The sequence below is a fragment of the Salmo salar genome, chromosome ssa09 (assembly GCF_905237065.1).
Source record: "Salmo salar chromosome ssa09, Ssal_v3.1, whole genome shotgun sequence".
Classification (NCBI taxonomy): Eukaryota; Metazoa; Chordata; class Actinopteri; order Salmoniformes; family Salmonidae; genus Salmo; species Salmo salar.
The window spans coordinates 122,396,059-122,466,583 of NC_059450.1; the positions used below are offsets into that span (position 1 = coordinate 122,396,059).

Sequence of the window (70,525 nt, forward strand, 5' to 3'; positions counted from 1 at the left end):
TATATTTGGCCTTGTGTTACTGTCCTGCTGAAAGGTGAATTTGTCTCCAACTGTCTGTTGGAAAGGAGACTGAAGTAAGTTTTCCTCTAGGATTTTCAATGAGCTTAAATCTATTCCGTTTCTTTTTATCCTCAAAACTCCCTAGTCCTTGACCATGACAAGCATACCCATAACATGATGCTGCCACCTGATGCTGCCAAATATGAAGTGTGGTATTCAGTGATGTGTTGGATGTGCCCTAAACATTACATGTTGTATTCAGGACATAAAGTTCATTTCTTTGCCACATTTTTTGCAGTTTTACTTTAGTGCCTTATTGCAAACAGGATGCATGTTTTGGAATATTTTTATTCTATACAGGCTCTTTTCACTCTGTCATTTAGATTAGTATTGTGGAGTAACTACAATGTTGATCCATCCTCAGTTCCATCACAGCCATTAATCTCTGGTGAAAACCCTGAGTTGTTTCTTTCCTCTCCAGCAACTGCGTTAGGAAGGACGCCTGTATCTTTTCTAGTGTCGGAGTGTATTGATATATAACCCAAAGTGTAATTAATAACTTCACCATGCTCAAGGGATATTCAGTGTCTGCTTTTTGTACCCATCTACCAATAGGTGCCCTTCTTTGCGAGGCATTAGAAACCCCCCCTGGTCTTTGCGCTTGAATCTGTGTTTGAAATGATCTGCTCCACTGAGGTACCTTACAGATAATTGTGTGTGGGGGGTACAGAGGTGAGGTAGTCATTCAAAAATCCATTATTGCAGAGTGAGTCCATGCAACTTACGTGACTTGATAAGCAAATGTTTACTCCTGAACTTATTTAGGCTTGCCATAACAAAAGGGTTGAATACTTAGACTCAAGACATTTCAGCTTTTCATTTTTTATTAATTTGTAAACATTTCTAAAAACATAATTCCACTTCGACATTATGGGGTATTTTGAGTAGGCCAGTGACAAAAGTCAAGAATTGTGAAAAAAGCATCGTAAATATTTGCCTTGAGGCAAATTTCTGGCCTGTGGTCAGGGCTAGTTGGCCAGTGTTTGTGTACTCCATAAACTGCCTCCTCTTTAGGGAACATTGGCTTTATAGACTGGTTTATAGATATGGTCCCTACTCACTGATCTTGGATCAGTTTGTCATACTCTAGTACTGACCATAAACATTTAGGAGATACAACTAAACTGACTTTAGGTAATCACTCAGAGCTCTATGACTCAAGAAAACAAGTATATGCCCTTAATTCATGGATGTAGCCAATCTCAATGAAAACGGTTTCAGCACTGCTTGAGATGGCAACCACTGCTTTATGCCTATTACAGTCTACTTCACTCAGCTAGAACACAGATGTAATATAAAACGTGAGGGCAAAACTGTATATTTTAAACGCAACAAGATGAGCAGCACGCGACAGGTGAAAGTGAGCACCAGCATATGTCCCACTGCCACAGTCCAGGCGTGTGGCGCCGCTAGAGTTGTTGAACCGGCTTCGGTCTCTGGCAAATCGCCAGCCAAGTCAGCCTTTGGTAGAGCCGTTAACGCGAAACAAGGTTAAAGGACAACTATTTATATTCTTTCTTTTCACTTTCAGCAGGGCATTTTGTTGGTAAGCGGAAGATCTCTTCACATGTGGGACGACAAACGGGTAGTTCCCATATTATTGCGCTTTTCCGCAAAACCGGTGGCAAGTGATGAATAATCAGGAATAGTTCACGGAGAAATGTCTTCAAACCTACACTATAATTGTAAATGTGGTTCTCGGTCCTCCTGGATTTGAGTGCAGACAATATGAGCATCTAGATCTCCCCTGTCAAATCCCTACATTGGCTTTATCCCCAAGTAGCCAGCCCCCTTCTGTTCGACAACAACTGCTGCACAACGGGAACGAACCATACTTTAGGCCTACTTGTTCACAGTGGGCTAGTGTATGAAAAGTAGTTATAGCAAACATCGTCTTTTTATTGACATCTACTAGTGTTTTATAAACGTTAATAGGCCCATTTGCTGAGGTAAGAACAGTCTACTCCTGGTGGTCTATCTACTACTAGGCTACCACTACCGGTGGTCCTACGTCCCCCTCACGTGGACATAACCATGCAGACTAAGCAGCCCATAGGGCAAGCAGCCGACATTCACTTATTCTACCAGGAGGAAATTACCATTTGCTTATTTAAAAAATATATAGTATGAGTAGACCCATTAACTGTCCAGAATCATATATTACTAACAATAACATGTATTACATAGGCTATGTAGATATATTTAGAAGCAGACCTAGAGAAGGGGGAAAAAAGACAACCAAGTCGTAGTATTTTATAAGGAAACTTTATGTGTGCTTGTGAAATTCACTTTTAGACAGAAGGCCGTTTTGCAGTTTCCAGTACAGCAGATAAGGTTTGATATTAAAGAGCACAAAAATGAAGAAATCACAATTACAAAGTTCAATGCTTTCTAACCAGGCATGTAAAAGTACAAGCTTTTGGCCCAAGTCTTATTTTTCTCCAGTCCCTCTGGCTGCTTCCCCCTAAGCTCCTCAACCCCTCTCCTTTACAAATATTAAAGAAATAAAACAAACATCTTGCACTTAATTTAGTCAATTTCTTCAAATCAATTCCTGCCATCTCTCTGAACTCTGATATTGGATATAGATGATTGCATAGATTGGTAGTCAGTCATTTCCTTTTATTTAAGACATAATGGAATGTTTATTAAGACTCTGGCCCCCTCCCTTTGCCCTCCTTTACACTGGGTCCCTGCCCATTCTGCTGCAGAGAGAAGACAGACAAGGAGATGGAGGGATGAAAGAGCGAGAGACAGGGCTGTAGCCACTAACAGGCACATTTTTAGTACTCCCATTGTTTCCAACTTCCTCAGGGAACTGTCTAAAGTGGTGTTCCTATAGAAACAATTCAACTGAGGATAGTGGTGGGCCTTCACTTTGTCCATGTAAGCTTTACATGACCTGACATGCTGTGCTTCTTGGGGATGTTATTTCATATGAAACTATAATAAATGAATAGATTGGGTAAACAAGAGCATCTTATATGCCTCCATGTCAAAGTGATATATCACGAAAGCAAAGTTTCATAAATGCCAACATGTTTATGTCAAGTGATGTTCACATAGAAGCTATAAAGGCCTCACATATACTTCAACTAAATTGTCACCATATCTTCAATCCGACAGGATTCCATATTTGACCGTTGAAAAAAATAACAAAAATAAACCTTTACCCAAATGGAGACTCACAGTAACTCAAACCTATCTACGGTACTCAATGTGTGAAACTGCTATTGTTTTTCCTTTTAAAAATGCCACTTGTTTTGCCCTACAAGCCTGCGATGAGTATTCTGACTGTGTTGCGTACTGGAAAAATAAGTATGTACAGCACTGAACCCAATTACTCACATTTGCTGGAGAAAAGAAACAAACAGGAAAAGGAAAGAGTTGAGGTTTGCAATCCAAGTTCCAATTATCCAGCAAAATGTGGTACGGGTACATGTCATTATTCTCTGTTCAACCCCCTGCCCCCCCTTCATATATCTCTGTGTTCTAATACGCAACCCCCCCCCCCCCCCCGCAAGATAAAATAAACAAAAAAAATTGTATAAGAATCAGAATATCTTGTACACCGTCCCCAAGGCAGAGGGTGAAGATGGGACTTGCACTACAGAGCAGTGTCCTCATTCCGTTCTGACCCAGAAGGGCACCTGTGGTTGCTTGTTTTCACCCCATAACATGATGTGCATTTGATTCTAGTTCTGTGAACAAAGTTGCACTCATTAACCGCTTGTTACAGCTAACGAGTTTGAGATGAAAACCTGCACTCAGGGGCACTGCAGGACCAGAACTTACAGGGAGCAGTAGAGCTGTCCACCAATCACTTCCCAGGACTCTCCACCTGCAGCCCCTCCCTCTTCTACAGAGCCAATCAATCCACTGGCTGCAGACTCACTCCCCTCTTCTCTCCTCCTACTGCTCTCAGTGACTGCAGGCTATATCTACAGGGGTGGAGAGTGTCTGCTCTGCATTGGGCCTGGCAAGCCTCCATGTACCCCCCTTCCACCCCAAACCTCATCCCGTCCCCATCCCTCCCCCTGTGGTGTGCTCCTAGAGGTCACTCTCCCCGTAGAGGGCGGTAGAGAAGGACATGTAGTCGAGGGCTCCGGGCTTCGCGTCGGGGCCCGAGTAGGGCGCCATGCGGGCGATGCAGTACTCTGCCTGGTCTGGAGGCAGCTCACGCCTCAGTTCCTCAGCAGTGATGAAGTTCTGACAGAGAGAGATGGGAGGAGAGGGAGGGACGGTGAATAACAGAGTGATAGTTGTGTAATAATAGTTTGTCTACTTCAGCTGTCTCAAGTAGCTGCATCTCTCACACACACACACACAATACCATTCCACCCCCACCTTGTCTGCAGCCAGGATCTTGAAGGAGGCGATGACCTGGTCAGCTGTGTCTGTGTCTGTGGTCTCCCGGGACATGAAGTCTATGAAGGCCTGGAAGGTGACTGCTCCGCTGTTGTTGGGGTCCACTATGCCCATGATGCGGGCAAACTCGGCATCGCCCTGGAAACCACCGCCACAGGAAAAACACAAGTTAACCCAGACAGAAATAGGAAATTCGAGGGCATCATTGACCAATGACCAACCTCTGAGCAATATTACCACTAATTAAACATTTAACATCAATTTGAGTTGAATTTGACAACAAGCCTCAACGATAAAGATTGTGTTAATATCTGCTTAGGGGAAGGGTTGTTAAGAGGGATTGTGTTACAAGAGACAGTTACTACACATTAAACTTACCATGTCATAGTAGCTACAACAGTAAGGGTCTTACTCTAAACTCAAGACAGAGGGAGAAAAGATTGAAAGGAGAGAGAGAGAGAAAGAGAGCAGAGAGAAGCGGCAGGCAGTACCAGGCTGTTTCCAGTCGCAACGAGCAGAGCGCGGTAATTGTCCATGTCCATCTGCCCTGTGCGCTTCTGTTCTCAGGGACCGAGAGATGGAGAGGAGGAGGAACAGATATGGAAGGAAAAGAAGAGCAATAGAGTGTGAATTCGAAGAGGACAGAAAATGAAGTGAGGAGGAAGACATGAGCAGATAGATGCATGGGAAGAGGAGGAACAAAGGAGGGGAGGTGCAGAGGTGAGTAATGTGAGGGGAGTGAAAAAAGAAAATAAAAAAACAACGTTATAAGAGAAACGAGTCAAATCAAGGTAAACAAAACAGCAGTGTCGGAGCTGAGGCTAGTGGGTGAAATGAGGGTGAATGACAGCACAGGCAAGGAAAGAGCCAGGAAGAGAGCGGCCCCAGCAGGTTAGACGGGTAACAGCAGCCCCTCTCTCCTCCGCTCCCAACCCAGCTTATCTGTGCTCCTTACCGCTTTGTTATTCTCCACGTCGTAGCCCAGGCTGATCAGGCACGCCTTGAACTCCTCTGCCATCAGGGCCCCGCTGTGGTCCTGTGAGGTCACCACCAGCCAATTACAGCGCACACCGCGATGACAGACACCAGGATGGACCAAGCACAACAGGATGCCAGGTGGGAGTGGTCAGGTGATGGGATCATGACATGCAAGATGAGGGTGATGGACAGACAGACAAACGGATGTTCGATGTTAAACAATGACAACACCTTATGGGGGAAACACATCTGTGATGCTAGACACAATGACAGGCACACCAGTGACCATGAGGGGCCAGCGTCTCCAAAGGAGAGTGAAGGCAATGTTCTGTAAGTGCTTAGGAACACGTCCGCGATACACAAGTACTGTTTAACCCTCTGTCTGTCTGTACACACACCTTTATGTAAATAACAAGTCCTGGAAGATCACCATAGTGCTAGTGACAGGACAGCTGTGTTCCAAATGGCACTCTATTCCCTAGAACCCTGATATTCACCTCTGAAGGCAATTCCACTGCTTTAAATAATAATAATAATAATAATAATAATAATATTCCCCTGTAATCAGGGACTGATTTAGACCTGGGACACCAGGTGTGTGTATTAATTCTCAGGTAGAACAGAAAACCAGCAGGCTCTGGACCTCAGAGTAACAGCCATATGGGCCCTGGTCAAAGCACTGCACTATAAAGGGAATAAGGTCTCATTTGGGACGCAGGATGTGTCTTGATGCTGAACCAAACACGGAATGCATAAAGACTGAGGTGAAGTGATGAGATATGGTGTTGTGGAATGTGTGAGGTGAATTCAGGGGTTACACCCCCCCTCCCCCTCAGTGCAGACAGCCCTACTCTACACAGCCCCAGCCCCACTCTACACAGCCCCACTCTACTCTACACAGCCCCAGCCCCACTCTACACAGCCCCACTCTACTCTACACAGCCCCACTCCACTCTACACAGCCCCACTCCACTCTACACAGCCCCACTCCACTCTACACAGCCCCACTCTACTCTACACAGCCCCACTCTACTCTACACAGCCCCACTCTACACAGCCCCACTCTACACAGCCCCACTCTACACAGCCCCACTCTACACAGCCCCACTCTACACAGCCCCACTCTACACAGCCCCACTCTACACAGCCCCACTCTACACAGCCCCACTCTACACAGCCCCACTCTACACAGCCCCACTCTACACAGCCCCACTCTACACAGCCCCACTCTACACAGCCCCACTCTACACAGCCCCACTCTACACAGCCCCACTCTACACAGCCCCAGCCCTCTCCAACCAATGGTGAAACAATACTAGTTCCACCTGTGAATGTCAACAAACAGGTTAATCCTCACAAGTCTAGTCCATGTCTTACTCCCACCGGAGTTTCCCTTCTGAAATAAGAGGGGGGACTTAAGTACTATGCATAAGACTTAAGAATCTGCACATACATGAGTTAAGAGTAAACCCCTCTTCGAGTAAGACACTCAACTGCAAAAGCTGGTGGGCAATAACAGCCTTCTCCCAGACATTTTTTTAAATGTTATTTTATACAAAAAGAAGCCCTCCTGTTCCCTCTCGCATGTTGACCCCTGACCTTGTCAAAGTGGTTGAAGGAAGTGCGGTACTCATGCAGCTGCTCCTGGCTGATGCCCTTGGCGTCGCGGGTCAGGATCTGGTTCTCGATCTCGTTGATGGTGCGGGCGATGGTGGTGAGGAGCTGCTCCCAGCCCACCCGCAGGTGCTGGGATGCAGGGAAAGATGGAGAGAATATATGTTGAAGGTTAACCACATGCAGAAGAAACAGTATTGAGTAAGGAGGAGAGATAGTAACAAGTGTAATGGACAAACATAGATCTAATAGAGGAAAGAAAAAACCTCCAGGCTGTCATTGTAAATAAGAATCTGTTCTCAACTGACCCACCTGGTAAAATAAACAGGTCACTAAAAAAATTAAATAGAACAGATGATGAAAATCAGCTAATAATGGTGAACAATAGTGACCTATATCAGACAGAAAAAGAACCAACAGATAGTGCAGAGCAGGGTAACATCCCAAATGGCCCCTACTCCCTACATAGTGCACTACTTTCAGTACCAGCCCTAGTCAAAAGTAGCACACTATAAAGGGAATAGGGGGCCATTTGGGCTGCAGAGAAAAGTGTTTTGTGTAGCTACCTCCATGGTGTAGGCGGTGTATTTGTTGTCAAAGATGAGGGCCTCCTGGATGAGCTGATGGTCTCCCTCCAGCTGGTCGATGTTGGGCTTGTACTCGATGATGCTCTGCTCATACTCTCTCAGGTTCACCAGCTGGTCCTCCAGAGTTCCATTCATCTCAATGGATATCCGCCCAATCTCCTGTACACACGCAAACACAAATATTCACGGATTAGATCACCAAAAGGCCAGGGCCGGCGTGTATTCACTAGGCACCAAACGGAAGAAAACAGTAAGGGTCAACCTGGATGTTCAATTTAGTTTTCCTTACAAAACATTTTAAAACATTTTCTGTTGACTGCCATTATGAACACGACCCAGGAGGCACAGAGACAACAGAGCTAAGGACTAAGAGGGCTGGGTCAGTCTTATGTAGTATGGGTTAGGGTGCCTTTACTGTACCTCCATTTTGGTCTGTATCCAGGGCCCGACGATGTTGGCCTGGGTGGCAAACTTGCGGCGCAGGTGGTCGTTAGACTGCTGCTTGGCCAGCTCCTCCTGCAGGGCCCGGTCACGCTGGGGCACCAGCTGTTCCACCTACAAACACACCAGATGGGGGCGCCAGTCAGCACAGCACACACATTCCTATAGTAGCAGCAATGCCACAAGGCTGAGGCTCACTCAGGAGCCTGTTTTAGGTTGGTTATTAACTACCACAAGGAAACCGAAATAATGAGATATATATGAGAGAGAGAAAGAGATAAGATTTTGATTCAATTAAAACTGGCAAAAGCACACATCGCAGAGCATATGAACATACAGGTACACATTGAACACGCACACACACACACCTTGTGCCACTTGTCGTCGATACTCTTGGGTGTGATGGTGGTGTAGGGGTTGCCCCCGCTCAGCTTGATGCCGTTGTACTGGGCAATCTTCTGCACCTCGGCCTGAATGGCCTGGATGGCCTCCCGCTCCTTGTTGGCCTCTGGGAGGGTAGACTTAAACTGCTCATGGGCTGTGATTAGGCCCTGTAAGAGAGGAAAGGGAAATGAGAGGGAGATGTAAACGAAGGAGAAGGATGGGAAATGAGGTGGACAGAGGGAATGGGCAGATGAAAAGAGAGATCAGCATGTACCCATATCAGTCAGACGAACCCGTGGATGCCATACGTTACCAGTATTTTCACAAGCCAAAGCTAAGTAGCATTAGCGCAATGACTGGAAGCCCACAGGTACAGTAGTAGTTGCTACTGTACCCGGTCGATTTCCAGTCATTCTAAACGTTGGTTACCCAGTGCGAGACTAAATGACACCTTCACATTGACAACCTACTGTTAACAGCCCAGGTCATGATGATACATTGTGATAGTGGAGACCCTCTGGGGACGTAAAGCAGTAAACGGTTGGTGATGAGTGTAACTAGTCTTTTACCTGGATCTCTTCGATGTTGTGAACGATGAACATGTCCTGCAGGTCCTCCATGGCCCCCTCCATCCAGTTGTTGAAGGGTGCTGCCCTCTTGGCGTACTCCAGGTACAGCTCGTCAATGGACTCCAGCTGCTTCTCTGTCCTCTGTGGGGGGAGAGACTGGGGTCAGGTGCCTGCTGGGAACACTAGAATCTATGTGACAGGGATTGAACATGAGACACAGAAGTGGGGTAAGGGAACCCTGGTAGAAAGTCTGTGTGTGTGTGTGTCTACACATTTTTGCAGTGTAAACGTGTCCTTGTCATGACCTTAGAAGCATGTCATGTATGAGTATGTGTGTGAAAGGTGGCTGGGCGGGGGCGTACCTCCAGAGACTCCCTGCGGCTCTGGGTGAGAGACCCCAGGGCGTCCCACTGCTCACAGATCTTCTGACAGCGGGCATTCACACTAGGAGAGTCGTAGTAGTCCAGCTCACTGAGGCACGGGGAACACATACGTGGAATTATTATCTTTACACATGAGTCCTAATCAACCTGACCACAATCTCCATCCTTGTATTCTCCTGGATTATTTCTCCATTCATCTCTTCCTTCCACGATATCCCATCCTCTTTCACCCCTCCATCTGATTTACTCCATCCCTCCATAGACTCCTCAAATCCCTCCCGCTCTTACTTGAGTTCCTGTGCGATGGCAGCGATCTGCTCCACGCGGTCCTGGTGGGCGGCCAGGTCAGACTCAAACGCCTCATGTTTCCTCAGCAGAGCCTTGACCTCCGACAGGCTGGCTGTCTCATAGTCCTTCTGGGTCAGCATGGCCTCCTTACCTGGGGAAGGAAGGGGGGGGGGTTAAAGACAGTAAGCCTCAAGATATCCAAACCAACTCACTCAAAACCCTTACTTCTTCAATATATTATCAATATGGTAAAACTTCACCTAGTTCTTTGAGATCTATAGGAAGCGGGGGAATCTAGGTGTCTAGGTAGAGTACGGTTGCAAAATTCCAGTAACTTTCCCCAAATTCCAAAGTTTTCCAGAAATCCCAGTTGGAAGATTCGCAGAATCAGCAGGGAACAAGCAGGAAATCCAGAATCCTCCAGAAACGAGTTCTGGAAAATCTGTGAAAGTCACTGGAATTTTGCAACCCTAAGGTGAGGGAAAGGGACAGTGTAGTCTGTACAGTAACTAGTGTCTCCATACCATCGGTCCAGGACTCGTGGATGGTGGCTTTCTGACGAAACTTCTCTGCCAGGTGGTCCAGTCTCTCCAAGCGACGGATCTCGTTGAGCATCCACTCCTCGTAGCCCTTCTCAGCCCCCTCCAGGTTGTGCCATGACCCGTTGATATCCTGTAGCCAGGGAGAGGACACCGATCCACCATACAGCAGAAAGAACACTACACTGTATAACAGCATGACTCTCGCTAGTGCAATTTGTTTATAGATGTATTTGCTGTTATAAGTCATGTTGTCATGTCTTTTTAAAATGTCGCAAGCCAATTTCCCATTGTGGGACAATAACGTGAACTATTATAATGATCTAAAGAATAATGATAGTGAAATGATACAGAAGGGTTTGGATGGCATCATTGGTACAACTGCTCTACATGTTTAAACAGTCTCTGTGTCCATGGCCAATCCCACTCACCGACACCATGCGTCCCTCGGAGGGCATGAAGGCGGGCCTGTTGCTCAGCCTCAGCTTGGTCTGCAGGGTGTTGAAGTTGATCTCTAGCTGACACTTCTCCTGCACCTTGGGGGGCTTGTGGACGCGGCGGTAGCCCCGGAAGTCCTCCAGCTTCTGCTGCATCTCGGCCATGGTCTTCTCTGGAGCCCGGTTCTCCAGCCACGGGATGGTCCGGCGGATCCACTCCAACAGCTAGGGCAGAGGAGGAGAGGGGGATGGAGTGATACAAATAACAGAGAGAAGTGTGAGAGAAAGGAGGGCAGATGTTTTATGGGAGATATGAATAAAACTGCACAAGGTAAAAGGGAAGTTTAGTGGAGAAATTGCCTATTTGGAGGTGATGAGAGGAAATAACACCTATGGAAGTTACTAGAGGAGCGAGGAAACATGGACAGCCCATCAGAGGGACACAGCAACATTTCTCACTGACAGAGAGTAGACGTGTGGTGAGGAGGGAGGGAGGTACAGACAGACAGACAGTGGTGTGGTGAGGAGGGAGGGAGGGAGGGAGGTACAGACAGACAGAGTGGTGTGGTGAGGAGGGAGGGAGGTACAGACAGACAGTGGTGTGGTGAGGAGGGAGGGAGGTACAGACAGACAGAGTGGTGTGGTGAGGAGGGAGGGAGGGAGGGAGGTACAGACAGACAGACAGTGGTGTGGTGAGGAGGGAGGGAGGGAGGGAGGTACAGACAGACAGACAGTGGTGTGGTGAGGAGGGAGGGAGGGAGGGAGGTACAGACAGACAGACAGTGGTGTGGTGAGGAGGGAGGGAGGGAGGGAGGTACAGACAGACAGACAGTGGTGTGGTGAGGAGGGAGGGAGGGAGGGAGGTACAGACAGACAGTGGAGGAGGGAGGGAGGGAGGGAGGTACAGACAGACAGTGGAGGAGGGAGGGAGGGAGGGAGGTACAGACAGACAGTGGAGGAGGGAGGGAGGGAGGGAGGTACAGACAGACAGTGGAGGAGGGAGGGAGGGAGGGAGGTACAGACAGACAGTGGAGGAGGGAGGGAGGGAGGGAGGTACAGACAGACAGTGGTGTGGTGAGGAGGGAGGGAGGTACAGACAGACAGTGGTGTGGTGAGGAGGGAGGGAGGTACAGACAGACAGTGGTGTGGTGAGGAGGGAGGGAGGTACAGACAGACAGTGGTGTGGTGAGGAGGGAGGGAGGTACAGACAGACAGTGGTGTGGTGAGGAGGGAGGGAGGTACAGACAGACAGTGGTGTGGTGAGGAGGGAGGGAGGTACAGACAGACAGTGGTGTGGTGAGGAGGGAGGGAGGTACAGACAGACAGTGGTGTGGTGAGGAGGGAGGGAGGTACAGACAGACAGTGGTGTGGTGAGGAGGGAGGGAGGTACAGACAGACAGTGGTGTGGTGAGGAGGGAGGGAGGTACAGACAGACAGTGGTGTGGTGAGGAGGGAGGGAGGGAGGGAGGTACAGACAGACAGTGGTGTGGTGAGGAGGGAGGGAGGGAGGGAGGTACAGACAGACAGTGGTGTGGTGAGGAGGGAGGGAGGGAGGTACAGACAGACAGTGGTGTGGTGAGGAGGGAGGGAGGGAGGTACAGACAGACAGTGGTGTGGTGAGGAGGGAGGGAGGGAGGTACAGACAGACAGTGGTGTGGTGAGGAGGGAGGGAGGGAGGTACAGACAGACAGTGGTGTGGTGAGGAGGGAGGGAGGGAGGTACAGACAGACAGTGGTGTGGTGAGGAGGGAGGGAGGGAGGTACAGACAGTGGTGTGGTGAGGAGGGAGGGAGGGAGGTACAGACAGTGGTGTGGTGAGGAGGGAGGGAGGGAGGTACAGACAGTGGTGTGGTGAGGAGGGAGGGAGGGAGGTACAGACAGTGGTGTGGTGAGGAGGGAGGGAGGGAGGTACAGACAGTGGTGTGGTGAGGAGGGAGGGAGGGAGGTACAGACAGTGGTGTGGTGAGGAGGGAGGGAGGGAGGTACACAGACAGTGGTGTGGTGAGGAGGGAGTGAGGGAGGTCAACAGACAGTGGTGTGGTGAGGAGGGAGGGAGGGAGGTACAGACAGACAGTGGTGTGGTGAGGAGGGAGTGAGGGAGGTAAGACAGACAGTGGTGTGGTGAGGAGGGAGTGAGGGAGGTCACAGACAGTGGTGTGGTGAGGAGGGAGGGAGGGAGGTGACAGACAGTGGTGTGGTGAGGAGGGAGGGAGGGAGGTACAGACAGTGGTGTGGTGAGGAGGGAGTGAGGGAGGTACAGACAGTGGTGTGGTGAGGAGGGAGGGAGGGAGGTACAGACAGTGGTGTGGTGAGGAGGGAGGTACAGACAGTCGTGTGGTGAGGAGGGAGGGAGGGAGGTACAGACAGTGGTGTACTACTCACGTCACTGGCCAGCTTCTCGTAGTCCTCCATCAGGTGCTCATTCTCCTGGTTGACAGCCAGCACCTTGCAGATCCTATTGGCTGCAGTCTCAGCCTATCACAGATGAGAATCGTCAGCAGTGCAAATACAAAAGGTTGCTTGTTATGGATTAGGTCGCCAACGCCAAGGAGCATGTGCACAAATGTGTGTAGCTTTTACCAGAGTGGGGTCAAACGTACAATTCAGATCAGCTGTCTACCAGTCGAAGACAAAGACAAATGCAGTGCAAGCTCAAACTGAAGGTCCACCATGTGCTGGCCTTACTTTTAACTAGACGGAGTGGAAGATGTCATTTCAGCTACGAACATCTCCGTAAACTGAGTGAACACACAAAAACCACACACTAGCCGTGACTTGCACTGTATTTAAACACCGTGCACATACGCAAATCCGTTGGATGGCTGTACAGTAGTAAGGGTATACGCTAACGCAGCATGCTACAGCTGACAATGGTTAGTTCCATGTACTGTGTGCGCCAACTTCACACTGTGGCCTCAAAAAGCTACATGCTTCTCCTATACAATGGGAGCATTCAGTCTGGTTCTGTACCGCTTTTGTCCACATCAGCTGGTGTGTTTAGGGACTTAAAGTTAAAGCACTGAAATAAAGAAACAGTAAGAAAATGTATTACGCCTTGGAACTTTAACACACTATGGAGTAGTCTCCACATAAACACACATTATACACATGGAAACAGTTTCAGTATTAACATTTGAACCGTCGTTAGCAGCGCTTCCCACAGATCAGTTGAAGCTTATTTCAGTCACTTCATAACTGGTTAGTTAGAGTAACGCCGTAACTGTAGCTATGGGAAACACTGCTAATGATCAATCAACAGGGGAAGAGTCGGAACAGGGAATTTAGAGTAAGGAGGAGCGGTTTTGTTGTTTCGTAGAAGTGTAGTGTGAGCCCAAAGCGTCAGTGAGCATCCTTGGCCAGTGTGACATTGCCAGTGACCCTGGCTGGTGTCACAGAGGTTAGGGGTTAAAGGTTGCGTAGTGGCGGTGCTCACCTTCTGGGCGCCAGAGAAGGCGTGATAGAAGCAGGAAACATAGGTCATGATGGCCTTCTCGTCGGGCCTCAGCGTGCCCACGATGTCTACACAACCACGGCCAGGCAGTGAGCGGAGTGAGAGAGAGAGAGAGGTGGAGAGAACGAGAGAGAGAGAGAAGTGGTGAAGCCAAGCTACCCAAAGCCAGAGGGTCCCGCCACACAGTGAGGTGGGGGGGTGAGATGAGGGGTGGGGTGTAGTGAATGGAGTAGACGCCGGACTCCATTGCTGCTGCCCCCTACTCTGGGGACTCCAATGAAGCACTGTGGAAGGGGGGGGGGGGGGGGTCGCTGTGGGGTTACCATGAAAGAGAGAAAAAACGAGAGAGACACAGAGAGAGAGTCCACCTCAGGAGACAGGAGGGGTCTGCCGGGGCCACAATGCGGAGGTTGGGACACCCACCATTTGGATTCTAATATTTAAACTGTCAAGCTGGTAACAGCAGAAAAGGTCCTCCTGGTCATAAAGCTAAAGAGAAGGGTACACTAGTCTAACCAATGTCCATACTGTTTCTGGATTAATGATTGTTTTCCAAAATGAACAAATGATTGCCCAAAGGACTGCATGTTAACCAGCACGGGTCCACTAGCAGCTTACTGTGGTGTTCTGTAGTCAAGGCAACAGTGGGACTGTGGCAAACAGTTCTGCATGCGCACACACCTCTCCTGAGACTGGAGCTCATAAACAACTTCTTAATGAATAAAAAACTAATTACAGCGACATTAAAAAACATGCCTGTCAGCAAGCTTCCTGTTCTCAGTCCACAGGGAGAGGAAGAGTGGGGAAAACAGAGGAGTGAAAGGAGGAGAGAGAGAGAGAAAGGGAAGAGAACGGTAAAGAGGAGAGGAAAGCGAGAGGAGAGGATGAATCCAGCAGACAGAGAGAGAGAGAGCCAGAGGCGTTGTGGTGGAGGGTGAAATCAAAAACACACAAAACATCTAGAAAGAGTTATGAAGAGTCCCTCTGACTAGCCTACCCTCTGCTCAGACAAACTGACCCAGGGCTGATTGTATATGATCCATTTAACTAGGAAGGAGCCCCGACGCCTGATCCACTCCAACTGAATCTCTATAGATAGACAGGCCACTACACAAGAGCAAGAGGGCCCTGTTATTACCAGCAAGACGTTAAGAGACTAAGTCTTAGTGTGTGTAGTGTGAGGAAGGAGTGTCCAAAACCAGCTCCCGGTGAGGCCGACGCCAATGCTGCAGGAGAAAGCCATGCTGGAAAGGAGAGGAGAAGAGGGTGGGGTAGATGTGAAGGACCGGACAGGACCAGGGGGGGTAGGGTTAGTATCAGGGCAGGACAGGGGGGGGTAAGGTGGGATGGGGTAAGGGGTACCTTCTGGGCTCCAGAGAAGGCATGGTAGAAACTGGACACATAGGTCATTATGGCTTTCTCATCCGGACGGGCAGTGTTCACAATGTCTGTAGGGAAACCACAGTTACACACATACAGGCAGACAGGGACAGTTATACACAGAGGAAGAGACACAGACAGGGACAGTTATACACAGAGACACAGACAGGGACAGTTATACACAGAGACACAGACAGGGACAGTTATACACAGAGACACAGACAGGGACAGTTATACACAGAGACACAGACAGGGACAGTTATACACAGAGACACAGACAGGGACAGTTATACACAGAGACAGGGACAGTTATACACAGAGACAGGGACAGTTATACACAGAGACAGGGACAGTTATACACAGAGACAGAGACAGTTATACACAGAGCACAGACAGGGACAGTTATACACAGAGACAGACAGTTATACACAGACACAGACAGTTATACACAGAGGAGAGTCACAGACAGGGACAGTTATACACAGAGGGAGAGTCACAGACAGGGACAGTTATACACAGAGGGAGAGTCACAGACAGGGACAGTTATACACACATACAGGCAGACAGAGACAGTTATACACAGAGACAGACAGTTATTCACAGAGACAGACAGTTATACACAGACACAGACAGTTATACACAGACACAGACAGTTATACACAGACACAGACAGTTATACACAGACACAGACAGTTATACACAGACACAGACAGTTATACACAGAGGGAGAGTCACACAGACAGTTATACACAGAGGGAGAGTCACACAGACAGTTATACACAGAGGGAGAGTCACACAGACAGTTATACACAGAGGGAGAGTCACACAGACAGTTATACACAGAGGGAGAGTCACACAGACAGTTATACACAGAGGGAGAGTCACACAGACAGTTATACACAGAGGGAGAGACACACAGACAGTTATACACAGAGGGAGAGACACAGACAGTTATACACAGAGGGAGAGTCACACAGACAGTTATACACAGAGGGAGAGACACAGACAGGGACAGTTATACACAGGGGGAGAGACACAGACAGTTATACACAGAGGGAGACACACAGACAGGGACAGTTATACACGGAGGGAGAGACACAGACAGGGACAGTTATACACAGAGGGAGAGACACAGACAGTTATACACAGAGGGAGACACACAGACAGTTATACACAGAGGGAGAGACACAGACAGTTATACACAGAGGGAGAGACACAGACAGTTATACACAGAGGGAGACACACAGACAGTTATACACAGAGGGAGACACACAGACAGTTATACACGGAGGGAGACACACAGACAGGGACAGTTATACACGGAGGGAGACACACAGACAGGGACAGTTATACACAGAGGGAGAGACAGACAGACACTTCACAACAGCTATTGAAACTGGAGGATGAGAAGGTGAGAAGGATGAAGGGAGGGAGAGGGAGGAGGGGGGGCTGAGGCTAACGGTCTGTGTGTAAGGGTGACCACACCAGCCGTGATGTCACAACACATCCACCTGCACACTGGAGTCATGGAGTCTTGGGATGCAAGAGTAGTCAGATGAATGAATACAATATGAATATGCAGAAACACTCTACAATCACAACACAGCAGGAGTAACCGTGCCCCGTGCATACCTTCAGCGTCCATCATCTTGGGAATGTCCAGGTACTTCTCAGCCACCTCAAAGGCATTGTTCAGGTTGGTCAAGGGGTCATCCTGAGCAACCAATCAGAGGGTGAGAAAACAAGCCACGGACGTGTCGTGCAATCAAAGCGAGGTGTGTGAGTGTGTGCTGACGGAGCATGTGCTGATCCACTCACCTTCCTTAGCTTGTCGTAGTCAATGAGCTCTGGCCTGTGTCTGTGGATCAGAGCGTTGAAGGCAAGGCCGTCCTTCCAGCTGTCAATATGAGATCAGAGAGAGAGGCAGAGAGCAGAGAGCAGAGAGGAGGAAGAGAGCGAGAAGAGAGGAAGAGAGCGAGAAGAGAGGAAGAGAGCGAGAAGAGAGGAAGAGAGCGAGAAGAGAGGAAGAGAGCGAGAAGAGAGAAAGAGAGCGAGGAGAAAGAGAGCGAGAAGAGAGAAAGAGAGCGAGAAGAGAGAAAGAGAGCGAGAAGAGAGAAAGAGAGCGAGAAGAGAGAAAGAGAGCGAGAAGAGAGAAAGAGAGCGGGGTCAGAAAGGGACAGTTGTGGCCTCCCGAGTGGCACAGTAGTCGACGGCACTGCATCGCATCACTTCAGACTCAGGTTTGATCCCAGGCTGTGTTGTGACCAGGAGTCTCATAGGGCGGCGCACAGCGTTGTCCAGGTTAGGAGGGGGGTTTGACCAGGTGGGGCTTTACTTGGCTCATCGCGCTCTAGCGACTCCTGGTGGAGGGCCGGGCGCCTGCAGGCTGACTTCGGTAGACAGTTGAACGGTGTTTCCTCCGACACATTGGTGCGGCTGGCTTCCGGGTTAAGCGGTGGGTGTTAAGGAGCGTGGTTTGGCGGGTCATGTTTCGGAGGATGCATGACTCAACCGTCGCCTCCCCCGAGCCCGGTGGGGAGTTGCAGTGATGAGACAAGATGGTAATTGGATATAACGAAATTGGGGAGAAAAGACATTTTTTTTTATAATAATAAAATACAAAAAAAGGGACAGTTCTATGCTGCACAGCCATAGGTTACGCACATGCTTCTAACATCTATCCTACGTTTCACCAGCAGAGGGCAGTCTTCCTAGAAGAGCTGGTGGAATTTGCTGGAGTGTGTGAGTGATGCAATGTTTGAACAGGCTTCACTACTGTGGAATTTTTCAGAGGTCAAACAATGTCTGGAGAAATACTATAGCCTGTTCCGTTCTCAGGTTCTGTTGTCAGGCATAACGTCTAGCTGCTGTCGAGGCTGTGTGTGTGTGTGTGTGTGTACATGTAGGCTACCTGATGTGGAAGTTCTGCACGTTGACGTTTTTGTAGGGCGCGGTCTTCCTCTGGCACCACAGGAGCAGGCCCTCCTTGGCAGAGGTCTCTGGAAAGGGGAGAAGGAGTTAGATAACAGGGATATCCAAGTCCTAACCGGGAGGTCCAGAGGACTGCTGGTTCTGTTGTCTCTGGTAATTCATTGCACCCACCTGGTGTCCCAGGTCTAAATCAGGTCCTGATTAGAGGGGAACAATGAAAAAAGGCAGTGGAATTGGCTTCAAAGTCCAAATGTGAATTTGAGGGGTCTATGGTATATCCAAATAGCACCCTATTCCCTATATAGTGCACTACTTTTGACCAGGAGCCCTATTCCTTATATAATGCACTACTTTTGACCAGGAGCCCTATAGTAATAGGGTGCCATTTCAGAGTCAGATGCAGCCTAGACCTAGTTTCTACTGTGTTGGAGTGTGCAGTATGGATAGCTAACGTGTTTAACTTCTCTCCCGGTCACAGATGAGTGCAGTGGAGCTGGGGAAGCTAGGGTTAATGAGCTCTCCTGCCATTGTCTCCTAGTCAAGTGCCAGTGAGAGCAGAACAGGCATGTAGGCCAGACTTGTATTCACTTGGCTAGGCTCACTCAACCTCCTGTGGTCTCAGCAGAACAGAGCAGGGGAGTTGTTTTTAGTGTGTATAGTATCTGAGAGCCCCGGTTGCTTCCACTTCATTTACCTGTGGAATCCCCTCAGCACAGCTGTTTTGAGTAAGAGTGTGTGTGAGAAAGAAGAGGAAGATACCTGCTCAGTTAGTGGCATAAGAACACAGAGCAGCAATGGGTCTGAATATGATATAAGGACAGTGTCATCCCCCAGGTTAAAAACCACTACCGTTTTCAGATGACTTACTGGAAAAAAATTGAGGAAGAACATAAAAGCAAAGTTTTGTTTTCTAAGATTTGAAAGGAGAGACTGACCTTCCACAGAGATGTCCTGGATGGCGAAGCGGAGGATGATCGTCCAGATCATGCCCAGGGTCATCTTGGCGTTGCCATCCACAATTTCTAAGAGAGAAAAAGAGGATATCACTCATAAATACAATAAATTATCAACTCAGTTATGCATTAGCCTGGTCCCAGATCTGTTTGTGCCGTCACGTCAACAACTTGTCATAATAGCACAAACAGATCTGGGACTAGTTCCGCATATGTTTGTGAACTTCAAATATGTCATTTACAGTGCAAATACAAATACGGCTGGGTACGGCATGCATAATGCATTCAAGCAATGTCCCAAGTTGTTGCGGTGGCTTTGATCAGATAAGAGACAGTGGTTTTGTCTGTCCTCTCGTGACCCTCCCAACGCTTCAACATTGAGTCAGTCACTTAGTTTATGTCCCCCTCTCTGCCTGCCTCGGTCTCGCCATTTGTCCTTTGGTGGTGTAGGGTGGTAGGCTGCTGGTCCGGGTGGTGGGGGCTAGAGGGCTAAGCTGGAGCGATGACAACTGGGCTGTGTGTATCATGCAGTAGGAATGAGGAGTGGAGGCTGGCGGGGCCGTTTGTCATGATAGCTGGAGCAGAAAGGTCACTGTCACACCGTCACAGCCGTTTCTCCTCCTGATTTACTGGCCTTGTGAAGGGCCTCCTGCCCCTGCAGCCAAATGCCTTTGCTCCCAAGTGGGAGATGTATTTGGCAGGATGCAGTGAGCTTTGGAGTTGTTTGTCAGTGCTCTGTGTGTGTGTGTGTGTGTGTGTGTGTGTGTGTGTGTGTGTGCACACTGAGTGCTTGTGTGGTAGGTAAACTGACCCTCTGCGCCGATGGACACCAGCTTGACTCCCTTGCTGGCGATGTAGTCCAGCGCTTTGTTGACGTTGTTGATCTTGTGGACCCTCATCTTGCCTCTCTCGGGCTTAGGTAACCGTTCGCCTGTGGATGAACACACACGGACACAAACAGGCAAACAAAATGCAGTGAGCCCAGAGTCCCATGACAGAAACAGCCCTTTCCACTGGCTCAGCAAAACAGACAGGCACGGCTCCTTTTAAAGTCACAGTACCAACCTTCACAGGGCTGCTAGTCAAAACAGACAGGCACGGCTCCTTTTAAAGTCACAGTACCAACCTTCACAGGGCTGCTACAAATTTTAAAGTCACAGTACCAACCTTCACAGGGCTGCTAGTCAAAACAGACAGGCACAGCTCCTTTTAAAGTCACAGTACCAACCTTCACAGGGCTGCTAGTCAAAACAGACAGGCACGGCTCCTTTTAAAGTCACAGTACCAACCTTCACAGGGCTGCTAGTCAAAACAGACAGGCACGGCTCCTTTTAAAGTCACAGTACCAACCTTCACAGGGCTGCTAGTCAAAACAGACATCTACAGGGCCAAAGCCATGGCCTATGACCAGACTACTTAGTTGAAAAGGTATCAAAAGAACAGGTGACACTAGAAATTTAGAGTCCATTTCTGGCACCGCACTTGGTCTACCCAAATGGTACACTAATCCCTACATAGTGCACTACTTTTGACCAAAGCCCTGCAACAGTATATTGGTGCTGAGTGCAGTAGATTAGCACTTAGCTGTGGTAGTAGAGCTTGGTATGTGTCATGATGATCAAGATGATGGGCTGGCTGACCTGAGATGACCTCCAGCAGGAGCATGAGTTTCAGGCCATCCCTGAAGTCCTCCTCGATGTTCTCGATCTGTGTGCCTGCTTTCCTCAGGTGGGAGTTGCACCAGGCCGTGAACGTCTGGAGAGAGACAGGAAGTGAGGTCAGAGAGGGCGGAAGCGAGGTCAGAGTGGTGTGACCTCACAGAGTGGTGTTGGAGGGCTAGGAGGAGGCACTCTTTCTTCTGGTCGAACAAAAATTGGCTCATTCATCCACGCTCCTCTCCCCTATAACTATTACCCAGGTCAATGCATTCTCAGTCAACTTACCTAGTAATATAATTAAAAACAAACACAGGAAAAAAAACAGGAAGAGGGGGGGGCTGAAGTTCCTCAGACAGTAGGCTACACGTGGCAGGAAGTGCACTGTGATTGGTTGACATAATTCTGAGTAGAAGTGCTGATTTAGGATCAGGTCCTCCCGTCCATATAATCATATTCATTAGGATTTAAAAAAGACAAAACTGATCCCATTTCAGCACTCCTACTCAGAACCTCTGTGAATACAGGCCCTGATCTCTTCAACTAACAGTAAGTATTTACCCGAGTGCTTTAGGGGATAGGTGAGTGAGCTGTAAGGTTGATATACTGCAGCGTACGCTATCCTGGTCTCATATCTGTTTGTACCATCATGTTAACTCATTGTCATGCCAAACAAGTTTCTGCATTCAGAGACACATTCTTTAAAGGGCTCACATGACAAGGAGTTGACTTGATAGCACAAACAGATCTGGGACCAGGCTAACTGTACACATTCTAAAAACTAGACCAGTACCCACGTTAAAAAAAGATTCATGTTTTATCCCCCCTACATTAAGTCACGAGGCACTTTCTAGTGACAAACAGTCATTGGAAAACACGTGTTTTGAATCTTATTTTGAAAACTTGTGGCACACACTATTCATTAGTGGAGGGTTAAAAATATTCTCCCCAAATTGCTTGTCTTTTTTTTAAAAGGAAGAAAAAAAATCTCACAGAGAAGGCAACTGAAATGTGAGCTAAACGGTGTTCCTTTAAGACTGGGTTATTCTTTATCAGTCAGAAATGGCATCATAAGAGGACCACTTGCGGTTCTTGGCTCCGTGTGTGTAGTAAACTGGAACATAGCTTCTGTAATACGCACCAACACCAGTAAAACACACCGATTCCTGAGTGGGTCAAACAGTAGAGATGGGGGACAATAACCCTTGCTCTTCTTGTCCAGAGTCAACGAGACCCAACATGGCGCCATTCAACCTCTCTGAGCTCCCCCCCGTTTTAACTTCTGTTCACAACCTCCACCTATCACCTTCTCCCCAAAAGCCTTGTTTCCCCAACTCAAAGTCGGGATCAGTCGACCCTCCCTCCCAGCAGGATAGGCATGGCCCGGCAGGGTGTTACGATGTGTGTTGCGGTATGACAACATTATGACAGGGTGCTGGCCCTGCCTCTCCCCCCATTCCGAAGGGCTGCCACACAAAGGGCCCATTGAGCAGCATGTATATAATGAGTCCCGTCAGCCCGCTCCCTGCCTTCCAGCCCCTCACTCCCCTGCCCGATCGAGACCCACAGGGACAGGGAGGGGCTGACACAAACATCCCCTGCCAACAATGCTCCCCCACGTTGCAGCTAGCCATCGGCCTCCAACTGAGCAGGGATGTGGCACAGCACAGCACCATTAACATACAACAAATGGCTCAAATCAACACGGTTGATAATTACCAACAACAAAAAGTAACTTGAGCAGAGTAAACCAGGTCGCATTCAAATTACACTAGCTAGACACCAATAGCCTACATGATACAAAACCACCAGTTGAAAAAAAGATCTATTGTATTCTACTTCTTTGTGATAAGAGTTCAGCAACAACACTAGACTCCTACTAGCCCTATGAGGCGCTAAGGCTCTGGCACCATATCCCAAACATGATGTCACACAGGGACACAGGTGTGCATCTCTAAGTCAGGAAGGGATTGGGTACGGCAGACCTGTCAGCTTTAACAATGGGATTTTACAACTCAGCGTCGGTCAAGAACTTGTTCTCAACTAGCCTACCTGGTTAAATAAAGGTGAAATAAAAAAACGTTGACTCAACTAGTCAAATAGTTTGCCCTTCTATGGCCAGGTATGTGTCGGTTGAGAGTGTGCAGTACTAACATCTAGATTACATTATTCTTGTGATGTTGAAGAACAGAGCAGGATCATTGCCACTCAGGACAGATCCCAGTAAAACACAGGTCAAGTGGATTACAGAATTCTCTGCTCTCTCAGTCTACAGACAATGACCTGGACAGAGGCACAGGGCAACAGCCAGGAGAAAACATTGTCTGAATATTGTTGGAGATAAAAGCCATGTGTTTCTCTCCAAAGCTACTTTCAGGGGTGGTATGGTATTCCCACCAGCTGGTATGTCCATGTTTGACTAACGAGGATCAAAATAACTCAGAGTTCTGCTGTGTTCTGCTCAGTTTGACCACAGCAAAGGTCACCTTTGGTCTTTACGTCAGGGCTGAGCCTCACAGGAGTTAAGGGTCATGTAGATAGATGGATAGCCCAGGTTTTAGACAACAAGGAGACAAATAACTCAGGTCTCTGCCTGCCAGCTGACCGACCCACCACCAGCAGCACTCCCCGAGCAGGAATGCAAAGTCGACGCAAGAACCGACAACCCACATAGCCTGCCTACGCAACCATTTCTTCCTTCTGACACTTTCCCTGACGACGCACGCAGCACCCTAGTCAAACATCTGCTTTTGTGACACACTAAACAGGTAAAGGTGCGGCTGGCTGGCTGCACCTAGAAAGAATGAGGTAGGCTGGCACACAATGTTATTGCACAACCGCCGTGCCTTCCCCATGACTACAATGCCATGGTGAAGACTCCTCCCCCCCACTGCTGTAATGAATGACAGCCTACCCAATCACTCAATGATGAGCGCACTCTCTCATCACTCATCTCTCATCACTCTCACAGTAACACTCCGTCTCCCAGTCAGAAAACAAGGCAGACACCAACATGCTGCAGCAGGGCCAGCTTAGCTCTGAAAGAGTAGCTGGTAAATCAGTGGAACGTGTGTTTATGTGGGAGAAATCAATATGGCCTAAGGGACAACGGCTGACGGGCCCAGTCAGGGACATGGACCAGGGAGAGGGTGACACTGTGTTCAACTGTCACAAAAGTGAGGGAACTAGTGAACAGAGGAAGCTCACATGCTACTGATTATGAAGTTATTATCGTCCTCATTATGATGACTGCTGCTGTATGAGGTGTGGAAGGGTGTTATCATGGAGCTCCTGTGAGGATTTCGTCAGAGGCGACAGCAGTGGTGTGGGTCTTCCACCTCTGAGTGAGTACAGGAAGGGGGTGGAAGGTAGCAGGCAGGTCTGGGAGTCAGTCAGCAACCCCTGGTCGACACAAAGCCACCCATTCTTAGGCTACAGCTCAATTAGCTAGGTCTGCCTGGTGGCCAAGGCACTAGAGGTCTGTAAGATGTCCATTGTCTCACGCAGTAGTCGCATAATAACCACACTGTTCAAACACACATCAACAGGTAGCTCATTGTGCCCGTCCACCAGCACCACACGCCAGCCTATTTCACTAGTTGACTGCTAGGACTTAAATGGTATTTTCCTGACCAGAGCACACAAAAACACACTTTGAGCAGGAGGAAGCTTGGTTATCCGACACCACTTCCATCAGGTTCAAGGGAGTTTGGCGACTGACTACCCGGACATTCCCGAGCCATACATGTATGGGAGAATGACCAGGGCCCATACGCATAAAGCAATGTTGGAGTGCCGATCTAGGACCCCCCCCAGAACAGTCGAGTGGCGAAGCCCGTAAAAATCATCTGTCCTCGTTTGCAACACTCACTACAGAGTTCCAAACTGCCTCTGGAAGCAATTTAAGCACAATAACTGTTCGTTGGGAGCTTCATGAAATGGGTTTCCATAGTAGAGTAGCCGCACATAAGCCTAAGATCCCCATGTGCAATGCCAAGCGTCGGCTGTGTAAAGCTCGTGGTGAAAAGCCGCCATTGGACTCTGGAGTGGAAACGAGTTCTCTGGAGTGATGAATCACGCTTCACCATCTGGCTGTCCGACGGATGAATCTGGGTTTGCCAGGAGAACGCTACCTGCTCCAACACATAGTGCCAACTCTAAAGTTTTGTGGAGGAGGAATAATGGTCTGGGGCTGTTTTTCATGGTTCGGTCTAGGCCCCTTAGTTCCAGTGAAGGGAAATCTTAACACTACAGCATACAATGACATTGTATATGACTCTGTGCTTCCACATTTGCGGCAACAGTTTTGGGAAGGCTCGCACCCGTTTCAGCATGACAACGCCCCCGTGCACAAAACGAGGTCAATACAGAAATGGTTTGTTGAGATCAGTGTGGAAGAATTTGACTGACCTGCACAGAGCCCTGACCTCAACCCCATCGAACACCTTTGGAATTAAATGAAAACACCGACTGCGAGCCTCCCAGAAGAGGGGAGGCTGTTATAGCAGCGAAGGGGAGGACCATCTCCATATTATTATTTAACTAGGCAAGTCAGAACAAATTCTTATTTTCAATGACGGCCTAGGAACAGTGGGTTAACTGCCTTGTTCAGGGGCAGAATGACGGATTTCTACCTTGTCAGCTCGGGGATTCGATCTTGTAACATTTCGGTTACTAGTCCAACGCTCTAACCACTAGGCAACCTGCCGCCCCGCCCATGATTTTCAAATGAGAGCAGGTGCCCACATACTTTTGCTCATGTAGTGTAGTGAGGGAACCATGCAGAGCATCAGCACATCCGGAGGGGTGAGGTGTGGTTGCACTAAAATGCAAAAGCGCTGCCAAGGTTCGGTTTCCCCAGACAGAACCACTCTCCAGCCGAATGCAGAAACAAGGTCAGGTCTACCATACACAGAACGCACCACTCCACCACCGTCTTCCATTCTTTTATCACGGACTCACTGCTCAATTCCCAAAATGTAATACAGCCAGCCAAAAAGCAACCTTGAGGGAATTGGATTCTTTGATGGTCGTCATGTTTTTATTGCTGTAGGCCTTACCGTCCACGGTTCTACCTACATAAAGCCGGTCTCCAGTCCAAACTCATGCATGGCCATAGTCTAGCTAGCTACCATAAGTAGTGAGCACTCTTCCACAACCATTTCCCCCCACAGACTTTCTGGTAGAGATGAGTTAAAATGGTGGAGTAGTACATCCCTGGGCTGTTCCCTATGACTGGCTCCCTCCCTGATCCGGCCCTATATTACAGAAGCCCTGGGCTGTTCCCTATGACTGGCTCCCTCCCTGATCCGGCCCCTGTATTACAGAAGCCCTGGGCTGTTCCCCATGACTGGCTCCCTCCCTGATCCGGCCCCTGTATTACAGAAGCCCTGGGCTGTTCCCTATGACTGGCTCCCTCCCTGATCCGGCCCCTATATTACAGAAGCCCTGGGCTGTTCCCCGCGACAGGCTCCCTCCCTGATCCGGCCCCTATATTACAGAAGCCCTGCGCTGTTCCCTGCGACTGGCTCCCTCCCTGATCCGGCCCCTGTATTACAGAAGCCCTGCGCTGTTCCCTGCGACTGGCTCCCTCCCTGATCCGGCCCCTGTATTACAGAAGCCCTGGGCTGTTCCCTGCAACTGGCTCGGCCCATCTATTACAGAAGCCTTTAAAGAGCATGCCCTGGTACCGATGTCGCTCTGCTCTCATTACCCCGTCAGGTCTGGACAAGTGATCATTAAAAACACACTCTTCGTGTGCTGACAAGCCATCACTAAAAGAGGAACTCGTCCGAGTACAGATTCTTATCCAGTGAGAAAGTGTTTCAGTTTGTCAGTAGTAGTGACCATTAGGGCAAACTGCTGTAAACTGAAGCTGATAAACAAGGTCTGATAAATGAGTTGATTCTGACATCTCTAGTGGGCTTTCTTATGGTCGCCTAGTAAAACAGAGAGGAGGAGAAGAGGAGGAAAAGGGGAAATGTGATTTGGTTGAGGTGTGAATATGATGCATGATGGTACAATGTGACATGAGTGTCAAAGCCATCCAACATGAGTGACCCACACATGACCTCCACCTCATGTTATGTAATGGCTGTAGGCTACACCTGTAGTGGGGAAGAGTATCAGATTGTGTCCCAATAAATCTCTCCTTCCTCCTGAGGTGCACACTAGTTCACTACACCCCACAAAACAAAAAAAGCGTTGGATTGGTGGGAGTTTCCCGTCATTTCTTATTAACAGGCCTTTTCTTTAAAATCCGAGAAGGGAAGTGAAAAGTGCACACTTTGGGAGGAAGGAGAGAATTGGGAGTGGGACACCATCTGTTCTGTGCAGTAATGGTGGGCAGGAGAGTTGTCCCCAGGTCAGGTTGACTCAACTAGAGGAAGCTCTGCCTAAAGAGTAGTAGTGACCTAGAAGTATTAGTGTTGCAGTGCTGTGTTGTTACTGGCCTTTCTTTTCAAGTCTCTTGCCACAGGGGGGTACAACAGAGAGAGTAAATACCGCGGGCATATTTTGGACTTTGCACGCACCGTAGAAACTTCCAGCAGAGGGAAGCGCTGTTTATTTGTTCATTTATTTATGTAGCTTCCTGTCTTTGTGAGAGGCCGGGTTGGGTTTCACTGAGGGGGCTCTACCGAGCTGTTAACCCTTTCAGTGACCTGCCTATGGCCAGATCCTGTTACAAGCCAAGACCTGGGGAATGAGCCAGGCTGGGAGGAGAGGTACACCAGTACAGCACCATAGGGCCACAGCCTACAGACCAGCACCATAGGGCCACAGCCTACAGACCAGCATGTCAACACTAAGGACAGGAAGGACACAGCGTTGTGCAAATGTGGACTGTTGTGTGTCAATAGTAGCGCTCTCAGCACTGTCTGTTGCTTAATGTCAAACTGCCAATTAGCCTATAGGTTGTGTCAATAGTCAAGTCTTAAACACCTGCAGCGCCCATGTTCAATACACAGACCAAATTAGACAACTTTATCTGACCAGGACACACACACACACACACTTGACGTACATGCTGTAATTCTAGTTAGTGGTCTAGGATTTAGTTGGGCCGAGAAGGCAGTCCTAGGAGAATCTCTCAGCTACCTTAAAAGGATGACTGTAAAAGAGACTCCAGGCAGCGGTCACAGTGAGGAGAACAGGCCTAGTAGCATCCATTCAGCAGCAGCCCGGGGCATGGCTGGGTAAAGTATGTAGGCCACAGGCAGCTCAGCTGACACAGGAAATATGTCAGCCCACTCTAGCCTCCCCACTCCCTCCCTGCTCAGTGAGAGGATGAGAGTGTTTAATGAGAGGCTGGGACTGTGGCAGTGACCTGCGAGGGAATCTTCCAGATGTGCACCGCTCCTTTGATCTGCGCTCCAGTTTAGCTCAGCTGAGAGGCTGGGTTAAACCAGCGAGCCGTCATCTCAATTAGCATGATGTCAGGAATGACAACTATGTCTATTGAGAGCAAACTTCTTAGGTCCAGCTGGTTTGGGTCATGGCGTTTTGGGCAAGAATACAGAAAGAGAGCAGTGAGGCCAGAGAGGGCCAAGGCGTCAGAGGCGTGAACAGACAGGGATCTCACGACTGAACTGTGGTGAGGCAAAACTAGAGAAAAAAAAAGAAAAACACTAAACGAGTCCACTTTAACCACTGTTATAAGTGATGCCATAGATAACCACTGTTATAAGTGATGCCATAGATAACCACTGTTATAAGTGATGCCATAGATGAAAGCTACCTACAAAAAAAGAGCCAAGCTAATTTTAAAGGCCCAGTGCAGTCAAAAACATAATTTTCTTGTGTTTTATATACATTTCCACACGATAAGTTTAGAATAATCCTGTAAAAATTATAATGCCCTTTTAGTGTAAGAGCTGTTCGAAAAGACAGTCATATTTCTGTGTTTTGGTGGGATGGAGTTTTGGCCTGCCCAGTGACACCACCAGGTTGTAAATTAGTTAATAGACCAATAAGACAGTTCCAAACCTCTCTGCCAATACCAGCTAGTTGTCCCCTCCCCACTCAGACCACTCCTATCAAAATTCTTGCTTGAGAAATTGCTCTTATTTCCCATTTTCAAATTGGAAACAATCACAGTAAGGTACATAAAATATGCACTATGCAGAAACCACTCTTCCTGGTTGCAAAAATTGTAATTGTTCATCTAAACAGCTGTGAAATATATATATTTTTTTATTTAACCTTTCTTTAACTAGTCTCATTTCATGTATGTTTTCATGGAAAATAAGGACATTTCTAAGTGACCCCAAACTTTTGAACGGTAGTGTATTTTCCATAACCACAAATTAAAGCTGGTGTACAAACCCAAAAGACGCACAAAAATTTTTTTTATTTTTTTTTTAATTAACAGAAGGCATAGAAATAGCGCACATAGAAAAGATCTACCGCTTCTTAGACTTGCTTTCAATGAAAGAAAGATCTACTACTCACATTTCTATGTGAATTTGGTGAGGTCGCCCCAAAAAGTTATATTGTAGCTTTCTTTAATTGTTAAATAGAAATACATTTTATTTTTATTAATTTTTTAAAATGGCAGCATTGGCTCTTTAAGAGACCGAGTCGGTGGGCAAATAAAACTGGGCTCCACAGCTCTTGCAGCCACTAGTCAGCAACCTTAGGCATCCTAACTCCGTATTTAACACCACACTGCATTGCTACCCGCCTCACACCACCCGTACACAAACACCTCGACTTGGCTAATCAGCTGACCGCAAATCATGGGGGGGGATGCCCATCCTTTAGTCTACATCCAGGATGGAGTTTGTCTTGATATTAATCCTTAGGAATGATAGTAATTTATCAGTGTAACACCGTCACAGCTAACAAACTTAGAAACCAGAAAACTCAAAGTCAATCTTAGCGTGATACTCCACATTGGTGCATCTAAAATGTGCCATAAATAACTGAGCTCACTTCAAGATAAGATGGAGATTGTCATGTTTGTTCATGGTTTCATGACGAATAGCAACCTTTACACTACTACTGACGTGTTTGCCAAGGAAATGCTCTCACTGTCGCTCATGGATCCCCATCACTTTCAGAGAAAATGCCAAATGTAAACGCACCCAGCCTGTCAGGAAAGGAGATAAGAGTGTGCAGACTAAAGAGTGCTCCAGAGCGCATCCTTTTGGCAGTTGGCTTCGGGGAAGACTGGGCCTTTCCCATTCAAACCACCTTAACGCTACCAACTCACATTCCAGACTCAAATAAGACATGGACACCTATAAATACATGGGGTACAACGCCCAAATAAATCACAGGTCAGATAGAGATACTGTGGCAGGGTTCACATGTTAAACGTAGGGGGCATGACATGTCCGGAAATAAATGGAAAATTCAATTAAAGGGTTTCCTTCCGTCCCAAATTCTCCTCCCCTACGCGGAGGCGAGCTCTTAAGGATTGTGCCTTATCCTGATTCTTAAAATGGCATTGTGGGGCATCAAACATGATAAGGATCCCTTTCAGTCTCCTCCCAGTTCGAGGCCAACGCCTGGAAACACAACCATTGACTCCCACACAATGGAGGTATGCAGACAGACCTCTATTGGGCGCAGACAGACCTCTATTGGGCGCAGACAGACCATAGTCTGTGGCCCACACATTCTGATAAACCATGATTTATGGAAAGTATTCTTCACCCGTTTATACTCTTCCGTATCAGTTAGTAGTCAAAACTGCATGAGTATCAAAATGGAACTTGACCATTAAGGCATGGAAAGAAACAGCTTGAAATGAGAAATGACCTTCAGTGAGTTTGCGGTTGTACTGCGAGACCTTTGAGCGAGTTACATATGCCCGACTTCGGCCACCCCCAAAGACGTTTATTTGCTTTCCAGAAGCTCTTTCGCCACGTTTTGACCTTTAATAACAAAGCAGCAGATCAGCCAATAACAAAATAAGCTGATGTCATTACATGGCTCTGTGAGTTAGTCACAATCTGGCAGCCCCAGAGAGGGATTGGCAGTTATCATCATTAACCCTTTGTATTGGCCTTGGTGAAGTAATTGCATCATTTTAGGGATATGCATGTCTGTGCTGGGTTGGAGGAAAAGCTGCCAAACAGGGAGGATGTGTACTGTGAGGAGTCACCCAACAGGTGCTTTGATATTGCTTAGGTCAGTCTGAATTCCCTGCAGCCTCTCCGAGTAAGCAGTGATGGAGGACAGCATCAAATGGGGCTGGTCACCATAATGATGACACAGCCTGCGGTTTACCCTACTGTGGGCTGGATGGGTGACAACTTAAGGGTGTGGTTCCATCCATCACTCAAACTACTAGAGAATTTTTTGCTAATCGAATCTATGACAATTGAGTTGTTTATTCAAGGCATTTTCTTTCTGTATTACCAGAAAACACAACACTATTTGAGTAACTTTATGAATGAGACAGTGGAAATATGTTGTTTTCTGATATCCTCTGTACTAAGCCACAGCATCTCCTTCTCTGTAGTGGCTTACCGGACTGAGAAGCAGTCCAACCAGAGCGGCTGCTGACCTTTTCCGCCTGGCCATTGAAAGGGGAAGCCATTACAAAGAGAAACAAGAAGTGCAGGACAGTGAAGCATAGCCGAGGGGGCGAATACAGCAACCACAAGCACTCTAAACAAGGCAACTGTGGTCATCTGAGTAGCAACCACATGAGTGGGAATCAACCCATGTAGACGTCTTACTCAAACTATGAGTAGGACATTCCTCAAACCTGTAGTTCTCACTTTACTCAGCCAGGCATGAGGTATTTCAAACTTAATCCGCAGACTCACTGTAACCAAACAGGGTGCTCGGTTGGTAAAACCACCTCTGCATTGGCCCACATGACCACTCCAGCAGCCCACACCATCAGTAAAGCTGGCCAAGATTGTGGGGGTGAGCTGTCTGCTTGACACCAACACAGAAATTATTCTCAGTGTGTGTGGCCAGGCGACAGCACATTTTTAACAGGTTACTGTGAACTTGACGCTGCCCTTGTCCCAGACATCTCAACATTGAACTGGAGTACCAATGAGTCATTTGGTCAAAGACAGAGGATTATGGGGGAGGATAGTCATTTCCTCAAATCAAATGGGTGTAGCTGGAATAAGCGCTGTCCTAAAACAAAGGCAATAGTCCTAACTTCATGACTCCAACTCCACTTCGATGTAAGAACAAGAAGAAATGTTTGGTGGGAAAGCTGGCATTTGTGCCCAGCTGAACCTGCTTAGGTCATCATCCTTGGGACTCGTTTCACAGCATTGGTGGGAGAAAAGAGAGAAAGAAGACAGGAAGGGGAGCGTGACGTTTCTGCTTTATTCCAAACATTCCCACTGGGGCAGATGTGTAGCTCTGGCCTCAATAGCCTGCACCTCATCTGCTCTAAATCTGTCACCTCCTTCTCCACGGAGGTTCTCAGAGTCAGAGATGTCTTACACAGCCTCTACAATAGCACAGCCTGGAATCATCTCTAATAGTGATAGTCAGTCCGGTCTGCAAGATCAGAATCTAGGAACCAAGAATGCTCGATGGGATTCCACAGCCCATTTTATAACACATAGCCGAGGCCTATAAAGTAAACAGTCGTGACGCTACTCACCTAAAGTGTTTCATCTGGTGAATGCACGTTTGAAATCACCAGAAATACGTTAAGACCAAAGCCTTCCGGCAGTGGAATAATCAATCATAAATACCTTTCTCATTAACATTAAGTCAGGCAAAGGTTTAAAGATCAAGGACGAAAACCAGAACGTGACAGAGGGGAAGGGGAGGGGTATTTGTAGAAAACCTTTGAAAGGCAGGAACAAAGTCCAATGTGGAGGAGAGAGAGGGAAAGAGGGAGCATGAGCCTGAGAAAATGTGACCAAACGAGAAAGGCAGGCTGGCCCAGTAGACAGCATTGTCACATGAACTGCCTCTTCCTGTCGTTGCCTGCCTCTCGCACTCGTTGCCTTATAAGGCAACGCATTTAACTGCCTGTCACTGTGGCGATGATGTAACAGCTTACCACCAAGTGCACTACCCCCCGCCGCGCGCGCACACACACGCACACACACACACACACCACAGTGGTTTTTTTTAAACACCTTGGGGGGGACATTTCTCAGACAGAAACATTTGTTCCAAAATTGGCTAGCATCTTAAAGTGACAATCCCACATCCTTTCACAACATTTCTGTCCCTGATGTTTGTTTGATCTAATGTGTGTGAATGTGAACCCCCCCCCCTCATAACCCGCCCCCACCGCCGACTGACATTCCACAACCAACCTGGCCCTTTATGACTCACAGCCCTACGTGTCTGACACACACAGCAGGCGCTCACTCACACACTCAAAATGGATGCCAGAACACAGGCACACACACACACACACACACAACACACACACACACAATGCCAAGATTCTTGCTTAACTATTGTCCAAATGTCCATTGCCTAATCAGACCTATACACAGTTGAGAGCACAATCACATAACTCTCACCCAACATGTAAACATCCAAGCAGCCTTTTCTAAACAGAAACACTGATCCCAAACATTATGAATACTAGGAGGGGGAGAACACCTCACCAAACAGCACACCCCTCCGCAGTCAGGGGGTGTGACAGGTGATGTGGTGAGAGTGGGAGGGAGCCCTGGAGCTCAGCCCCTCTGGAGCCATGCAGGGGGGTGGGGGCAGACCGAGCCCCTTCAGAACCCACCCGGCACAGGATCTCTGGCTCGACCACAGCCCTGACTGACTGACTGCGACCCACTTCTCCAGCCTCCCCATCTACCCCCCCCCCCCCTGGGTCACTGCTGCATCATGTCATAAACACATGTACACACTAGAGGTCGACCGATAAAAAATCTGCAAGACCAATTTCAAGTTTTTATAATCGATTGGAGATCCTTAATGCGAGTCTGGAAGGAGTGTTTACAGTCTAACCACACACCTAGGTATCAACATTGACGGTTGTGCAATGTAACAGCAATATTTAGACTTAGGGTTGCCATCTGTTCGATAAAATACGGAACTGTTCCGTATTTCACTAAAATAAACGTTTTGTTTTCTAAATGATTGTTTCCGAATTTGACCATATTAATGACCTAAGGCCTGTATTTCTGTGTGTTTATTATATTATAATTAAGTCTATGATTTCATATTTGATAGAGCAGTCTGACTGAGCAGTGGTAGGCAGCAGCAGGCTTGCAAGCATTCATTCAAACAGCACTTTCCTGCGTTTGCCAGCAGCTCTTCGCAATGCTTGAAGCACAGCGCTGTTTATGACTTCAAGCCTATCAACTCCGGAGATTAGGCTGGCAATACTATAATGCCTATAAGAACATATTGCACTTTTACTTTCTTCGCCAACACTGTTTTTGCATTATTTAAACCAAACTGAACATGTTGTTTCATTATTTATTTGAGACAAAATTTATTTTTATTTATGTATTACATTAAGTTAAAATAAAAGTGTTCATTCACTATTGTTGTAATTGTCATTATTACAAATATTTAAAAAAATCTATAAATAAAATATTTTTATTTAAAATCAGACGATTAATTGGTATCGCTTTTTTTGGTCCTCCAATAAATCGGTATTGGTGTTGAAAAATCATAAATGGGTCGACCTCTAGTACACACTTAACCCCCACCCCTCCACCCGGTCTAAGAGTATTTGATTCAATGAGCCTGTCTCAGATTGACCCCCACAGAGTCAGTAGGCTTGGGGTGCTAAGCCGGGGGGTACCACCATACATGCAGGTGGGGGATATCACAAGGCCGTTGAGTGTAATCCCCTGTTAATGACTTTCGTAATGCACTGGAGCCCCCCGGGCTGCTGCGTGGACCAGTCCTATGTTAGCATCGGATACTGATATGTTCACATTCTTACATGCTGGAAATGAATTACACTGGCCTAGTCCATAAAGAGCATGGTAGTAGAGTAATGCCAAAGACTTAGATGTGTACAGCTCAGAGAAAGACTGAACAAGATCAACAACAATTAAAAGAAGAGTGGTACTGCGTGGCACACAAGCACAGCATGAAATCTATGACAAGTTTCCAACGTATTACACTGCGACCACAGAACAACACACTGTTCTTCTCACCGGTGGTGTCAACGCTTGCATACTGAGGCCTTCATTCACACATCTGTCTGTCTGGGGCTACGCTGCTGCAGGTCGTTAGGCTTTCCAGTACACTGCTGCAGTGGAGGGCCCCTGTACAGAGCGCTCTTTGTTAAAATCGCTCTCGTTTAAGAATGCCTTTGGGGGCTTTGATTCGATTTGTCCGAGAGATTGTCTGGTGCACTTCCCTGGCCTGCACGGCTCTGAGGAAGGAGAACAGATGCAGGCCATTGGGTGATTCCCCAGTGAGTATAGGAGAGGAAGGATTCACTGGGGGGAAACATATCTAAACTCAGCAAAAAAAGAAACGTCCCTTTTCCAGGACCCTGTCTTTCAAAGATAATTCATAAAAATCCAAATAACTTCACAGATCTTCATCGTAAAGGGTTTAAAACACTGTTTCCCATGCTTGTTCAATGAACCATAAACTATTAATGAACATGCACCTGTGGAACGGTCGTTAAGACACTAACAGCTTACAGACAGTAGGCAATTAAGGTCACAGTTATGAAAACTGAGGACACTAAAGAGGCCTTTCTACTGACTGTGAAAAACACCAAAAGAAAGATGCCCAGGGTCCCTGCTCATCTGCGTGAACATGCCTTAGGCATGCTGTAAGGAGGCATGAGGACTGCAGATGTGGCCAGGGCAATAAATTGCAATGTCCGTACTGTGAGAAGCCTAAGACAGCGCTACAGGGAGACAGGACAGACAGCTGATCGTCCTCGCAGTGGCAGACCACGTGTAATAACACCTGCACAGGATCGGTACATCTGAACATCACACCTGCAGGACAGGTACAGGATGGCAACAACTGCCCAAGTTAAACCAGGAACGCACAATCCCTCCATCAGTGCTCAGACTCTCAGCCTATTGCGGATAGAGGCTGAACTGAGGGCTTGTAGGCCTGTTGTAAGGCAGGTCCTCACCAGACATCACCGGTAACAACGTCACCGATGGGCACAAACCCACCGTCTCTGGACCAGACAGGACTGGCAAAAAGTGCTCTTCACTGTCGAGTCGCAGTTTTGTCTCACCAGGGGAGATGGTCGGATTCGCGTTTATCATCGAAGGAATGAGCGTTACACCGAGGTCTGTACTCTGGAGTGGGATCGATTTGGAGGTGGAGGGTCCGTCATGGTCTGGGGCAGTGTGTCATAGCATCATCGGACTGAGCTTGTTGTCATTGCAGGCAATCTCAACGCTGTGCGTTACAGGGAAGACATCCTCCTCCCTCATGTGGTACCCTTCCTGCAGGCTCATCCTGACATGACCCTCCAACATGACAATGCCACCAGCCATACTGCTCATTCTGTGCGTGATTTCCTGCAAGACAGGAATGTCAGTGTTCTGCCAAGGCCAGCGAAGACCCCAGATCTCAATCACATTGAGCATGTCTGGGACCTGTTGGATCGGAGGGTGAGGGCTAAGGCCATTCCCCCCCAGAAATGTCCGGGAACTCGCAGGTGCCTTGGTGGAAGAGTGGGGTAACATCTCGCAGCAAGAACTGGAAAATCTGGTGCAGTCCATGAGGAGGAGATGCACCGCAGTACTTAATGCAGCTGGTGGCCACACCAGATACTGACTTACTTTTGATTTTGACCCCCCCCCCCCCCCCCTTTGTTCAGGGACACATTATTCCATTTCTGTTAGTCAAACTGAACAAGTTCCACAGACGTGTATGTCTCAGTTGTTGAATCTTATGTTCATACAAATATTTACTCAAGTTTGCTGAAAATAAACGCAGTTGACAGTGAGAGGACGTTTCTTTTTTTGCTGTTTATGATGCACACCCTGGGCCTGCTGTGATAGGGCCCTCTGTCAGCTGGCCGGTGACACACAGGGAAAGGCAGGTCACACTACAGACAGAGATAGAAAAAAAACACCCAAAGTTCTTTCCTCTTCTCTCACCCTGCAGGTTAGCCACTAAGAGGCCTGGTTCAGGAGCAGGGACACCTCAAGGGCAATTCTCCTCCTCTGGTGAACAACAATCATCTCTCTCTATTAGCTCCCACTCTGCTCTGCCTCACGCTGTGCTTAGGACTCCAAATCTCTCCTACCATGTGGAACTGAAAGACACATCTGATTCTCAGGGCTACTTCTACAACTGGAGTTGAATAAGGAAGCAACAGAAAACCACAGAAGCCACAGCCTTCCTTCCCCTTTCCTGCTACTCCCTTGAGATGGACTCTAGTAGGAGTCACAAACTGGGCTGAACTATGACAAACAAGCACATTGGACTGGGTGAGTTTAAATGGGGGCATCTACAGCACGAGATGAGCCAGTAGTCTTGGCACTTCCTACTAGAGAGTTGGTGATGCCTGTGCCCAAAGTAGCATGAATACCCTTTGTTTTGCCTTGATTCAACGTTCAATTTAGAGGACAACCTTTATGAGTCTAGTAGATGAACTGTCTGGTGTATCTGTGTGTTTCTGGTCTTTATACGGTTGTCTGTGCGCTAGCAACAGTCTCTGAAGAGCTGCCTTTGTGTTGCAACACACCCATAAAAAAAAGCCAGGCATTTCTCTCCCTCCCTGACGATCTGCCAGTACGCCTCTGTAAATGCCTGACTAGAAAGAGCACCTCCCACATGAGGACCCGACCACATGGCCAAAATGTTAAACTGCACTGGCTTGGTGATGAAGTCGAAATCCAACCGGCTGCTGGCCAAAAAATAAAAATATATAGCCTAAATCCTAAAAATAAGCCTGTGTATTTCCGTGGGCCGCGCTCTAATCCTCTTACAAACAGTCTTTTGTCTGGGCCCTGTACACTTAAGAGTCTTTCAGTGGCGCTGCAGACATTATATGCAAACAATGGGCCAAGGAGAGAGAAAGTGTTGCTGTGGCTGGTTCTCTCTGTGCCCTCTCTGACTGGGTGCAGGGTGAAACCTCGAACTGACGGACAGCGACATGACTCTGGGTTGGCCTAGTAGCTGCTGGGTCGCGCTGTAATATTTAAAATTGCACATGCCCTGCATGCAACCACCAGGGGTTCACAGTCAGACAAACACTGTGTTGGTGGGTTTCTGCACTTTTCCAAGGGCTGGGGGCAATTAACAACATCCCATTAACAAATCCCAACACGCTTAGTTTCGAGACCCTCTCTCACACTGTGCCCCACTTACCAGAGTCTTTAATAATAAAACGAGAAGCCACAATAGAAATGAGGGCCTCAGAGAAAACACTTCAAAGAGCTGCTTCTCTCTATGACCTCCCCTTATGGCTACAGGGTAGGAGGATACAGGATACCACTAACCATACAGAGATAACAGTATGTGTTTATGTGTACCGTTGACTGGCAGCTAAGCCTGTTCACTCAAGGCTGTTTTGTTTGGTTGTTAATAGACACACACCTGCTAGGAGCGCCACCAGCAGGTTCATCAGATCAAACCACATCCATCCAGACCACCCGGTCTCGACACAAACCCTGCTGAGCGACGGTTAAACCAATCAAACCTGAAGTTTATAAGCCAACCCTCGCATGACTTCTATCCAAACGGATCTGAAAAGTAGTTCGTTGGGACTATGTCCTTCAGCTCAAGGTTACCCTGGCCATGCCTTCCTGATCCTCCTTAGCCCTTCCACCAGAGCCATGTTCTTATTAAGCCCCCTGATCCAGCTGGGATCAGGGTGGGATCATGTCAGAGGCCAGCCTGCTACCAGAGCTTGATGCAGCTCAGACACCAAGTCCTGCGGTTAAACAAACACTAGATACATTAAAACTCAATGACAAGTCAGTGGGAGGATGGAGTCAGTGGTAGAAACTTTTCAATTACGAGTCAACTTTAAAAGGGCGTGGCCCAAGGCAGATCTTTACCAAATGGTATAGCAGTGGACTGTAACTGCTTGAACTATATCACTGATGTGGTACTTTGGATAGAGCTGTCCATTGATAGCATGCCCCAGGAGTGATGACCCAGTCAAAGATCACCTTTAAAAGTAACTGGTCTCTGGTTCATTGTGAATTCAGGTGGACTGCGTAGCTGTAGTAGGTATTCTACCAGCCCAAATGTCAAGGTTAAACTGTGGAGGAGCCTTTCCAATAGGAGAGATGAAAGCCTTCAGCTTGCTCTAACAGTTGACACATACAAATAGACAGCATGTTTCTCTGAAGCAACATCTTAATGTAAAGTACAACGTAGTCTCTCTGCACATCTGCTCCCAGTAACAACAGTCTCTCTGTGGACTGACACTGACTGGATATGAAATCTCAGAACCAGCCTTTTATCCAGCCAGTCTTTCCTGAAGGGCTTTCAGTGGATTTATGGGACAGATGTTGTGTAGGGTTCAGGCCAGGGTTAACTTCCAGCACATCTACTGCTGCAGGGGTGGTGCCACTTGGCAAGACCAGTAACATGGGTCAATTGACAGAGATGCACATGATATCTAGTGAAACCTGGCAGGCTGTGCCAGAGGATGGTATTTCAGGTACTTCACTTTGGTGTTTGACTATGGGTGTTGTGGTAGAGTTAGCTAGACAAACGCACTGGTGACTAAAAGCCACTGTTGGCAACTGCCATTTCTCACTAAAGCAAGATGGTTTTCTGTAGTTCAGGTTAAAAGCGTCTCATAGTACAGGGGTAGGCAACCCAGGTCCTGGAGTGGCACAGGCATGTTTTGATTTAACCGACCAGGAAGACCAGGTGTGATGAATTTAGGCAATCACTGAACTGACCAATTAGCTCAGTTGGTCAGGTGTGGTGTCTGTGGCACTCCAGGAACAGGGTTGCCAGCCCCTGTCATAGTATGTATGGGTTATATAGCCTGCAAGATAACTTAGCCCACTTCTGCATTAGAATACATACAAATAAAATGCCTAGATCAGTATCTATTACAATTGAATTAGAGTCTCAGACACAAGGCCATGATTAGACAGTGGATTGCAGTAGTGGTGCTTTTAATAGCAGCAGATAGTCTTGTGCTCTAGGCCTGCTAAAAGCCCTGCTGAGCAGCACTGTGGTCTGGCTCCCCTGCGTCACTAAGCTTGGCTTTCTCACGGGTACAGACTAAATAATGACTGGTCCACCACTGCCAAAAATACTACCTGCACCGACACCTTGGTGAGGCTTTTATCAGAATAGACATATGCCAGACACACATCACACCTTTGCTGACTGAAGGGACAAACAAACAAAAATGCTCATGCAATTACTTTGCACAAACCAATCTACTAGTGTTGACTGGCTAAATTGCCAGAACATGCAACAGGAGAGGGAACTTTGTTTATTTAAACAGAACAGTGTTTACCACCAACCCATGGCGAAACCCCACAGTCATTACTCTGCTATGTGGAAGAAATAACTTCTCTCCTAAATCCCCCTCCCACTCCCCATAATAATGCAGCCCCTCCCCTTCTTCACAGACCACACCACCACACCCAAACACACATTCCTTTCTCCCAATTGCCTACAAGCCCCCAAAAAGCACAGGGCCTGGTCCAATAAGCACAGACATACCTACACACAAACAAGCAGTGCTTCAAGTTGATGTATACAAACACTGTCTCACATGTACAGACAGAAACCACAGACTCAAGTAGGAGAGCTGCACATTGCAGATATCTGACTCCTGGCTTTAAACAATCCTAAATGAGATTTGGGGGATGATATTTATAGCCAAACACAGTGGCATGTTGGCACCAGCTCAGAAGACAACCTCCCAACAGAAACAGAGTTTTAGTACTACTGATAAGGAGGCTACACAGGATGTACAAGTCAATAACATGAGCCACACCATTATAGTGTGTGTGTTGCTCCTCAATTTCAAAGACCCCATCTATGGCCTTTACCATGTGAAGGCATTATGGACCTCTCCTCACTCCCCTAAAATGTAGCCCCATAAACAGGAAGGGGAAGGAGAAACAGACCAGAAAGAATGGCTGACACAGAAAAACACAAATAGCCCCCCCCAACCAACCACTTCAAAAACGGAAGCACCCAAAGATGGTAGGACAACACCCCTTGCCAAGCCCTCAATATGTGGCCACAACTTCCCTGCTAGCCTGCCTGCCCTGGAGGACTTTCCCAGCGCGCCACATTCTCCACATCTGCAATCCTGCAAAAAAAAACATTTTTTTTCCAATCGGGGGAGGAGGAGAAAAAAACTAAAAAACAAGACCCCCCAGCTATAATGGGCCACAAATGGAATGTTTCCCCCTGCATGCTCTTGCTGTGGGAGAAAGAGAGAAAAGAGGGAGCGAGGGAGAGGGGTTACATTCCATTCTGCTCTGCCCCCTCGCCGCCTGGTCGTTTTACATTCAGCTGATTTCAGATCAGGGTCAGCAGTATTGCTCCCAGGCTGATGACAGGTCAAACACTGACGTGAGATCAGGGAGGGACCACTTGAAACTTAACACCCAGGGGGCCTGAGTCTATAACTGCATAAAAGTGGTCAGCTAGAAGGCCCTCGTGCAGATAAAACAATAGAAACTCAGGTGTAGTTTCTCTATGGTCGGAGATAGGAATATCCACACCCACAATTGAGTCTTTCCTGCTTATCCCTTCATCAGCCCCAGTCACATAAACACACACTCGACAAAGGAGAAACAACCGGTTTCTTTTAACATGGATATGAAATCAGCCACTCCCACTAGTCCAGTGCTTTGTGCCCCAACTCCTTAAAAACACCATGGCCATTTGTGAGAAACCAAAGCAGCCAGCCCTGAACTGACTGAGTCTGCCAGTCAAATGAATAGCTTGGGGGAAATGGGAGAGAACGGAAGAAACTTAGAACACTGCCCACCTTGGCTGTGTGGTAATCTATGCAAGTCAGGGCACTGTGGCATGGGCGAGTCTGGTCAGGAGAGAAAGAGCACTTCTCTTGGTGGGGCTGAGTTGTAACAGACCGCCAACAATCACGGTAATGCAAACAGACAGATAACTTTGATAATGCAGTGTATATAGGGAAATGAGGAGCCGTAAAAACTCCCACTGATCTTAAACATATGTTAAACTGAACGTGAGACGAGACCATATCCAAACAGTGTAGGAAAAAGTTTGGCCATCACATCAGACTGACAGTGGTTGAGTTTGGGGTGGCTTTTACCCTTTGCACATATTTGGTGGCTGAATGTCCTTTGCTTTAAGTAGGTTGGCTAACTGACATCCCGATACATTGCATGGACACACATTCCAACATTGCCCTGCTAGTATTGAAATTAAAACAGAAAGAATGGCCTCCAACCAAATTTGGGGTATTACAACATGTCTTGGCGTGCGGCTGATTTTTGGTATTAGGTTGGACTTAATTACATGTTTCTCAAGCTGAAATGGAGCTCTCTGCAGTGTATTAAATTTTAACCAGTGTATTAAACTGGACTACACCGAGCAGGATGAAACTTTGGTTTTGGAAAAAAAACCTTTAGGTAGGCTAACACAGTGGCATGTTGGATGTCCACTTGGAGTCTGATTTCCACATACATACAGTAGGCCTAAATACATAGGCTACAATAAGTACAGAATTATTGGTGGGAGGCATGTATTAACTTTATGCAATAACTGGCACAGCAGCGGTGAAAACGCCACAGGAATTTGCCCATGGTTCCCCCTCCGACTTTTCTGAAATAAATGTCCTGTCTATGAATGTCACGCCTCCCAAATGATCTATAGAAGCTATACATCCTTCAGTAAGCGGTGTTATTTCAGGAAAGAAGCCCCTATTGCCTGCGTTTTGTAGGCCATCTGAGTCATTTGTTCAGCATTGATTATTTTTCTTCCTGTGAGGAAACTTTGGTCTCCCTTCCTTTATAGTCAAACCTATTTAGAGGATCGACATTCAGAGAGGGTAAAGCTGAACGCATGGTTAGGCTAAATCAATTAGTTGAATGAATAATGCTGAGAGTTAAAACGCTGAGTAATGATGGGCTGTAATATAACACTCCGGGTGACGTCACTCCACTAAAAAGAATGCAAATCATTTTCACAACGAGGTGTAGCACGACAGACCCTCAATAATTCCTGACTGTTAAACAACGTTGCTTCAAATTATCCTCACTCTACATTTCCAAGGTTTGGTCATAGTTACAAGCGAGCGAGTACTAAAGGATTAAAGACGAGTTTAAAAACCTTTTAAATATTTTCAGCTGGAAATATTTTATTTTCAACTGCGACAGAAAGTAGATTCCAAAAAACAAGAGAACACACCAGTGTTTTATCGGCTTCGACCCAGAACATCTTTAACACTTTTAGGACACCATTTCTTATACTGTTTTTGACTCGCATCGAAATTATGCCTATGGCCATCTTGAAAAATGGCAGAAATATCGACTGGAAAACAAACCAGGCTAACATAAACGGCAGAACTAGATGGAGTACAATGTTTCAATCCAATTAAAAAAATAAAAGACAAATCGCTGTCCTCAGTCGATTGAGAAAATACAGGTTGCTGTCGAAATGACGCATGTGGAAAGAGTTTATTAGGCCATTTCTTGTTTGACATATACCATATGGTCACATGAAAGTTCGTTACATTGAGTCAGTATAAAATCGTGTTGTTTTATAGGTGCAGCGGCTAGGTAATCAGGGCCCAAATTCAGTCCCCGACCTCTCCCTTCCATTTTACCTTTCTTTGCTGTTTCTCCCAGGCCGGGTCCAGCAGCAGGTCCCGGTCCCAATCATTTTCTTGTTCTCTTGGGTCCATGTAAACGGCTGGTCCTCCAGACGATGCTTGATTATTAGAAGCGTGATAATCTACCATAGTCAGATAGCTAATAACCTACCGGTATATCTAAGACTCTCGAACGAGAAATAATAGGGAATGTGACCCAGTTGCGGAAACTCTTTGCTTTCAACGTTCGGTCAGAAATATCCGGTCTATACACTGACAATACTGGCTAAAAGAATGCTTAATCTCCACCCGAGGAGAGAATGGTGTGGTCGAAAGCAAATAGCCGCTCCTACAAAACTAGAGTAGGTTGCCAGGCCCAAATAGCTCATGAATATTCAGTAATATGCTTATTATTCATGAGCTGTTGAAATCCTTCCCCCCAAAAGGCTGAGAGCACATCATTTAGTATGTGCTCCAGTATAGCCGACTAAAAGTAATGTTCTAAAAAGTATTATGCCTGATATGTAGCCTAATGTCTTTGTAAAGTAACCTAAATCATTGCCGATGGAAGTCTGTGCATGTTGCTAAATATATAATTGAAACATTGTATAAAAATTTAGATGCAATTTATCCTGGCCCCTTGAAACGATACAATGTTGAAATAAAAAAAATGCACAAATGGATTTGTAGCCAGTATAGAGATTTACGAACTGTAACATTTTGAGCGCTATACGAGAATAGTTCTGATAACTACTACTTCTATAATATCCATAGAATATTAAAGTAACTGTCCAGTGAAAATGTCACTTTCAAAAGTTAATACTATGTTAACTCATATCCAAATAATGTTGTTGACTCATCTAAAACTCGTATTTGGCCAAAACATAAATTGGAGAAAAAAATACTTCAAAAACCGCACCTCAAACTTGTATCTCAAGTTGTATCTCATTCTGTTGGGGTACGCCCACTCCATTCCAACACAGAAAAGCTGCTTTTTAACATACTTAATAAAAAAAACTATTGAAAGGAAACTATTTCACTCATAGAAATCTGGACAGTTACTTTAAACACAAGTTACACACTACACAGGGGCAGAGCCTTATATTCGTCTAAATATAATATACCATTTGGGACGTTCAGATAGAAATACGCTATGTTGAACAAACATGCCTCTCTTACATGTATAATATGGAATCGCGTGAGCTTTATTCGTGTCATTTCTATCTACAACATTCTACAATGCTTCTTCTTGCAAGACACGAATCATATGGAGCCTATAACAAGACCACCCATTTTATGTAATATTAATGAGGACATGCTACACCATTAATCATTTAGCCAGTGCGCCCATTGGTGTTGTTACCCTCCTCAGATTGTTGTTGTCCCCTCGTGGAGAGCCTATGCCATCTCACTGGTGCCCAAATCAATAGTCCTACATGCAGGTGCATCGAAACCAAAACCGTATGAAATTCCCTTAGGCCTATCATTTTGTTTGAAAGCTTGTGTGTAAAGTGGCTTACATTTACCATTCAAATTTGATATGCTGGATCTGGCTGACATGACCAGACACTACATTAAGTAGGTCACGCTCCAACTGTGTCCACGCCAATTATCATCAGCGAGGCCTGATATACCATATGAATCATTGCAGACCCCCCTAGCCCTCTAATGTTTTCATGACTGCCACATTCCTAATCGTTTTCTGATATACAGAAATCCCATGGGCATTGGACTCCAGGCCCATTACTATAAAGGAATCATTGTGGTGTGTACAATGTCAAGGTTAAATGATTACACATCAAAGCTTCATATCCATTTTCTAATGAATTATATTTAATTGTAATGACAGACCTAGATTTGGCATTTCCTTTTTCAAAAAGCCTGTTGCAGGTGAAGCTAATACATGGGGAAAAGGACAATTAATTCAAAGGTGTGCATCTACATCTGTTCTCCTTTGATATCAATGTTTACTGATCCTAATTCCAGTTATTTTAGATTGTTTAATAAGTCTGGGGTTTGTGTGTGTGTGTTGAGTACAAAATTAGCAGCTGTACTTCAAGCTACATTTTTAGCTTCTTAAATCAGTCAGTTATTTAACACTTGTGTAATAATGCCACAACAGGAAATTGCTTGAATGTTTGCCACAGTACCCCTGGTTCTGTTATGTGCTTTTTCCCCCACTATTCATAAAACAAGGCCATCCCGCATTTGAAGCGGATATTTACACACACCAAAGTCACGGTCTCTCTGCAGAACATACCTTTTTCAAAACATTCCCTGCTGTAAAGAAGTCAACAGAAGTAAAAACAGAATTACAGCATGCACTTAGTTGCTAAAATCTGATGTTCGGCACAAATAATTGAAAGTCTTTATTGCAAAATAGATCTACTGTAACTTTTCATTTAAAACAATGCTGCAACAAAAACCAGTTGAGCTGGCGGAGGGGATGAAATCCAGTGAGACCGGGTCAGTTGTACATCGTCATGTGGAGCCACTACAAATCAGAAAAGGGGTGAGACAACAAATCAATATTTAATTAAAATGGCTATCCAAGCCATTATGGATGTGTGATCATATGCAAAAGCTGCCTTTTCATTCATTTTAAGGCTGCCCTATTCTGCATGTTTACTAGGCTGTGAGAAAAAGAGTAGGTTTGGATCATCTGTCCTGTATGCTCTTACCTGTCTGTAGCTGACTGATATGGTCCCCATTCCCACAATGTCATAGGCTTGAAATTTATCTGTGAATGGAGCAAACATGATGAATTAGACCAAATATCCTACATACAAATGCACATCCAAACACACAACATTTCTCATGTGATTATTAGTTTATTCTAAGTGCACCCCAAAAGTAACACATTTCAATCTTTCTTGTATTCCTCTTCAATCATTTAAAATCCCACATCAATCAGTCTTCCTAAATTCCTATTTTCAGTCTTTGTTGGACCACACCCATGCCCTCCCTTACGGATCATGCTGTCCAGTTTCATCAGCAGGTAAAGGAAACCGGGGTAACTGATTGTCATGTCTGGCTCCGTGTAGCGCAGGCCAATCAGCTGCAGGACGAAGTCATCCACCCCCATGCCTAGACCAGACCAGACAAACACATATCAACTCATGTTCAACCACATAACCTGTTGGTATAATGTTCATGTGGACCAATAGGGACTGAACATGAAGTGGCGTTTTGGCGCCCCCTAAAAGGCACCTATGGAAGCTTGTCATTATATCATAAGTGCGTCCTACCCGCAGCTTTCAAGGCAGGTGAGACTTCAGGGTACTCCAGCAACTGGGATTTGTTCTTATCAAACGTCAAGAATATGTCCTGTTAAGTGGAAGATCAAGACCAGCATGGCTGAATAATATTTTCAGACAAATATAACTCAAATCACTTCGCATGCATCGGAAAGGGTCGTATGATTATTGAATTAGCTCAGTCACATGATTGAATCAGAGAAGTCATGGATCACTATTATATTTCCTTTAGCCAATCATAATTAGACTTCAAAGACACAAAGCATGCTTTAGCCAATCAAACTACCGCCCAATCTTATCATATTGAAAGAACAGAGTGATTGAAATCGTAAACCTTCCACTGACAGATGGCTTAGACCTTACCGTCCATTTCCTGATCTTGTCCCACAGTGCCTGGAACCCCTGCCAGTCCAGCTGAGCTAAGCCCCGACTCTGGGTTGACACTGCAGTCAAGGAAATGGTCCATCAAAAATGCATGGCACAATTAAGGTCTTGGTAGATCAGCAGACCAAGTGAGGTCATGGTGGACAAGTTACCCTACCTTTGTATGTCTATGTACATACATGGCAAGTGTGTAACGTTCCACATTACATAGGCCTTTTTTTGGGGGGGGGAGCTATGATCTTCAAACAGTCGGCCTAGCCGAGGCTCGAACCCCCATAACCAGGGGGTATATGTGAGCTTAGACCGCTACACCAGAATCTGGTATATATATTTAACCTATATTAACATGTTGATTGCTCTATATAAACTACTGACCATATAGCCATGCTGAGACTCGATGCAGACTGGTTCAGCCATACGTATTTTTTTCTCCAAGAGAAAGGATACATCCATGAGGACCACAAAGCTCTTGCAGTGCTCCAGGACCAGCTTCTTCTCGCTCCCCGCCAGCACTGCAGGACACAGCCCAGGAAGAGAGCAGGAAGCCACACAGACAAACCGTCAGTTAGGAACAGTTAAGACTTCCTCCTGCAGTGACATCACTACTTCCTGAATGTTCCCACAGTGGTTATGGCTTATGGAAGACTACTAAATCAGTAGAGGGATTCGTACAGTTTTCCAGATGCATGTTGGCAAAGCAATGGCTACTGGTTGACAGATGCCATTATAACAAGCTGTTGTAAAGGGGAAGTGTGTACATGGTAATCAAAGGTGTGTCTTAGCTCCCATTTTTGAGGGACGATAGCGGTCCATTTTTGGAGCCAAACCCTTACCTCCGCCTTTTATGGCCTCGGTAAGCAGGTTGAGAAGCTCCAAAGGTCGACACTCTCCTTTCTGTTGGGAGGTTAGAAAAAAAGTTTTGAAAGTAAATATTGCACATCTTAGGCTAGAATGGAACAGTTTACATGGAACCTACTACATGAGGTGTTCTCACCGTGTTGCGGTGCTTCTTAAAGAGCTGTCGTGTGGCTTCAAGAGAGGGCAGAGCCGACAGGTGTGGAAAGGAGGGCTGCAAGAGGGAGATCTACAGTGGAACACACAGGATGATCCATTTAGTCTTATCACGAAAACTCATACTAATGGAAACAGGGGGTGTTGGATTGTGGATACTTTGGACTTCAATGCAATGACTTCAACCTTTGTGGGGGAGTTTACTTCAGTGCCGGGCTTCTCAGCTGGCCTGCAAACACAAAGAAAATACAGAATCATATGGTTTAATTTGAAAAACAGACCTTTTAATTGGTGGATAACATACATACCGAGTGTACAAAGCATTAGGAACACTTTCCTAATATTTAGTCACATCCCCTTTTACCCTCAGAACAGCCTCAATTAGTCGGGGCATGGACTCTACAAGGTGTCAAAAGTGTTCCACAGGGATGCTGGCCAATGTTGACTCCAATGCTTCCCAAGGTCAAGTTGGCTGGATGTCCTTTGGGTGGTGGACCATTGTTGATACACATGGGAAACTGTTGAGCGTAAATAACCCAGCCATGACGCAGTTCTTGACACACTCAAATCAGAGCGTCTGGCACCTACCACCATACCCCGTTGAAAGGTACTTAAAATCTTTAGTCTTGCTCATTCACCTTCTGAATAACACACATACACAATCCATGACTAAATTGTCTCAAGGAAACAGTTCCTCCACTTCATCTACACCGACTGTGGATTTAACAAGTGACATCAATAAGGGATCATAGCTTTCACCTGGATTCACCTGGTCAGTCTGTCATGGAAAGAGCAGGTGTTCTTAATGTTTTGTAAACTCAGTGTAATTTAGACAGCCTTTTCTTGACTGAGTGCCGTGAAACTAACAATTATCATAGGTATCTCTGCCTCCAACATCCAGTCATGGACTGGTCCACTCACGTCGCATTGTTGCCCTTTTCTGTCAACACCCGCAGGATGAACTCTCCCTGCTGATTGGTATCTGCGGTGGAGGGGATGATGATATAATGGCCAGGCGCCAGGCGACCACGAATCACAACCTCCGTTCGCTGGGCGTAACCCTGGGTGCTGATGAGTGGGCGGCGCAAGCTCAGGTCCAAAGAGGACAGGTAAGAGCACTCTGAGCCAGCCTGGGAAGAGAGGGGTGGATACGGTAGGGTACATACACACATTTCCACACTGAGAAAAATTCTGCCACACTCAAATATCCCTCACTTCTTTTCTCTTTCATATTTAGTGTGGCTCATTTAAATCTACTCTGGTTGTATTTCCTGTTGCGTGTGCATGTCTGCATACATTCATGTGCAGGTGTACCTTGTAGATATCCAGGCCGATGCCCAGGTGGACTCCTCTGAGTCTCTGGTGCTTCTGCATGAGGGCCACTAGGAAGGAACAGGTCAGCTCAGGGTCACTGGGGTCATCGTCCTCCTCCAGCAGGGTCAAGTGAAACTGAGGGTTCTGCCAGAACCAGCCTGGACACACACAGACGATGTATGTACAATAAGGCACACACGATGTATGTACAATAAGGCACACACACACACGATGTATGTACAATAAGACACACACATGGATATCAATCTATTCCTTCTCTGATTATGTATGACTGAATTCATTTTTATTTCATAGTTGTGTGTGTCAGTAGCATCGTGCCTTTTCCTACCCCCTTTGGGAGAGCCGCCGGCGGAGATGTGTGGTACCCAGCTCCCATGATGCATCGTGCAGTTCCATGGCCTCTGTGTGGCGCCAGGCTCGCTCAGGGTCTCCTCACTCAGGTGACACACCTCCATCGACTCAAAGTTCTGACGGAAGTCTGACACTGCCATCCTGAGTGAGGAGAGAGGGATGTTATTAATATATGAGAACAGGTGAAGTACAGACACAGAGGGTGAGTCTATGAAGAGAGGTCCACTTACCAGAACTCCCCGTCCTCCTTCTGAACCCTGTCCAGACGCTTCTGCTCCTCCTCACGGACATGACTCCACTCAGGCCTGTGGACAGACAAACACACTGAGGAACCTGCCCCCCCCCACACACACACACACGTAATGGTATGATTAATGGGTTAATAGCTAGCTAACCCATTCATGTCACTCCAGGGTCCCTCCCACTCCATCTTTCCCCAGGGGTTGTGAACACGGACCAGCTCCACAGTCCCATACTTGGTCTTCACCTGAGGGAGTGGAGGAGTGAGAGAGACAGGTTTTCAGTTTGGGTGACTCTATTTGACTATCAAACACAGGAAACCCAACTCCACTGAATGTGTGCAGGTTTTGGCTGGTGGCATTTGGACACTTTGGCCTTGGTGTGCAGTCATGAATCGGAGAGTGCATTTGACAACAGAGGTGGGTAGTCTTACATTTTCAAGCCCGGTTACAGAGTAGGCATGTCTGAACAGGATTCCAAACTCATTCCTCTGCTCAAGGGGGCCCTGTGGGAAAATCAACCCACGCACAACATATGTTAATGTGCTCACTGATACAATTATAGGAGTGGGTTTGAATCCTAATAGACATAGAAAGGTTATTCCATCAGAAAGATGGAGCTGTGACACACACACCTGGCAATTGGCACAGTTGATGAGTGCTCCCTTGGCCAGAATGGGCTTGAGGAAGGCTGCCAGGTCCTTGGGCAGAGAAGCCACAGTCAGCACCTCCGTTATGCCCCCTGTCATGTCCACCATGGCCTCGTGGGGGAAGCCCATGTTCAGGGCCTGATAGCCCCCCTTCAGCCTGACAGAGAGGGTCAATCACAACAGGTAAGATTGAGATCAGAGCAGCATTCTAGTGCAGTGGACACATGCAGGAGGTAATTACACTGACAAGAGAATGATGTTGACATGCAGTTCTAGACAAACACAGAGTTAAAATATCAAATCCTTACATCCACAAAGACAATGTGTGTGTGTGTGTGACAGGATAGCAGAAAAAACAGCATGCATAGAACACCAAAGATCGCAGAGACAGGCAAACACTGACTTGGCGTAGGCCTTCTCCAACAGAGCACTCCAGAACTCTCTTTTCTCTGAGGAGCACAGGTAGATCAGCTTTCCCTTTTGCGTAGGCAGCAGGTCATCAACCTTCACCTTCTCCCACTCGCCATACTGCCAGAACTATAGACAGACAGGTTTTCATTTTAATCTCAGGGATAGGCATCATAAAACTCCAACTAAATAGTAATTCGCCCATATCTCCTATAAACAGGAGTGCAAATTCAACAACCCTTGACAAATACTGTACAGCCTAATTAGGTGTGTTTAATGTCCTGAGGCTGACCTGGAAGTAAAAGCTGCCATTGTAACCCTCCTGGAAGCTCTGCCCATTGGGCACCACCCGCTCCAACAGCGGGCGATGCAGGGAGAGGGATGCCACCGCAGACAGGAACCAGCAGTCATCTAATCAACAGAGAGCAGGGGAGGACAGAGGGACAGGTAAAGGTATATTATATCACATTTACATCACTGGGTAAGTCAAGGGAGAGCATGTTTAGTCGTTTGATGATGACCACCTGTCGCTTACTGTACAGTAGGTCAGACATACAATTCATTAATGATGTCAAAGCCATTCTGTGATCTTGGGTAGAACTTTGCTGTCATGACGTGGCCCTTTCTGGGTATAGAGCGTGGCATCCCCCTCACTCTCCTTTCCTACACCCAGGTTCTGTTATCTCAGGTCGTAAATTCCTGGAGGAGACTCTCTCCTTCTGGCCACGCAGTATAGAGAGAGAGAGTTTCACAGTAGAACAAAGGAGCTTCTACATCACAGAACTGAACAATATCCATGTTTTGGAGAATGTGTAAACTGTCGGTGGAGAAGCCAGCTACGCCCCGGTCCGTTTTGTTTCACGTTTGTGACCTCATGAAAGACAATACAGCCACATTACCATAACTTTGTTTATACTGGTGCCTCCGTTATGAGGTTTGCGTCTAATTGTTGTATAAAATGAATGATTAAAGATGAAACTATTTATGAAATGATATAATGCTAAGTTAAACCATTAATGTGAGAGAATTGTATTCCCTTTAAAGTTTAACCAAGTCATTGGCCCGCCACCATGAGCACAGACATGATCTGGCTCATGGGACAGCCCTTTTCTACTGTTACGAATAAAACCCCCACCTGAAGAAATCCTCTTCAGACCACGCATACCTCGGTCAGCTGAGGGGGCAAAGGATTGAGTAAAGACCACAAAAACCTCAGTTTAAGCTAAGGTTGTAATGGTTGTTGAATTCCTAACCATACCACGTGGAGCATTGGCTACACGGGTAGAAATGGTTCAACTCTGAGACTATCGATCCCGACAGAATAAGAGCAAATCTTAGATACTAATTACTAGTCTGCAGCTAGAAATTATGTCAACCTGACATGCGAAGACCGACAACCGCCGAAACACCTATTCTATAAGATCATTTTTGAATGGTACTCCGAAGTATCCATTCTAACCACGAAAGAGAGACGCTTGGATGAACTTTCCAACAGAAAGACGGACGATTCCAACAGAGATCACGACCACACACTGAGCGTAAATATATATTGATTGCAATTATTCCCGACTGAGGGAGCGTTCATGTGCAAAGGTTTAGCATTTCAATTAATATCATTATCAACTGTGTAGTGACTCATTTTTGTCTTTCCCACCCTTCTCAGTCCACACCCACTTCCCTTTGTCCACCAAGCCGTCATATCGGCTTAACCCACTAGGGAACCGCCCCTATCATTTCCTTGTAACCATATCATACTGTTTGTTTGTTTATGCATTTCTGTGATTATTTAGTTAGTTAGTAAATAAATGATCAAGACAATTGGTCCCGTGTGGCTCAGTTGGTAGAGCATGGTGTTTGCAACGCCAGGGTTGTGGGTTCGATTCCCACGGGGGACCAGTACGGGGGAAAAAATGTATGAAATGTATGCATTCACTACTGTAAGTCGCTCTGGATAAGAGCGTCTGCTAAATGACTAAAATGTAAAATGTAAATGTAATTGGTGTATGGATGGTTCATAGTAAAGGCTGGGTTTGTGCAGATAACCAACAATTTACAACGTTTGGAATGAGACTAACGTGAGGTAAAGAATAATTCATTCATTAGAAGACTAACTGATCAGATATTAAAATATCTGAAGAGTTATATGGAAAATTATAACTTTGTCATCTGAAGATTTTCCTTGGTGCCCTGACTTCCCAGTTAATTACATTTACATGATTAGTTTAATCACATAACAATACTAATTACTGAGAATTGATTTGATAAAATAACAGTCTTCACTTTAATGATGCCAAAGACACGTCATTGCCATCAATGGGAGAAAACTTTGGGTAATAAGGAAACAGATAGATCAACCGTACCCCAGCTTATTGTGGTACTGCAATTGTTGGAAACAAGACTAAGGGCTCTATTCAATCTGTAAAGCTTAAGCATTACAGATTCCACAATAGACATTTGAAGGTAATTTCTGATTGAGCAGACATATGCAGTGTTTACGGTGAACGCAGCCTCCACTAAAGCGGGAACATTGACATTTAAAGGCAATCACGCTGCAAAGCTGAACTTCTGCGATGCAGATTGAACAACCCCTTAATATGTAAGGAGGCAGGTTGAAAGCCACTGCCTTTGGGCAACATACACACAGCATTTGTTCTACTTACTCAGAACTCCCTGACACACGTCCATACGTGTTGCTCCATCCACTATGAAATGTGCTGAAGGGCAGATATCCTGAGAGAGGGGAGAGAAAGCAAGACACAACATGCATCTTAACAAACTTTTAGCTGAGTGTCCCCTTTACTGGGTAAAATGAAGAGGATAGCCACATACCAGGGACATACTCGGTTTACATGATCTAAAGTAGTGTAGAGACTTTAACCCACCTGTCCTCACTCATAGCTGTTTCTTTTTACAGTTTGTTTAATTTATGATTGACTGAACACTACTAGGCCTACCATTGATAAATAAACTGAAAAAAAGTGCAAAGATACACGGTGAAGGGCATTGTTGACCTAAGACTCCATCTTCAATGGAGAGTAACAAAGCAAATACAACATGTATGAGGTAGGTAAGGAGAACTTTGTGTCTTTATGACAAAAACCAGCCTAACAGAATTGGCTCTCATGACAGCTTGACAATGCCTTCTGAGGGTAAAATCTCTATGACCTTGTCCTGCCCTAATGCAGTAGTCTACAATCCAGGGCCTGTACTCATAGAGCATTGTCCAATAGTAGGGCTATCAACTCTTTCTTACCCTATGAGGTCTGGAGCCTGCTGGTTTTCTGACCAATCTGATAATGAATAGCACCCACCTATGATTCAGTCATCTGGAGCTTGATGCGCACCCTGTGGATCAGGGCCAGGCTGGAAGAACACTGACCTAATGTCCGAGTTTCTCACCACTTCATTGACATGTGGGTTACAAAAGCTAAACCCTATACCAAAAATGACCCACACAAATCTAATCTACATCTGTGGGTGTATTTTTATGGCGGTTGTCAGTACATGCATGATTCTTAACACGTCTATACGACCTGAAAGAGAAGTATATGACACACCCCTAAAAACTTGCATTTGTCATGCATTGAAAATAACTGTCCAGAAGACATCCGTCCACCCCTGTTGTCAATGCAAATATATCACACTCACAGTGTATTGCAATTATATCACACTCACAGTGTATTGCAATTATATCACACTCACAGTGTATTGCAATTATACATAACATGGTATGTCCGATGGTTTTATTAATACACACTTATTTTGTAAGAGATTAAGGTTTCCATTTAAATTAAGTATTTTCGTTTGTTATAACATAAACAAATAAAAAATAACTATGTCATACTGCGCTACCTTTGGTCGTCTCCATTCCATTTCGGGTTGAAGAAGCATATCTCCCATTGGAAAGTCTTGGTCCACGAACAACCCATCATCCATTGAATTACCGCCGTTACCATGTTTATGAAGAACTGGAGTAGGCTTGTCAGCGATAAATGACGAAAGCCACCGTTTGGAGGTAAACGAGCTTCCGAGATCTTCCGTCGTTGCCTCTGCTGTACCTATTTCTGCGGCCGGAGTCTTCTTTTCATTACTGTCACTCATACCGTCGCAATTCTTTCTGAATGTCCTTACAAAACCGATAGGCTGTTTGTTGTGGAGTTAAAATAGTGTGCATGCAGAGAAACCCTACAACTTTTTAAACGCTATTGCTCTACCCACTTTTAAATTCTTATCCAGGAGTTACCGTACCAACTTTTCTAGAGTGTTCTGACTTTGTAGTCATGAACCGATTTACCTGGTCAAAATGGCCATTGGCCACACCCTCATTACTGCACTGTAACTCACCTGTGCAGCCTTCGAAAGTGTCGCTTGCATGCGCAATCTCATGATTCATAAATCATTGCATGATGCCCCCAAACCATATCAACTAAACAAAAATATAAACGCAACATGTAAAGTGTTGGTCCCATGTTTCATGGGCGGAAATAAAATATACCAGAAATGTTCCATATGCACAAAAAGCTTATTTCTCTCAAATGTTGTGCACACATTCATTTACATCCCTGTTAGTGATAATTTATAATTTGCCAAGATAATCCATCCACTTGACAGGTGTGGCATATCAAGAAGCTGATTAAACAGCATGATCATTACACAGGTGAACCTTGTGCTGGGGACCATACAAGGCTATTCTAAAATGTGCAGTTTTATCACAACACAATGTTTCAAATTGAGGGAGCGTGCAATTGGCATGCTGACTGCATGAAGTCCACCAGAGGCGTTGTCAGAGAATTGAATGTTCATTTTTCGTCCATAAGCTGCCTCCAACGTCCTTTTAGAGAATTTGGCAGTACCCTTCAACCGGCCTCGCACCCGCAGACCAGTGTAACTGGCTTCTTCACCTGCGGGATCGTCTGAGACCAGCCTCCCGGACAGCTGATGAAACTGTGGGTTTGCACAATCAAATCATTTCTGCATGATCTGTCAGAAACCGTCTCATTGAATCTCATCTGCGTGCTCGTCGTCCTCACCATGGTCTTGATCTAACTGCAGTTCAGCATCAAAACGACTTCAGTGGGCAAATGCTCACCGTTGATTTCCATTTGCATGCTACAGAAGTGTGCTCTTCAAAGATGAATCCCAGTTTCAACTGTACCGGGCAGAAAGTTTGTATGGTGTCGTGTGGGCGAGCGGTTTGCTGATGTCAACATTGTGAACAGAGTGCCCTATGGTGGAGGTGGGGTTATGGTATGGGCAGGCATAAGCTACGGACAATGAACCCAATTGCATTTTATTGATGGCAATTTGAATGCAGAGATACCGTGATGAGATACCGAGGCCGATTGTCGTGCCATTCGTCTGCCGCCATCACTTTGTTTCAGCATGTTGCAAGGATCTGTACACAATTTCTGGAAGCTAAAAATGTCCAGTTCTTCCATGGCCTGCATACTCACCAGACAGCGTGTTCCAGTTCCCACCAATATACAGCAACTTCGCACAGCCATTGAGAGGGCCAACATTCAACAGGTCACAATCAACAGCCTGATGGCGCCAGAGAGGATAGCTGACATTTTACGTGCTCCTAACCAACTGTGTTATTTTGTTCATTTTTAACGTATTTTGTAACTTATTTTGTACATAATGTTGCTGCTACCCTCTCTTATGACCGAAAATAACTTCTGGACATCAGAACAGCGATTACTCACCACAAACTGGTAGAAGCTTTTTCCTTTAACGAGTCCGACGTAAAGGATATATTGCTTTCCCGGGAACAGGCCCAAATCCCTGTCATTTGCGTGAAGAGAAGATGGAGAAAAAGGGGCAGGGGGTCGGGCTGCCTTCTGAGAATTCGTAGGCGAGTGAGTAAACCCCCAATGCCATCCGTTCTATTGGCAAACATGCAATCATTGGAAAATTCTAATCGATGACCTACAAGCAAGATTAAACTACTAACAGGGCATTAAAAACGGTATGTTTCACCGAGTCGTGGCTGAATGACGACATGAACAACATAGAGCTGGCGGGTTTTACACTGTATCGGCAGGATAGAACAGCAGCCTCTGGTAAGACAAGGGGTGACAGTCTATGTAGATTTGAAAACAACAGCTGGTGCACGATATCTAAAGAAATCTCGAGGTTTTGCCCGCCTGAGGTAGAGTATCTCATGATGAGCTGTAGACCACACTATCTACCTAGAGAGTTTATCTGTATTTTTCGTAGCTGTCTACATACCACCACAGACCGATGCTGGCACTAAGACCGCACTCAATGAGCTGTATACCACCTTAAGCAAACAGGACAATGCTCATCCAGAAGCGGCGCTTCTAGTGGCCTGGGACTTTTATCCAAGGAAACTTAAATCCGTTTTACCAAATTTCCACCAACATGTTAATATGCAACCAGAGGGGGGAAAAAAACTCTAGACCACTTTTACTCCACACACAGAGACGTGTACAAAGCCTTCCCTCGCCCTCCATTTGGCAAATCTGACCATAATTCTATCCTCCTGATTACTGCTTACAAGCAAAAATTAAATCAGGAAGCATCAGTGACTCGGTCAAAAAAAAGTGGTTAGATGAAGCAGATGCTAAGCTACAGGACTGTTTTGCTAGCACTGGAATATGTTCCGGGATTCTTCCAATGGCATTAAGGAAGAAACTACATCAGTCACTGGCTTCATCAATAAGTGCATTGATGACGTCGTCCCCACAGTGACTGTACGTACATACCCCAACCAAAAGCCATGGATTACAGGCAACATCCGCACTGAGCTAAAGTGTAGAGCTGCTGCTTTCAAGGAGAAATCCCGCTATGCCCTCCGACGAACCATGAAACAGGCAAAGATTCAATACAGGACTAAGATCGAATTGTAATACACCGGCTTCAACGCTCGTCGAATGTGGCAGGGCTTGCAAACTATTACAGACTACAAAGGGAAGCACAGCCAAGAGCTTCCCAGTGACATGAGCCTACCAGAGGAGCTAAATTACTTCTATGCTCGCTTCGAGGCAAGTAACACTGAAACATGCATGAGAGCATCAGCTGTTCCGGACGACTGTGTTATCACGCTCTCCACAGCCGATGTGAGTAAGACCTTTAAACAGGTCAACATTCACAAGGCCGCAGGGCCAGACGGAGTACCAGGACGTGTACTCTGAGCATGCGCTGACCAACTGGCAAGTGTCTACACTGACATTTTCAACCTCTCCCTGTTTGTAATACCAACATGTTTCAAGCAGACGACCATAGTCCCTGCCCAAGAACACTAAGGTAACCTGCCTAAATGACTACCGACCCGTAGCACTCACGTCTGTAGCCATGACGTGCTTTGAAAGGCTGGTCATGGCTCACATCAACACCATTATCCCACAAACCCTAGACCAGTGGTTCCCAAACTTTTTGTAGTCCCGTACCCCCTCTAGCAACAGGGTCAGCTCACTCTCAAATGTTGTTTTTTGCCATCATTGTATGCATGCCACACACTATACGATACATTTATTAAAGATAAGAATGAGCGTGGATTTGTGTCACAACCCGGCTCATGGGAAGTGACAAAGAGCTCTTATAGGACCAGGGCACAAATAATATAATAATAAATCAATAATTGGGGTAGCAGCTTAGAGCGTTGGGCCAGTAACCGCAAGGTTGCTGGATCGAATCCCTGAGCTGACAAGGTAAAAATCTGTCGTTCTGCCCCCGAACAAGGCAGCTTACCCACTGTTCCCCGGTAGGCTGTCATTGTAAATAAGAATTTGTTCTTAACTGACTTGCCTAGTTAAATAAAGGTTACATTTAATAATAATATTTTGCTCTTTATTTAGCCATATTACAACATAAAACTGTTCATGGAAAATGGTGAATAACTCACCACAGGTTAATGAGGAGGGTGTGCTTGAAATGATGCACATAACTCTGCAATGTTGGGTTGTATTGGAGAGTAAATAATTTTCCACACATAGTCTGTGCCTGTATTTAGTTTTCATGCTAGTGAGGGACGAAAATGCACTCTCACATAGGTACGTGGTTGCAAAGGGCATCAGTGTCTTAATCGCGCGATTTGCCAAGGCAGGATACATTGAGTGCAGCCCAATCCATAAATCTGTCAGTGGCTTATGATTAAATTCCATTTTCACAGAACTGCTTGTTGCAATTTCGTTGAGGCTCTCTTGTTCAGATATCGGTAATATCGGTAAGTGGGCTGGAGGCAGGGCATGAAAAGCATAACGAATCCAGTTGTTTGTGTCATCAGTTTCGGGAAAGTACAGTGAGGGAAAAAAGTATTTGATCCCCTGCTGATTTTGTACATTTGCCCACTGACAAGGAAATTATCAGTTGATAATTTTAATGGTAGGTTTATTTGAACAGTGAGAGACAGAATAACAACAAAAAAATCCAGAAAAACACATATCAAAAAGTTTATAAAATGACTTGCATTTTAATGAGGGAAATAAGTATTTGACCCCTCTGCAAAACATGACTTAGTACTTGGTGGCAAAACCCTTGTTGGCAATCACAGAGGTCAGACGTTTCTTGTAGTTGGCCACCAGGTTTGCACACATCTCAGGAGGGATTTTGTCCCACTCCTCTTTGCAGATCTTCTCCAAGTCATTAAGGTTGAGGCTGACGTTTGGCAACTCGAACCTTCAGCTCCCTCCACAGATTTTCTATGGGATTAAGGTCTGGAGACTGGCTAGGCCACTCCAGGACCTTAATGTGCTTCTTCTTGAGCCACTCCTTTGTTGCCTTGGCCGTGTGTTTTGGGTCATTGTCATGCTGGAATACCCATCCACGACCCATTTTCAATGCCCTGGCTGAGGGAAGGTTCTCACCCAAGATTTGACAGTACATGGCCCTGTCCATCGTCCCTATGATGCGGTGAAGTTGTCCTGTCCCCTTAGCAGAAAAACACCCCCAAAGCATAATGTTTCCACCTCCATGTTTGACGGTGGAGATGGTGTTCTTGGGGTCATAGGCAGCATTCCTCCTCCTCCAAACACGGCGAGTTGAGTTGATGCCAAAGAGCTCCATTTTGGTCTCCTCTGACCACAACACGTTCACCCAGTTGTCCTCTGAATCATTCAGATGTTCATTGGCAAACTTCAGACGGGAACGTATATGTGCTTTCTTGAGCAGGGGGACCTTGTGGGCACTGCAGGATTTCAGTCCTTCACGGCGTAGTGTGTTACCAATTGTTTTGTTGGTGACTATGGTCCCAGCTGCCTTGAGATCATTGACAAGATCCTCCCGTGTAGTTCTGGGCTGATTCCTCACCGTTCTCATGATCATTGCAACTCCACGAGGTGAGATCTTGCATGGAGCCCCAGGCCGAGGGAGATTGACAGTTCTTTTGTGTTTCTTCCATTTGCGAATAATCGCACCATCTGTTGTCACCTTCTCACCAAGCTGCTTGGCGATGGTCTTGTAGCCCATTCCAGCCTTGTGTAGGTCTACAATCTTGTCCCTGACATCCTTGGAGAGCTCTTTGGTCTTGGCCATGTTGGAGAGTTTGGAATCTGATTGATTGCTTCTGTGGACAGGTGTCTTTTATACAGGTAACAAGCTGTGGTTAGGAGCAGTCCCTTTAAGAGTGTGCTCCTAATCTCAGCTCGTTACCTGTATAAAGACACCTGGGAGCCAGAAATCTTTCTGATTGAGAGGGGGTCAAATACTTATTTCCCTCATTAAAATGCAAATCAATTTATAAAGTTTTTGACATGCGTTTTTCTGGATTTTTTTGTTATTCTGTCTCTCACTGTTCAAATAAACCTACCATTAAAATTATAGACTGATCATTTCTTTGTCAGTGGGCAAACGTACAAAATCAGCAGGGGATCAAATACTTTTTCCCCTTCACTGTACCTGCATAATTGCGCACCCAGCTCATTCAGATGCTTCGCTATATCACATTTGACATTGTCCATAAGCTTGAGTTCATTTGCACACAAAAAAAACTACAATGATGGAAAGACCTGTGTGTTGTCCTTGTTAATGCAGACAGAAGACTTCCAACTTCTTAATCATAGCCTCAATTCTGTTGCGGAGAGTCCCTGTAGTCCTAGATTCAGATTATTCAGGTGAGAAAAAACATCACCCAGATAGACCAGTCGTGTGAGAAACTCGTCATCATGCAAGCGGTCAGACAAGTGAAAATTATGGTCAGTAAAGAAATATCCTCTCCTGTTGTGCTGGTTTCCAGTGGTTGACCCCCCATAAACGTAACGGACATATACCAGGAGCTGTGTTAGGCCCGCCATGTCTGTTGACTCATCCAGCTGTAACACATAGAATTCACTGGCTTGTATACAAAGCAGTAATTGTTTCAAAACATCCCCTGCCATGTCACTGATGCGTAGTGAAACGGTGTTGTTTGATGAAGGCATTGTCTGTATCGTTCTTTTAGCCTTTCCCCCAGCATTGTCCCAGCCATATCCGCGGCAGCAGGAATAATTAAGTCCTCCACAATAGTATGGGGCTTGCCTGTCCTAGCCACTCGGTAGCTCACCATATAAGACTCTTCTAGCCCCTTCTTATTAATGGTATCTGTTGCTTTTATACGTCTCACTACTCGTAAGTCGTCTTAATTCTCGCTCAAAAAACTCTGGGGTCTTATTTTTCAAATTGGCATGTCTTGTTTCTAAATGTCTGCACAAGAGTGAAGGTTTCATCAAGTTGTGAGATAGTACTTTTGCACATACACTACCGGTCAAAAGTTTAGGACACCTACACATTCAAGGGTTTTTCTTTATTTGGACTATTTTCTACATTGTAGAATAATAGTGAAGATATCAAAACTATGAAATAACACATGGAATCATGTAGTAACCAAAAAAAGTGTTAAAATCAAGATATATTTTATATTTGAGTTCCTTTCAATAGCCACCCTTTGCCTTGACAGCTTTGCAGCTACTTCATGTAGCTAGCATTTTTGCTTTGCGTTTACCTCTAATTTAGAAAACACTGTTGCACAAACATGCTGATTTAGGTCTACACAATAACTGGTATTATCAGGCTGTATAGCTAATAACGCTTGCTCTTACTCAGTACATTTATTAGCTACCTAGCGATTAGCAGCTAACAAGATTTAGGAACAACTTGCTAAGAAAAGACAAACTAGCTGTTTGCAGATGTAAGAAACAAGCTAATAGTGTAATTATAGAATGCTAGTAGATTTATATTAAGAAGCAAAGTGACAACTGCATCGTTGTCATTAACAGCATATGCTGCATTGACCATGCAGACTGAACACAAGTGTATCCTGGCTGAGGAACGTCAAATGCGCTCCTTGAGTGACAGGAGGCGTGGCTAGGTCTGTGTGGAAAGCGGCATAGAGAGATGACTCCAGTAGCGAAGTAAACTATAAAAATGCACGTGACACACTGCGCATCACATTTAACAAACCAAACATGAAAATACCCATATAGAAGGTAAAGTAAAAACCCAGTGCATCAATACCAGTATACCGCCCAGCCCTAGTGATACAGACAAGTGTTCATTTAGTGACATGCCAAGTCAAAAATAAAACAGCACTCTCCACATCTTATCACAGGTAAAGCAAATAAAGGGAAATACAGTCCTATTTTTGGTAGTAATTCCTGGAATGGATTTAAGGTTATCAGACTAGGTCAATGTAATCAGTGAAAAGATCGGCACACTTCTGGTCTGAGTTTGAATGGATAATTAACATTTATTGTAAAAGGTTGGTTTGAGGAATATGTACTGTTGTCTGGCCGTTTTTTTTTTAATTGTGCATTCTGAGTGTGCAGATGCGTCTGGGTATCACTGAGATGTGGCCATGATGCTGGATACACCTGTGGAAGAGGGCAAGAAACAAAGGAAAATACAGGAGAGAAAAGGGGGAGAGGAAGACAGGGGAGCAGGAGAAAAAGGGAAAGAGAAAATAATGTCAAATAAATTGTCTTTCCATGAAAAGTCTTAAAGCTACACTAACAGGAGGGTGTGTAAGGAAGAAGTTGAACTTTGAAATGCTAAAAGTGACTACTGACAAGACAAAAGCCACTTCACTGGATACCAGCAAGCAAGACAGAAACTGGGACACAAGACAAGGAAACACTCACTCTCAAAGTCAATCTTCTCCACAATGTTCTTGGGCTTCACACTCTCCTCCTGGTTAAAGATGAAGATCTGCCCTTCCTCATTCTCCGTCCACCCGTACTTGCTCATCCACACCTTCACCTGTGTGTCTGTATGGGGAGCAGGAAGTCAACTGAGCAGGGGGAAGTGGGATATGACTTACAGATAATTAACACTGTAAAGTCACTGAAAGAAAGGAAATCAATAGGACAGCACTCTCCAAAAGATATACTGTACATCATAAATGAATGGCCTTTACCAAGGGGGTCACCCAGCATCTCAGCTAGAAGTCGATGCTCAATGTTCTGGTATGTGATTCCAACCACATGGCAGATAACTGTGGAGAGCGCAGCAGTTAGAAAGGCTATTATCAAGTTGTTACTGCAATATTATACAGTCAGCAACTAACTTGATTTCCATATGTTCTACTCACACTTGCGCACTGAGTCCTCAAAGCCTGTGATGCCGTCAATGAATTCCCTGTTCTCCTCCAGACTGGACTGAGTGACAGACAAAGGAATGAGTACCATCCAATCATACCATTAGGAGAACTGGATGTCACATTTGATAATAAAGTCATGATAGGGGTTGTCTATTGGTTGTCTATCAATCTCCAGTTAGAGCCACAATGTACAGTCATGTTTAACCTCAATGTTCTGTTTGGAACCATTCCTTCATATCAGAATATGATCCCCAAAATTCTCTAACAACAACTGAAAAGTTGAGTGAAATGAGGAGGGCAAAAGGCAGGTGAAATAAAAAGAGACAGACATATGTATTGTGTACATACCCAGAAGGACTGGAAATGGCAGGTCTCCAGGAGGTTCCCCAGGTACAGGATCTGCCTTATGGGGCGCTCCTCCTGCTGCTTTACTGTAGTCAAGGAAAGGCACCACACACACAGCAAACAACTGGCCACATAATACACAGTAACGTCCACACCATTACTTCAACACAAACCCCGGTGGGCTTGGGCGGTATCCAGATTGCCATACTTTCATACCGACCTTGTGCCATACTGGGTATTGTGTAATACCGGCACTGAACACAATGGGTGCTGTTTTTTTCAAACCTCCAATCTCCTCTTTGTGTACTTGGAAACAAACATCCCATGACTGGGACTACCGGTAAGCTGAAAAAAGTTGACAGATGAAATTAAGAACACAATCTTCTTCATCACCTAACATATTGCACAAGTTGACTGCAAGTATTTACTTAAAAAGTATCTACAAATATTCAAATAAAATAAAACTTCAAAGAAATTGTTTCAACGGTATTGAAAAACCATCCCATGGCTATTTCCAATAAGGTATACCACCCAAGACTAAATGATTGACAATAATTTGTTCAAAAATAGACAATGTTTTTGTTGACTGGGAGTACAGAAATGGACAAACTGCACTAGTTGCAGGGTTGATAATAGATTATACTGAGCACCAAAAGGATACGTGTGTCTGGTCAATCATGCACTTGCACAGAGTAAAGTCTGTGTGTGGTAGGTTGGTCAGGGCCTTGAGCAGGATCTGCGACGTCACTGTGACCTGGAAGTAGGCAGGGTTGAACTGGTACCTATAGGAACAAGAACAGCATCTCTGTTATTGATATAGCCATGAGTGGTGTTCTGCTAGCCCAAGAATGTACACCTTAAGGTCCAAGTACCTTAAGTTATTTTCAGAGGTAGACTGGCTCTGTCAGCCAAAACAGCCAAATACTCCATATAAAATGTGAATCGTTTCTCAATTGCGATACGGTTCTAGAAACATAAAGCTCTTCACCTTCATATCACATCAAAATAATTTCCCTAATGCAAAATATACACAGTTAACAGTCTTTCACAGTTGCAGCCAACAGTATTTTTAATTTACAACACGTTTCTGGCAGCCTTCTTTGGTTACACACAGGTGTTCGGATCATGCTAGATAGTAGGGAAATCCCTCCCTTACAAGCACGATTCAATATGATGTAGTATGTGCTGAGCCATATGGCAGACCGAGCATCTACCACTGTTCATGTAAAAATGACCAAATGCACTGACTGTTTAAATATTTTGTATGGTGAAACCTGGCAATCGGAAAGCCCCAATCAGCAGTTGTGCTGACGTGTGATCAGTTGTGTCCATCCAGTAGCCCACAGCTCCACGGATTAAAACATATATTTCTACAATGCATTTGGTAACAATGACCCAGCAAATGACATTGGTTGTCCAATTAATAAAGCCTATGATTTAATATCGCAAAAGCCATTTTACAAACATCTGAATGCTGAAGGTGACTTGCAGATGTAGCCGGTTTTCTTTTGGCAGTGTGGAAACACTAACCTATCAAGATGTACATCAACCCCCCCTCCCCCAAAATGTGTGTTGACATCTCGCTCATATGAAAGGTCTTGTGCCGCGTGTTAATGTTCAGATTGAGCGCCGGCTCATAACAAAACTTGTCCATACAGAAGAAGCCTTCGTCCAATGACTTATGTGTAATGGAATTGAGAGTCACGATCAAGGGCTGCTTGCCACCCAGCAGACAAATCGAACTACATATGTTAACCATTTTGTACTAGCCTAACAAATGTGATAGTAGTCAGACAGACAGGTAGGGTGACTCACAATTTGAGGATAGCCAAATTGGCCTCTAGGTCGTATGCATTCTCTTTAACTTGTGTTTCCACGTAGCGTTCCAATGTTGCAAGGTTCTCTGGGTTGTATCTGTAAGAGATCATAAACAATGTAACATTAAGGGCATGGATTCAACAGATAGCCGACACAGTTAGCAAACTACAACAAGTTGAGCAAAAATATGCATAGAGACAATCAAGCTGCATCACAACCAACCAGCTGTCAAAAGGAAGTTAGTGTTAGGTAAATAACGTTAGCTTAACTTTACAGTTTACCGGTAAAAGCCTGTGTACCTAGCTAGCGTTAGCTTACAAGTAACATTAGGTAAAACAAAGATCTGACACATACACGTCGTTAGATGTTAGATATGTCTAATAAATGACCCCAAAAGTTAACTGTAACTTTCTGTATAATGTCAAACAATCAAATGTAGCTAGCATTACGTAGTAGCAGCTAGCAAACTGAATGGGCTAGCTAAGCCAGTATTTGTCAAACAAGTCTGCATACCTATCAATTCCTCGTAAGAGCTTTCCCACGTTGGCTCTCATCTGCTCGAATGAAGAAGCCATTTGGTCCAAACTCGTATTGCGGTCTTTTTTATGCTAAATTTGAAGAAATCCGCACGTGGACCGAAAAGTGGAAAGGCGAGTGAGTGGAGCGAAAAATGTCTTGGAACGGAAAGGGCTGTGGTGAAAACAGGAAGTTAGTTTACTGACGGACCACTAGTTAGAAACTGCAGAACATGTCGCTGAAACATGCATTGGAGACAGCCTATGATCAACAAATCACTATGTTTCATTTGTGAACATATAAACGAATGGCCAAATATATGCACTATAATTATCATTGACGATCGTTTCGAATGACGAAAATGCACTGAGGAGCCTGAATGTGATGGTTTCACTACCACTAGACTCAAACCACTTTGGTTCCTGGTTCCTACCCAAACAAAATGACTGCTGCATGGTAAATTTACTGCCTCCTATTGTTGTGATGGAGTATGAACTATTAAGATAAATATATTGGTTGCTGTAAAAACAGTATATTTAGTATTGCTCTCACATTGTAATATTTTCTATAGTTATGGTGTTGTGCTAATTAGCAAATCAACTTTCATTTGTTTATTTTACCAGGTAGGTTGACTGAGAACACATTCTCATTTACAGCAAGACCTAGGGAACAGTTACAGGATGAATGAGCCAATTGTAAACTGGGGATAATTAGGTGATGGTATGAGGGTCAGATTAGGAATTTAGCCAGGACACCAGGGTTAACACCCCTACTCTTTCGATAAATGCCATGGTATCTTTAGTGACCACAGAGAGTCAGGACACCCGTTTAACAACCCATCCAAAAGACAGCACCCTACACAGGGTAATAGGCCCAATCACTGCCCCAGGATATTGGGATAAAAAAAAAAATTAGACCAGAGGAAAGGGTGCATCCTACTGGCCCTCCAACACCACTTCCAAGAGCATCTGTGTCTCTGTTCCAGACTCAGATGTTCTGTTAGCTGGGTATAATGTCTACAGAGCAGACAGAGTGGGTAGAGGTGGAGGTATTGCCATATATGTTAAATGCAACCTAGATGTCACTGTGTCCATTTCAACTTCTGTTCCGAAAAAGTATGAATGCTTAGTTCTAAATGTGGTCCTTGGTCATATGCACTATTAACGCTAGCGGGAGTTTATCGCCCACCCTCAGCTCCGGTATCTGCTCTATCAAATCAAATCAAATGTATTTATATAGCCCTTCGTACATCAGCTGATATCTCAAAGTGCTGTACAGAAACCCAGCCTAAAACCCCAAACAGCAAGCAATGCATGTGAAAGAAGCACGGTGGCTAGGAAAAACTCCCTAGGAAAAACTCCCTAGAAAGGCCAAAAACCTAGGAAGAAACCTAGAGAGGAACCAGGCTATGAGGGGTGGCCAGTCCTCTTCTGGCTGTGCCGGGTGGATATTATAACAGAACATGGTCAAGATGTTAAAATGTTCATAAATGACCAGCATGGTCAAATAATAATAATCATAGTAGTTGTCGAGGGTGCAACAAGCATGTCCGGTGAACAGGTCAGGGTTCCATAGCCGCAGGCAGAACAGTTGAAACTGGAGCAGCAGCACGGCCAGGTGGACTGGGGACAGCAAGGAGTCATCATGCGAGGTAGTCCTGAGGCATGGTCCTAGGGCTCAGGTCCTCCGAGAGAAAGAAAGAAAGAAAGAGAGAAAGAGAGAATTAGAGAGAGCATATTTAAATTCACACAGGACACCGGATAAGACAAGAGAAATACTCCAGATGTAAAAGACTGACCCTAGCCCCCCGACACATAAACTACTGCAGCATAAATACTGGAGGCTGAGACAAGAGGGATCAGGAGACACTGTGGCCCCATCCGATGAAACCCCCGGACAGGGCCAAACAGGCAGGATATAACCCCACCCACTTTGCCAAAGCACAGCCCCCTCACCCACCCTCAGCTCCGGTATCTGCTCTATCACCCACCCTCAGCTCCGGTATCTGCTCTATCGCCCACCCTCAGCTCCGGTATCTGCTCTATCGCCCACCCTCAGCTCCGGTATCTGTTCTATCGCCCACCCTCAGCTCCGGTATCTGCTCTATCGCCCACCCTCAGCTCCGGTATCTGCTCTATCGCCCACCCTCAGCTCCGGTATCTGCTCTATCGCCCACCCTCAGCTCCGGTATCTGCTCTATCACCCAACCTCAGCTCCGGTATCTGCTCTATCGCCCACCCTCAGCTCCGGTATCTGTTCTATCACCCACCCTCAGCTCCGGGATCTGTTCTATCACCCACCCTCAGCTCCGGGATCTGTTCTATCACCCACCCTCAGCTCCGGTATCTGCTCTATGCAAATTGTTTGAGTTAATGTCTAATTATGCAAACTCTGAATTATTGATTATTGGAGATCTCAATCTGGACTGGCTGATGCCAGCATCGTTTAAATTAAAAATATTTGTAACGAACTAAATCTTACTCAACTAATAACTATACCTACCTATCCTAATCCAAAAGACCCCCAAAAATCTACATTAATAGACCTTATTTTAACAAATACACCTCACAAATATATAGCTAGTGGGTTATTTGCTAATGACATCAGTGACCACTGCCCTATTGCATGTATCAGAGATACTAGGCTAAAAAACCCTGAACCCTGTATAATTCTAAAGAGAAACTATAAACACTTCTCAGAGCAAGCCTTTATCCATTTTAATAGTTTATTGGAGGATTTTTATTTTTGTATTGCTTGTAACTGTTTCGGGTAATGCAAGTTCTTGTGCTGTTAGGGGAATAACCTATGTGTAAATGTAATCTGTTGCTGTATTTTTTTGTGTTATCTGTGATCGTTTTGTTTGTCTTGTGTAGTTTCTTAATCATTGTACCTAAACTGTATGTGTAAACATGTATACGCAGGGCCCAGCTGTAAAAGAGTCCTTGGTCTCAGTCTGTGTTCCTTGTTGAAATAAAGGTATAATAATAATAACAATAATAATCTGGTCTCCCATCTAGGGACCAACCCAGCTTAGCTTCAGAAGCAAGCCAGCAGTGGGATGCAGGGTGGTATGCTACAGGGATCATCAGCTAGATTCAGCAGTGGGATGCAGGGTGGTATGCTACAGGGATCATCAGCTAGATTCAGCAGTGGGATGCAGGGTGGTATGCTACAGGGATCATCAGCTAGATTCAGCAGTGGGATGCAGGGTGGTAATGCTACAGGGATCATCAGCTAGATTCAGCAGTGGGATGCAGGGTGGTAATGCTACAGGGATCATCAGCTAGATTCAGCAGTGGGATGCAGGGTGGTATGCTACAGGGATCATCAGCTAGATTCAGCAGTGGGATGCAGGGTGGTATGCTACAGGGATCATCAGCTAGATTCAGCAGCGGGCAGATTTTTTCTTGAGGGGCTGCTCAGGGGGCCGGAACAGCATTACAAATCATTTATAGACTGCAATTTGACTGCAAGAATCCCAAACAGAAGAATCCCGAACATATAATATTTGACTAAAACATAATCATTTCAATCCTTGCTAACATTTGTATCTCTATTTTGCGTGGGGATACTTGGGAAAAGATTTCCAAAATGTAAATCACTTGGAGATGATTTCCTGATGTTTTTACAGTATTTTATGTCCAACAATGAACATTTGAAAAAATACAAATGTGTATTTATTTTTGCTCAGAAAACCACGAGTCGCCAGTTGGGGAACACTGTGCTAGTGCATGTGGTATGTGATATAGCCTGTGCCTAATGCAACAGTGATCTCTTTTTCAGTGGTGATGTGTGGTTTCTAGGGGACTGCACAAGTGCAAGACATTACTTCCTTTTATGGCCAAACCTTTAAATGACATAGGCATCGACTTATCTCTGCCTTATCTCTCTGCCTTGAAACTCCATTATAAAGTGACATTTCTGTTATCAGTTAGTGCACACTATCATATGCATATCACAACTAACACCAAATAGTCTCATTTCAAACCTGATCCTTGTCAAGGTTGTCATAAGAAC

General features: G+C 45.8%; 3 protein-coding genes across 9 annotated transcripts; all 3 read right to left on the reverse strand.

Annotated features, from left to right (window-relative positions):
* Positions 1-2,309: 2,309 nt before the first annotated feature.
* Positions 2,310-44,018, reverse strand: LOC106612603 (alpha-actinin-4). Of its 6 annotated transcripts, none has more exons than XM_014213912.2 (22): positions 43,678-44,018; positions 21,003-21,117; positions 20,174-20,293; positions 19,345-19,431; positions 18,390-18,477; positions 17,297-17,375; positions 17,111-17,192; positions 14,081-14,166; positions 13,030-13,122; positions 10,643-10,873; positions 10,197-10,344; positions 9,673-9,823; positions 9,364-9,472; positions 9,002-9,142; positions 8,417-8,599; positions 8,028-8,162; positions 7,587-7,766; positions 7,006-7,152; positions 5,384-5,464; positions 4,920-4,985; positions 4,408-4,566; positions 2,310-4,269 (listed from the first exon to the last, which is right to left on the reverse strand). In XM_014213912.2, the coding sequence occupies exons 1-22, from the start codon at positions 43,810-43,812 to the stop codon at positions 4,111-4,113; spliced, it is 2,775 nt and encodes a 924-aa protein (XP_014069387.1). In that variant the 5' UTR covers positions 43,813-44,018; the 3' UTR covers positions 2,310-4,110. The 6 variants fall into 6 exon arrangements, with proteins under 6 accessions (XP_014069387.1, XP_014069386.1, XP_014069391.1 ...); XM_014213911.2 differs by lacking the exon at positions 14,081-14,166 and adding an exon at positions 15,461-15,546 and having other exon boundaries at positions 43,678-44,017; XM_014213916.2 differs by lacking the exon at positions 5,384-5,464.
* A 1,455-nt stretch (positions 44,019-45,473) lies between these two features.
* On the reverse strand, positions 45,474-55,620 carry zgc:85932 (CysPc and EFh_PEF_CAPN13_14 domain-containing protein). The gene is made up of 20 exons (XM_014213908.2): positions 55,150-55,620; positions 53,958-54,027; positions 51,590-51,708; positions 51,293-51,426; positions 50,875-51,046; positions 50,674-50,745; positions 50,396-50,487; positions 50,231-50,305; positions 49,978-50,141; positions 49,629-49,786; positions 49,236-49,444; positions 48,501-48,543; positions 48,298-48,387; positions 48,137-48,197; positions 47,751-47,815; positions 47,283-47,351; positions 46,911-46,989; positions 46,633-46,749; positions 46,344-46,402; positions 45,474-46,156 (listed from the first exon to the last, which is right to left on the reverse strand). The coding sequence occupies exons 1-20, from the start codon at positions 55,396-55,398 to the stop codon at positions 46,130-46,132; spliced, it is 2,124 nt and encodes a 707-aa protein (XP_014069383.1). The 5' UTR covers positions 55,399-55,620; the 3' UTR covers positions 45,474-46,129.
* A 7,336-nt stretch (positions 55,621-62,956) lies between these two features.
* Positions 62,957-66,867, reverse strand: LOC106612601 (eukaryotic translation initiation factor 3 subunit K). 2 transcript variants are annotated; one of them, XM_014213907.2, is made up of 8 exons: positions 66,506-66,867; positions 65,990-66,088; positions 64,836-64,956; positions 64,178-64,249; positions 63,821-63,887; positions 63,647-63,724; positions 63,372-63,497; positions 62,957-63,104 (listed from the first exon to the last, which is right to left on the reverse strand). In XM_014213907.2, exons 1-8 carry the CDS (start codon positions 66,565-66,567, stop codon positions 63,073-63,075), a joined length of 657 nt encoding a protein of 218 aa, XP_014069382.1. In that variant the 5' UTR covers positions 66,568-66,867; the 3' UTR covers positions 62,957-63,072. The 2 variants fall into 2 exon arrangements, with proteins under 2 accessions (XP_014069382.1, XP_014069381.1); XM_014213906.2 differs by having other exon boundaries at positions 64,178-64,255.
* Between the last annotated feature and the right edge of the window lie 3,658 nt (positions 66,868-70,525).

Coding starts and splice junctions, on each gene's coding strand:
- zgc:85932 (XM_014213908.2), bottom strand. CDS start 55,398: ATGAGTGACAGTAATGAAAAGAAGACTCCGGCCGCAGAAATAGGTACA. Junction 51,047..51,292: donor TTGGAGAAGGCCTACGCCAA/GTCAGTGTTTGC, acceptor CCTCTCTGTCAG/GCTGAAGGGGGGCTATCAGG. Junction 46,157..46,343: donor TATCAGTCAGCTACAGACAG/GTAAGAGCATAC, acceptor TCTGATTTGTAG/TGGCTCCACATGACGATGTA.
- LOC106612603 (XM_014213912.2), bottom strand. CDS start 43,812: ATGGTAGATTATCACGCTTCTAATAATCAAGCATCGTCTGGAGGACCA. Junction 7,153..7,586: donor ACACCGCCTACACCATGGAG/GTAGCTACACAA, acceptor CCTGCATCCCAG/CACCTGCGGGTGGGCTGGGA. Junction 4,567..4,919: donor TTGCGACTGGAAACAGCCTG/GTACTGCCTGCC, acceptor GGTGGTTTCCAG/GGCGATGCCGAGTTTGCCCG.
- LOC106612601 (XM_014213906.2), bottom strand. CDS start 66,567: ATGGCTTCTTCATTCGAGCAGATGAGAGCCAACGTGGGAAAGCTCTTA. Junction 64,957..65,989: donor AATTTGGCTATCCTCAAATT/GTGAGTCACCCT, acceptor TTGTTCCTATAG/GTACCAGTTCAACCCTGCCT. Junction 63,105..63,371: donor GGAGAAGATTGACTTTGAGA/GTGAGTGTTTCC, acceptor CCTCTTCCACAG/GTGTATCCAGCATCATGGCC.